General features: G+C 36.2%; 1 protein-coding gene across 1 annotated transcript; it reads left to right on the plus strand.

Moving 5' to 3' along the window:
• Positions 1-650: 650 nt before the first annotated feature.
• cd34 (CD34 molecule) lies at positions 651-35,051 on the plus strand. Its single transcript, XM_003201212.6, has 4 exons — positions 651-842; positions 23,783-24,186; positions 28,405-28,560; positions 32,438-35,051. The coding sequence occupies exons 1-4, from the start codon at positions 767-769 to the stop codon at positions 32,627-32,629; spliced, it is 828 nt and encodes a 275-aa protein (XP_003201260.1). The 5' UTR covers positions 651-766; the 3' UTR covers positions 32,630-35,051.
• Positions 35,052-72,089: the final 37,038 nt, after the last annotated feature.

Consider the following 72,089-nt stretch of genomic DNA (forward strand, 5'->3'; position numbering starts at 1 on the left):
TTTTTAGGGCTGTGCAATTAATCGAAAATCCGATTTCGATTATGGCTTCTAACGATTATAAAAAACCATTAATCGAGATAAACGATTATTGCATCATATACCAAAAGCGCGAAAGACCGCGTGCTTATGTGTGTGTGCAACTAAATTACACCTGTGCCTAACCGACATCTCACCTAAAGAGCAACAAAAGGTGACTTACAATGCACTCAATTACTTTTCCTGCTTGTTCCAGCAGCTTATTTTAAAATGAGTTGAAACAACCCAATTCTCAAGGTTGTTTTGGGACAACGTAATTATTTTATGTTCAACCCACTTAAATGAGTATAAACAATTAAGCTAACTTAATAGATTTGCGTTGAGACAATATAAAGGAATTGTGTGGAACCCTGTATGTTTTAACAGAGTACAACATGAACAAAAGTACACCCTAGACAACCATCCAATTATATAGTATAGAAACTTAAGTGACTAAACAAAAACAACTTAAAATACAAATATACAAGTTTCAGCTCTCCAAAAGCACACAACATGAAGGAGGTGGCCTTGCTTGCAAGAAGAGAAGGACGACGGTTTGAGAGAGAGAAAGAGAGAGAGATGTGGGGGGAGTGGAGCGGGGCCATATAAAACCCCTGGAGCACAAGCCATGCTTTATCCTGTGACCCGCTCAATTCTGTCTCAAGCACAGGAAACCCCTAAACTCTACGAGCCCTGCCCCAGCGCCTGCACACACACACTCTCACACACCTCAGCGCGCTCATAGAGGAGAATGGCTGTGCGAAGAATGAATGAGCTCTGGAAATCCATGCCTCTGGCTTTAATGTTCGGCTTGCTTTTACTGCACGGTAAGTCCTTTGTAAGCTCTGATTTCATTCTCATGACTTGCATGCACTATGTTATCACTATTGTACCAATTTTGTGTTCCTACTTTATTATATATACCAGTTTTTTATAGTATGAAATTATTGGAATGAATTGGACTCATTTAAAGATGTTTTCGTATTATAAAATTGTATTATAAGGCGCATGAGTGTTGATATTCGTAGTATAAAGGCTTTTATTTTACTCAGTATTACTTAGGAGGGGTCCCATCATGATTGATGTGACAGCCTGCAGTTAAGTGTTTACTCAGGAGGAGACGGGAGTTAAAAAGTTAGCGGGAAACTAAAACAAAGGGCTCTGACTTGGAGTGGAAACATGCCGTTGATTGTAATTGCGGGCTACATCCTGCTCTCTGTTTGGGTGGAGCTGGGTGTATATGTGTGTGTTTAGAGACTGAAGAGGATGGGAAAGTGTCTGAGGAGCGTGTTAAGCATCTTTATCCTGATTTCTTTGACTGCATGTGGTGAAATGGCTCTTTTTGAAGAGCGGGTGTACATGTAGGACCATAAAGTTTTGGTTCATGTCCTTCTGAAAATAGAGGGATGTTTATGTGATCGGCCAAAGAGCTGAATGGTCCTTTCCCTTCCAGGGAAGTTACTGCAGATCCGTTATTTCAAAAAGGAGTAAAAAAAAAAAAAAGGCTGGCTTGTAAGTGACGCCCATGTGGGCAGGGCAGAGCTGTACGCCCATTCCTTTTTCCCAAGAGGTAAGAGTAACACTAGAGTAGTTTTAACGGTGGGAAGGCTTAAACAAAGAGCAGCTTCTCATAAGTGTTGTGGTTAAACCAAACAAATTCTGGCAACTAGCACTTTCGAAAACAAAATACAAGACAGCAGAGAAGATCAAACCAAGATCTTATATAAGAAAATGCTAGCTCCATACCAAACAAACACCTAAACAGCACATAATCAGTTTTAAAGCTAAATTAAAAAATTGAATCAAGTCTCCAGCCGACTTGTTTACCAAAGTAAAAACACGTAGCTTGGCCAAATCATGCATTTAAATTTGAAACCTGCAGTTTAAAATGCTTTATGTTCCAATAGTTGTCCTCAAAAGTCCCACTCAGGTTTTAATAAAGAGTGGTGTTAAACTGTAAACCAGCTCATTTCATTAGGTTGTAACAGCCATGTTGCCATTAAGACTTTGGAGGTTGCAAGAAGACATTGTTAAAATGAAGCCTCCCCCCACCTCCCCACTTAGAGACCGCAAAGCACTATGCGTTTCCATTCCCACCAGTCTGTTAAATGCTTGACACTTTAGTGCAATTGGCACTCCTGTGAGACCTCACCAATGCATAGTCAGAATGTAGCAGCCCTTTTCAGCCAACCACAGAAATATGTGAGGATCAAGACGGACGATGATACATCATTAAACTTGGAAACTGCATAAAAGTTTATTACTGTGGATTGAAGATATCATCAATCCATGTTAAAGTGAAGTGATTCATGCAGCCAGATCTATGCATGCTAAGTAAATCTTAAGTTAAGGCGTATATGCCATTTTAAAAATGTTTCTTGTTAATTAATACGAATTCAACCAATTGTTTTATGAACAAACATCACTATATTGACATCAGCTTTAATGAAACATCACTCTTGAACTGTATTTACATTGTATCTTGGTCTAGTTTACACCTGGGATGGGTTTTCGTCAGTCTGGCGACAAATGGATGACTATAAATACAAGTGTAATTTTGGTTTAAAATGTACTTTCATCCACTTTCAGATGTAATCAAAAATCCCACTACACTGTGAAAATATCCTGTAATTAACCATTTCCGCTTTTTGTGATTGATGGTTGTTTTCTATTTATTTACAGTTATGAATAGCATAGGATCTTGATCTCTGCTCTGTTAACTTTTGATGTTGAACTAGCAAGTTTTGGCAGTTTTTTCACCAGGCTTTTGTACTGCAAATTACAACACCAATACCAAACATATATGACTTAAAACCAATGAAAGATGTCAATAAAAGCTATTTTTAAACTTTTCAACATCAAAACACATAGGAGGAAAGATTGAGGTCACATAATGCAATTCAAAAGCATAAACAAGGAAAAACTAAAACAAATCATGAATCACAAAATACAGATAACTGTTAATTTATGGATATTGATCTATATCTGTCTATATCTTATATCTTAAGAGATAGATATCTTGTCTATATCTATAGTATAGTAAACTGGATTGCTTTTATAGTTTAACCTCTTAAAGTCAAATGCTATTTTGGGGTTTCCGCCTGGATTTTGCCTACCTACATTTAAAAGCTTCCCAAATCCACATGCAGAGGTGTAAATGCAAACGTTTTGTAGCATTTTAAAGAAAACTATTTTAATTTTCATAAAACACTGTTGATAGGGATTAAAATAATTGTATATGTTGTCTGTTTTATAACAAACCACTCCAAAAAAGAGGCACTTTTTTAAACTCATTTAGGTTTTATGTGGTCTAGGTAATTAATTTTGGTGGTTTCTGCATGTCAGTAATCATAGGGGAAAAAAAAGTCTATCATAATCTATGCAAGAGTTATTCTATTCTAACTGATGAGAGAACGGAACCACTTATGGGGTATTAGGCCAGTACGGACCTTTACAATTTAAAAAATGCGGAAGTAAATGACGTCACGGACCCGGTACAGGGTCTAAAACTTGCAAATAAGGTTGATTGAATCCAAACGGCTACAAAAGAAGAGCCACTCTTTACCCATTGACCTCACACTAGGCCCACACGGGAATCTGTGCATGCAGAAATTGACAGATTTTTAGCTTGTTTATTTACTTGTGTAAATGTGTGTAATTTATATTTGTTCTGTTTTGAAATTATTTCCAGTAATTTTATTGACTAATATGAAAATATCCAGATGATTTATTTACAACACAGTTTGAAAAGTAATATTTTCTGTCTTTTAGTAGATATATTATATGTGAGTCTTGCTTTGTTTACCAAATAAGTGGCATTAAATAAAAGTAAAAGGTATTATTTCTTAAATTAATATAATAAGTTTTTAGTTAGGATACTCACAAAAATCATTCCATATAAATCTGCAGATTTTTTTTACAAAATTCTGTGCATAAATAGCAAAAAAATGTCTGCAGATTCTGTCTGGCCCCACATATGACCATGATACAAAACAAGACATTCAAGCACATAGATAATGATCATAGTTGCATCCACATCCTTTTCATTGGCTTGTTTTCTGGTTTGCTCACAACGTACGCCACAAACTTTTTGTTCATCAATGATACAAATTACAAAATAAGAAGGACTGACCTTAAAAACCCTTAAATTGTGATAACCAGATCAGTGGTTTCAGCCATGTGGACGGTCAACCACACACCACAGTTGCTGCAGAATTAAATTAGCTGAAGCTAAGTGGCTATAAAGGGTCAAATTACATGGCATTTGAAGGAAAGACTAAGAAGATAGGAGTCCTGCATTCCATCCAGCAACCCACAGTTCAAATGTGACAGTGACCTCCCTTTGCAAATATAGATCTTTTAGGAGGTACATCTCCTCCCCTGATGGATCAAAAAAACGGGCAAGGATGAACAACTCTCTATGACAGCATTTCTGGCAAACATGTTTAGTTGAGCTCACATTCGTCACACACGACACGCTGAATTTGAGTTACCACCCCTTCCCATGTTCTAAGCTATTATACACCCTGGTAGCTATGTGGCATTTCTGTGGACAGGTGCCAAGCTGATGGTCGGTGCCGCCCAAGCATCATGGAATATTATTGAATTTGGCTGAGGTTTGAGCTCAGCGGCGAGTGAGAAAACACCTTCACGCGTCTTTAGTTCCCTGGCAGACTTTACATCCCAAGAGCTGATCTTTTCCCGGTCCTACAACTGCTACTGTGGTGTATTACAGTTAGATATTTGGATAAAATCCATGGCCTAGATCAACTGTACCAACAGGAGCCAATTCATCCACACACACCGATCTGAAGAAACACATGGGAATTCCCAAACTGCATAACGCAGATGAGGTTTAAAAGCATTATTTCCCCACACAAAGTATTTTTTTTATCGAATTGGCAAGTACAAGCGCAGCTATTTAGTAGAGAGCAGATGCATATTTTTATGGGTTCATCCAGACAAAGGCATACAGTCAAAGCACAAAGAACAGGAAATTCACGCATGCCAGTGAATCACGCATGATAAAAACAAAATGGATGGCCGGGGTCAGGGCGAACAAGGAGAGAAATGATAAGCTTGTGGACCTCATATCTAAGTGCCTTGCCTTGCACTCTCTATGGCTTGCAATGCTCTCTCAGCCAAGAAAAACACTGAGTTTCCAGTTTCTCATGGCCTTCAGCTATTGCCTGGCATTCCTGTAGTCCCAGGCCACTTTGGTGAGGTTAACATCGTGTACCCAGGGGTGGGGAACCTATGCATAAATGCTGTAGGATATCTGACATCACTCAGATTTGGGTGTGTGTTGGTCTCACTGGGCTTTTCAGTGATGCATATTGAGTTCATTCCCTAATTATGTAAAAAGATCATCTGAGCAAACAGTAATTACAGCAAGTTGCATGTTTAGACATTTATGCCCATCAAATCAGTTATAATTAAGAAATATTGACAAAACAACTATTACGTATTCAATTATGAGCAAATGTGGAGTAACAAGTGACAGTCATGTTTCAGTGAATGAACATCATTTAAAAGAGAAAAACAAAGGGATCTGAATTTGTTTTTGCTCTTGTTAGTCTGTTATTCTGTAGTTCCCCTGGCACTCCAATGCAGTTTTTCAGTTATTGCGCCTCTCACAGCTGGCATACAGCTTCCAACTGCTCTCACTTTGACACAGCGCTGTGGTAATACGAGTATCCAAAAACCTGAGTCCAAGCATTAGTGTGTAATTAGCCTGTGGTTCAACAAAATCTGTAATGAGCGGAAACTGCAAGGCATCAGTTTGGACCGGTCTGATGGTTGGATCATCGTATTAGTCAAACTGCAACTTAGAAAGTGATGAAGTTTTAGTTTCACAAGAAACTCTCATAGTAAAATTCGAAAATAAGTTATGAGAAATGCGTGCAGTCATACAGTACATTTTCCACAAATGAGGTAAAACAGAAAGTTAACTCTTAACTAATGCTTAAAGTGATAGTTCACCCAAAAATACAATTCTGTACCATTTACTCATCCTCCAACTGACCCAAACATGTTTCGGTTTCTTTATTCTGTTGAACACAAAGAAGGATAGAAGAAGAATTTAAGAAAAGCAGCCATTGACTACCATAGTAGGCATGGGATGATAACTGTTTTCAAGGTATATCACATTTAAAAAAGTCAAGGTTTTCAAACCACCAAAATTCTGTTAAACCATTCAGTTAACCATTCCTACGATATATGTAAGATAATATATATATATATATATATATATATATATATATATATATATATATATATATATATATATATATATATATATATATATATATACATATATACATATACACATACATATATATATATATATTAGTTTTTTAGGACAACAGTATCTCCAGCAGAAAAGATATCCAAAGAAACCATTTTAAATTGTAAAGAAATCAGTGTTTTTAAAACTAATGAAGACAGCAGAATTGTTCATTTGAATTATTTAGCCTGACATGTTTACTGTTCCAAAATATTTTTTAATGTTTCTCAAAATAAAATATATTGGCTGTGTCCGAAATCACCTACTACTCAGTAGGTACATTTGAATCTATATCTAATCAACTGATAGAAAAGTATGTTTTATACAATAAGAATATGAGCAGTATGACTGGAGCTCGGACATACTATAGATGCCATTTTGTCATCATTACATGACCTACTCGCTTCACTCCAATTTATGGGCTGTTATGGCACTAATCACAATACCGTGAAACTGTGATATAGATTTTTTAATTATATATCTTTATTTCGCCTATTAAGACTTAATTATACAGAACATCAAAACTAAGCAATAAACAAGCTAAAGTAAAATATACACACACAGTATATAAAAACAATAAATAAAATAAAAATAAATAAATAAATAAATAAATAAAGGAAGGAGATACAGTATAAACCGATGGGGAAAAGCTATTTTATCAAATCAAATCATGTGGTTTTGTTTTAATTTGATTCAAAAATGGATTCCAAATCCGTTTAAATAATTTACCCTTTCCTCTCAAAGAATATATAATATTCTCCAATGGTGTACAGTTGCAAATTTCTGAGATTCATAGCCTAATTAATATATCAATGTCTGTTTTCCATTTTAAAGTAATGCATTTTTTTGCGATTTTCAATAAGATTTCAGTAAGCTTAAAAGCATGATTATGCTGGAGGTTAGAATGTGTATAAACATATCTCTGTATCCAATGGAAAATTTATCTATGATATGATATTGCATTAACCGTCATAGTTTTATCCAAGGTTATCATGTCATTAGAATCTTCTATCCGGCCATGCCTATTCCATAGTATTTTTGTTCCTACTATGGATGTCAGCGACTGATTTTTTCTCAGAATATCTTGTTTTCTGTTCAGCAGAAGAAAGAAATTCATAAACGGGTGAACTATCCCTTTAAGCAGACACAGAAATTTAAATCAGTAAATAATGTTAATTATAAAATTATTTTAACACATTTTAAGATCTACTTTTTGAGTTTTAAGAAAATACACACAAAAACTGAATTAGATTATTGCAATAATTGTAACATGCACGTAACTTTATGTAGAAGTTTGCACTTCAATGGTGGTTTCTGCCATTTTGCCTAAGGAATAAACAGAGTTAATGTGGCTTGGCTGTGCGTCTTTAACCGGTGGGGTAATTGCCGGGGTAATTAATGTTCAGCAAGCAGTACAGCAATGGGGCATTTCTACCTAATGCTCCCTAATTGAAAACATAAGATTGTATCCTTTGCTTGCCATCAAAAGCACGAGGACTTTCTCATGGCAGTCTTTCCTCCTTAACTACACTGTTACAGAGCCCAAGGGATTTGTTACGGTTAGCCAGAAAGTGAGAGAGGGGGCAAAACCCAACCCCAGTTTTTCTTTTGTGTGATGAAAAGTTTTTAAAAAATAGCAAAAAAAGAAAAAAAAAAGAAAGAAAAAAAGATAGTCACTTGAACACCCCCACACTCGCCATTCTGTTGTGGCCTTTTTGTCCAAGAATTGTATAAGCTGAGCATGGCAGCGGATCAAACATTTAGATATCCAATTACAATGTCTGAATTAATCAGCACGATGATGTCAAAGAACAAGAGCTTGGAAATCATCCACGGACATCTGCAGCCACGCAATGATTTTGGTGCTGACAGTGAGCTGCAAAAGGAGGAGGCAGCTGGCAGCTAGAGGGGGGTGACGAGATGACGCCTATTTAGACAGTGGGGGTGCTCTTTAGAAAAAACACCAAAGCTGCAACTCCAGTCTGCACTGTACGAGTCTGGATGGTTCTTGTAATTGACACAATGTATGAGAATCTGCAATAAATGAATAGTTGAGGAATCCTTTAATAGGAGGGCTGTGTATCGAATTTGGTCCAAAGGGGTCAGGAATGGGATCCTTACTGTGTGTATGGTAAATGTGCCGTATATAGTTTCTATCAGAGATATACCTACATCCTGTCTGCTAGGGGAAACATTCCACGCCTGACACTAATTTGATTAATTCCTTCACCCCGTTTATGTTTTGTCAGAAAACAACTGGGCCATGGGCTCATTGCTAAGTAAACTCTCAAGATCAGCATGCGCACAAATGGAAATAGCTCTCCCAGAGTTGGGGTAGATGGAGTGACCATTGGACTAAAACTGCTTGTGAAGTTCTTTGACCTTTTGAGAAATATTATTTTTAAAATTGCACCAACAGAGCCTCGCAGGGGCTTACACTTTTTTAGAATAAACTAAAAAAGACAAGTACTATTTAAACCGGCTGAAATTGGAAAAAAAAAAAAAAAAGGTGGTAATACTTTAGTTTAGGTCACAATTCGTGGTAAAAACAAACCTTTAATGAACACTACTAGCTTCATAAACTACTAATCAGATGTTTATTAACAGTTAGTAAAACAGAAGTTGGGTTTAGGTTTTTGGTAGGATTAGAGATTCAGAATAAGATCATATTTACAATTAAACTACTAATTAACAGCCGATATCTTAATAAAAGGCAGGTTATAAGTCAGTAGTTAATAGTAGGGATGTAACGGTATCAGAATTTCACGGTACGGTAATACCTCGGTATGAATGTCACGGTACGGTATTTATTGAATCATTTACAGGAAAAACAAAACTTATGAAAATACTCCAAAAAAGTGCCAAAAGTGTCAATGACATACAAATTAGCCATCTATCTGTAAGCTTTGAAACACTAACTTCAATTTTAATAACAAAAAATTATTAAACCATGTGAAAAAATAAAGTTTCAATTTAGTATTGTTGAAAAGTCATCACATTCAACATTTAATCACTCACTCACTTACTTAGATAGAGATGGGTTTAAAGTAAAATTATCATATAACTATAATCTGGTAAAAGCTGGTATCTCTGGGCATTTACAATGTCCCCTGCAACAGAAAAAACCCTCTCATTTGGGACTGAGGTTTCTGGGACAGAGATATGACTTGGTCCATGTTGACAGCAGTGGGTAACGTTGTGCATTGTCTTTCCCCCACTTGAGAAGACAAACCATGAGTGAGATAGAGGTCTCTTTGCGGTACAAGTCAATGTCTGCATCAATCTGAACAGTGTGCTGTGTTTCTGCAGTCCCCATGACTGCTATTAGTCGTATTCCCCAACTTGCAGGCACGTGCACACATAGGGCTCAACCTGTGCAGTGCACATGCCCTTTTTAGTCTTGGATAGAAAATGCCCTTCCAAAACGATCAAAAGTGCCCCCGCGACGCGACACAACCTCCGTCCAGCCCTTCAGTAGGTGCGCGACAACACCGCTCTTGAGTATGCACGCTCAACCCCCCCTCGGCGCTTTACAATACGCGCGCGACTACACAGCTGATCAGAACGCTCGCGACAACACAGCTGATCAGAACTCGTGCGACAACACCCGCTTTAGATTCGATCATTTCCATCTTTTTTTCATCTCCGCTACTAGCAGCACACTCCATTTCCGCATTACTGGATCTGTAGCAACAACAGACTGCAAAGGATTATGGCCACGTCTGGGCTGATGGGAAATGTAGTTTCAGCTACCTCCCGTTCGCTTCATTCGCCTGAGCAAATTTTCTCAGAAGACCTATAGTTTTACCGAGTCATGCGACTTCGGTAATATCGAAAAAAATTTATATTGCGGTATGACGGTATTTACAATACCGTTACATCCCTAGTTAATAGCATTGTGACCTAAAGAGTTACAAAAAATGTACTGTTTGCTTGGCACAAAGCCTTGTTTGAAAGTTTTACAACTTATCAACCGATAGAAAGAATGATCAAAAAAATTAAAGATCCAATAAGTACTAATAATAATATCAGAACAATAGATATTAACGCAAGAATGATAGGTATAATATTAGTTTGTTAGAATAATTTTGATGAATGGAAATCGAATTGCAATCGCGTTTTGAAACGTTGCAGTTAGCTAAAATCACAGTGATCTGAAATAGATATGTATCATTCATTTCTCTCGCCTAGAGAAAATGCCTGACTGCCGTCTATGTGTGATAGTCTTACTAATCAATTGAGTGAGCAGACTTTCATTCTGCCCAATCCGAATTGTGCAAACGAACCATTCAGAACGCTCACAATAAAAACAAAAAAACAAACAAACAGGAAAGGGCGGACAAGAGGGCTGATGAAATTTGCTGCTACAAACTAATATCAAAGAAAAACAGGTCATCAGTAATATGAGAATATTTAACTTTCAAAGTCACAGACACCGAACAAAACATGTAAGAATTGTTGCCACAGCATGAGGAAATACAACAACCAGCACCTAAATCATCACAGGTGGCTATATGAGGAGTGTCTTGCTAAAAAATTAAGTGAAAGATTGTCATTGACACTCCATCAAGTAGCAAGCAACAGTAAAGTACAATTTCAGAGTTGTTTCAGCCATGTTAGTTTGCCAAGTGTCATTTTTATTTTATTGTTTCTTTAATAAGCTACACTTAATTCTCGCTAATTTGAGTTGAACTAGTTTAAAGAGAGGTAAGGTCATTTTATTTGTGTTTACTGTTTGCTTTAAAGAAAGATTTGTGTTTTTTATTTCTGAATATTTAAAAACAAAATTGAATAATTTTTTAAGTAGGTTAACTTCTTTTTAGTTCTTATTTTGACTAACACTCACTGCAATTTAACAGTAAGAAGCTACAATACAGATTATTGAGCTGAAGCTGTACTACAAAATTAAATCACAGATCAAATCAAAATTGCAATATCTATCAAAACATTACATACACCTTATAAAACATCTGTAAAACAGCAGTTTTCTGTATTTTGTGATTGATGTTTTTATTTTTCCCTGTTCACTTGTATTGCATTATGGGATTTGATCTTTCCACCAACAAATTTTAACCTGGAAAAGTTTGATAAAGTGACTTTTATTAACATTTTAGTTAGTTTAAATTGATATAATGTCTGGGTTGTTGTTATAGAAGTTATATAAGTATTACTTCTTATACATTATATTATTTTAAACTACTAAAATGTTGATAAAAGTCTTTGTTAAACTGTAGAGTTAAATTTCTAACATCATAAGTTGACAGAACAGAGATCAAGGTTCCATAATGCAATTCACAACCATATAATAACAGAAAACACTAGTGAATCACAAAATACGGAAACTGTTCATTAACAGTAGCACATTTACATCAGTGTTAATTTTAACTGCAAATGTTGATTTAGTTTTAGTCTTTTGACTAAAATCCCATTTTAGTTTTTGTCATATTTTAGTTTTAGTCAACTAAATTTTATAAGATTTAAGTTGATCAAATCTACACTACACTCTCAGGAATTAAAGTATGCAAGCTGTCACTGGGGTGGTACCTATTTAAAAGGTACACATTTGTACTTGAAGGGTCTATATTGGTACCTCAAAAGTATATATAAGTACCAAAATATTTTTAGAGGAACACTTTTGTACTTTTTAGGTACTGGTACGTACCCTAGACGTATTAATATGGACCTTTTAGGTACAAATTTGTACCTTTCGAAAAGGTACCAGCCCAGTGATAGATCGCATACCTTTATTTCTGAGAGTGTAGCGAGAGGCTATTCCGTTTCAGTTAGGCAAGAGCACACTCTCGAGTAAATAAAATTTTTTTTACATCTGCATGAATTTTGGGATGATTCTGCTGATGTCACTTGGTTTACAGTTTTTATCAGCTACTTCCTCGTAAATTTCGGTCTTTTTGTATTGACATCTAACGTGAATCTTTCTTTTCTCTCAGCTGTTGTCATTTTATTATAGTTTAATCAGACAGACGCACCAATGGAAGATGATGTAATTGCATCCCGCATCACACACACCAAGATTAATTGTAATTGGATATTTTCCAAAAAACATCCCTTAATCACATTCTCGTCTCGTTTTTATTAGTTAACAAAAATTTAGGTATATTTTTATTAGTTGTCGTCATCATCACTTAATTTTCGTTGGTAGAATCTTGTTCGTCACAAAAATTATGACAAACATTTTTCATCAATGAAATTAACTCTGACTTGCATACATATTTTTATGCTGATTCGAAAGTTCATGTTTGCATAACATCATATCAACAGCAAGGCAATAGCTGTGGGGTATTTTAAGTGAACATTTGGAGCTAGCTAGTGAGCATATACTGTAGGTCCTGCTTAACAGACAGGACAGCCCCACAGCTGTCTCAGATCACCAGGACAAGCTCTCTCTGGCCTGGGTGGAGAAGTGATGAGTCCCAGGCTGCCGTCCAGCCACCCGGCTATAGACGTCAGAGCCTGCTGTTTAAGCACAAAGGAGAGGGCTTCCCTTGAGACCTGTGCATCTGCTGATGGAAAGATGGACTCCACCCTGCCGGACAACACATTAGTGATTATTAGAGTGATTGCAAGCCCTTTTGAGTTGGTTTCATCTGTCAACACACTGTTTCCTTTTTTTGCTAAGCTGTTTATTTAGTTTCTCCCGCTTCACCCAGAGCCAGAGATAGAAGCTCTCGAGATGGCCTTCTGACCCGCTAGATAATCACGTCACAGATTGGAGTGAGGATAGAAGAACAAAAGGAGGGCTTTGTTAAAAAGATAGCGACTGTCCTCGAGTTCAACAAGCCTGTGATAGGAGCATTAATGTAGGTATTTTAGAGATTAAGGACATTCCCTTTTGAGGTGATCGCTTATCGCTGCATTCCTCTTGAGAATTGAGTTGAGGATGCAGTCCAGAAATCTTCCAGGGTCAAAATCTAAGCAGACACGCATGCCTTGGGCTTTCCAGAAATACATGTCTATGGGAAAATTAGAGTGACATCATTTTTAGTCTTATGAGAAGACCCATGACGCATTTAAAGAGACAGTGATCAAAATACGCCTGAATGCTTTGAAATACTTTAAGAGTTATCTGAAGTTCTTCAACATTTAAGCTTAGCTCAATTTAAAAAAAAGACAGAAATCAAAAACAAGCTTAATTCTTAATATCTGAATTCAGCAGCCGAATGGAAAATAAAATAGTTAAAAAACAAAAATTCTGTAAAATTTACTCTATATTTTGAAAAAAGCTGGAAACCTGTAACCATTGACTTCCATATTTGTTTGTCCTACTATGGACGTCAATGGTTGCAGGTTGTCAGATTTCTTTAAATAATTTTCTTTCGTGTTCAACTGAAGGAAGAAACTCAAACTTAATTTGGAAGTTAATGGTTACAGGTTTCCAGATTTTTCAAAGCAAGTTTAATTTTCTTTCTTTAGTTGAACACAATAGAAGATAATTTGAAGAAAGATAAAAACCTGCAACCATTGATATCCATAGTAAGAAAAAAATAAAAAATAAATACTATGAAAGTCAATGGTTACAGGTTTCCAGCTTTTTCAAAGCAAGTTTGAGTTTCTTTCTTCGGTTGAACACAAAAGAAGATAATTTGAAGAAAGCTGAAAACCTGCAACTATTGACATCCATAGTAAAAAATGGATGTCAATAGTTACAGGTTTCCGCTTTTCTTCACAGTATTTATTTTTTTCTTACTATAGACGTCAATAGTTGCAGGTTTCCAGCTTTCTTCAAAATATCTTCTATTGTGTTCAGCTAAAGCAAGAAACTCAAACTTGCTTTGAAGAAAGCTGGAAACCTGTAACCATTGACTTCCATAGTATTTGTTTTTCCTACTATATATATGTCAATGGTTACAGTTGTTCAAATTTCCTTAAAATATCTTCTTTTGTGTTCAACTGAGGGAAGAAACTCAAATTTGTTTATAACAAATCAAGGGAGAGTAAACGATGACATGATTTTTGTTTCTGGGTGAACTATGCCTTTAAAAGTGTAAACAAAGCATCAGAATAATAGACAAAGGCAAATGACGAAAGGCTTTGTTCAACTATCAGTTTACTAAAGTGCTTACTTTAAAGGAACCCGAAGCATTTATGGGCATTTCTCATGTTTCCAGAGACCGTGGAAGAAAAAGGAGGCTTTAGTTCTCAGGTTTATATCAGAGCTGTCAGGACGTGTCTGGCTAAGCTTACCGCCGTACGTCCATTCAGGCACAGCTGAGAACATGGGGGATTTTGAGAGTCTTTGCCTTGAGATTGTCTCATTACATCAGACCAGACGTGCCAGAAAACCATGGAATGGATTAAAGCGATTCAGAAATCTGCAGAGCACATTTGGTCCCTGTTGTGTCACTTTCCTTAGGAAAACAACGAATCCGGTCAGATTTCTGTTGTATTGGTGGAAAAAAACATACACCGATGTGGTTAGGTGGAGTCACATACTATCCTTCTTCCAGAACTCTGTTTGTGATTGCTGTCGGAGCTTCCAGATGTCAGTTTGATGACCGAATCTCACTGCAAAAAAAAAGTGTGAAATAGCCGATTTGTCAAACAGGGATGTCTTATTTTGGATGAAAAAGTGATGGGTTGAGTTTTATGTCCTGTTGGATTTAAGTAAAACAAATTCATCGTCCATTCTTCGATTTGTTTATACTGCCATGGTGCTGTGAGATAGTAAAGATTTAAAGGGATAGTTTGTTTAAATTACAGTCATCAATTACTCATCCTTTACTTGTAGAAAACATGTTTAAACTTCTGTTAAAGGGTCATGAAACAAACAAAAAAATTTTTTTGAGATAGTCATATATACATATCCCATCCGCTGATGAATCATGGCTTTAAAACGCTCCAGTGTCCCAGTATATGTGGTTACAAACAGTAAACAGAGGTGAGTTTTGTGAACCGATGACTTTCACAGCCAATCACAGTCATTTCAGTTGAGCATGTGAAAACAATGGCAAATTAGTGCTGTTTAACAACGTGCTCCATAACGTTTCACTTTTTAAAAAAATTCAGAACCGAATTCCAGTATCTTGACAATCCTAATGTTCCTAATTAGGACACATTTATTTCACAAAAAAATTAAAAATTGGTTGTTTATGCAGTTTTTAGAGCAAATTCGTTCTTCAGGTTTGAAAAGAAGTTTTGAAGCAACGTCACAGCGAAGAGATTATTGCGTAAATTCCAGCGTCGTGACAGCACTGGCCATATTCTGAGCATTATTTATGAGGAAGAGTTGGTTTGAACCAATCAGCGTGCTCTATTATGAATGAGAAGAAGATATTGTGAAGAAAACTGAAACCCTGTGACCATTAACATCTATTTTTTTTTCTTACTCTGGTAGTCAATGGTTACAGGTTTTCAGTTTTCCTCTAAATATCTTCTTCAGTGTTAAAAACTATGAACTAAAGGGTGAACTATCCCTTTAATAATCACTGTTTTTCATGATTCCAAGGAATTGCTTTAGGTGCATATTCAAGGTGTCCAATTGCATCTGATTAAGGTAAATATACAGTAAATGGCATGACAAAACGAGACATTAAAACAAAAATTAACAAAAAAGGATTTCATTTTATGATAAATAAAACTAAATAAATGCATATTATGCAGAATCAATAGTAACTCTATGAATGTACTCTACATCGGTCTACGTTTGCATTTTTAGAGATGTACTGATACCATTTTTTTTGTAACCGATCTGATCCTGACACCAAAATTCTGAGTATTGACAGATACAGATCCTGATACTTAGCCATTTTTTAGGTATTACAGTTTTTATGGTTCTTGTGATAAACTCAAATAATTTATCTTCATTAGTAAAAATAACAGATCTATAGTCCTACTGTATATGACAGACAGCACAATCTACCTAAAACATGATGCTTGCTGTAAACTAGGCTACATTATTTGAGCATTCATTATTATATTGATCTGTTGTGATACATCTTATGTTTCCTTTTTTAATATCAATATTTTTCTTTGAAATCTGTAATAGGCTACAACTATTGACCCGAATTAAAACACAAACAGGTCTGTTAAATAAAATATTGATATAAATAAAATTACAGTGAAATATTCAGTTTTAGAGTAGCTTAATTTTAGGCTAAATAATGTTCTGTTAATGACAATCCATATGGGCCCTCAGTTTCACTTTTATTAATTTAATCAACTACTTTGACCACAATGAGCCAGGCTTTACAAACTATTTGTAGCCCTGAAAGTATTCACCTCAGCAGAATAAACTCAGTCAGAAGGATGAGACATCAAAAACTTTTAATAGTACAGAATAATCTTACAAAGCGGCACACACGAATTTAACCACTTGAATATTTATCTTTATACTTCACATTAAACTATAGAATGGCTTCAGAGCATTTAGGATATAGTAGGCCTATATGACTACTTTCTAGTGCCTTATAATAGGCTACCTTCATGGCTTTTGTGGGCTTATAAATTACAAAGAATGGATTTGGATCTGTAGAGGGGCGATACCCGTTCAAGCAAAAATATGATCTAAAGTTCCTATGATGACATAATGGAATTCAAAGACCTGTGTTCGCGCCAAATAGTTACTGATGTCATACCCCAACATAACCTCTATGTCCCTGTATGTTAAAACACCATGGAAACCCTCATTTTTGACTGTTTGCATTTACATTTCAGCATGAACATCTAACTAAAGATCCTTTAAATAATAACCAAATCCTATATAAATAATCTTTTTTAAAAATGGATGTGCAAATTTTGATTTAAGACAGAAAATAAGTCAAACGAGACACTGCTTGTGTTGGAATTTATAATCAATTCCATGCGTGTTCAATACAAACTCAGGAGGCGGAGATCAATTTCAAAAATATTAGTAATTTATTAAATACAAATGAATAATTCGATTAGGGCCCTGGGTCACACCAATGTGTCCTATTGGTTATACAATGCTATCCAAGAGAACACACCAGGCGCTTTGCGAGTGTTTTCTTGGCTCTAAAGACCCAGTTTTTATACACAGAAGAAGGAGAAGCTCTCTGTCAGCTTTTCTGCACCATCTCTAGTTCCTCTTTTCTGCACAGAAGAACTGGACCAGTTAAATGCACATGCTTAGAGACCTACATAGGCTCCAATATGTTTTCACAGGAAATTAGAGGCGAGAGACACGTTATTTTTATTGTTTCTGCTGCATATTTCTTGTCCAAGATAGCTCTTTCTGCAAAATGCCTCATCATTAGTATCCAAAATACATCTCAAAGGCCAGTTTTGGTTAGAATATAATTTCAGAGAGCATACAAAATATAGTATAGAATATAAAATATATATAGTAAAGAACGACTGTAAGGTAAATTATTTAACATCTCTTTAGGCAAAGCACACACAACATACTACTAATCAAGTATAACTCTTTTGTACACAACAAATCTCATTTGTCACCATGCATGTTATAAAAGAATGCTGTGGCACTTCTCATTTGCAGAAAACACCAATACAGAAGTTTACAAAAGTGTTCATGTACTCTGGTCTTGTTTATGTGATGTTAGGAGAAGAGGGAACATTCTTCCTAACAGTTATTATATCAATAAACATGTCAGGTTTTGGCTTGTGCAAGTAAGCGTTTAGTTTTATTAACATTTTTAAGAGCTGCAGGATGCATGCCCAGTTCGGCCAATTAAAATATATAGGCAGCCACTCACAGAATCAAGCATGATGAGTTCACGAGTTACTCGGAGTGTATCTGTAATGAGGGAGGGGTGTTTCACGCTGTGAGCGTGGGCGAGGGCTTTCATGGTGGCAGAAAATAACTAAATGCTAACAGTTACAAACCAAAAACCAGTTTATCACTTCAACCATTGACCATGTTTCTGCCTAGAACTAACATGACTTTATCTAATGGTGTAACGGATCGCATGGTTTACATCACAATGCGGTTTTTGAGTCACAGATCAGACCATTTTTCAAATCAAAAAGGGAGGAGACAAATGTAATTTGACTTCCATTTATATAAAAATGTTACTGCAAAGCCATTGGTTTTAACAAACAGAAGTTTACCTGAACTTGTAATTTAAATAAAAATAAAAATCAAGAAAGAACCAGCTAGAAAATAGGAGCATATTCAATACGTAAAATGATCTCTGCTACTGTTGCTGATAATGCTAAATATAGAAATCTGACATCTTGTACAACATATTAATTGAAAATAAATGTTATGTTTCAACAACTCACATAAAACTTCATTGTTATATCATTATTATTATATCATTTCGTTATTGTATAAAGATGGTTTGTTTTCTAGACTATCGAAAAAATATATAGCTATATATATATATATATATAAAAAGGGGCTAACAATTTTATTCTTTTATTCTAGCCGAAATAAAAACAAATAAGACTTTCTCCAGAAGAAAAATATCATCAGACGTACTGTGAATTTCCTTGCTTTGTTAAACATCATTTAGGAAATATTTTTAAAAGATTACAACTTTTAGAATATCATTCATGTATCATTTTTTAAAACCTATTCAGTGAAATCAATTTGATGGTTGTTTATCGCCACCCATTGGTCACACAATGTAATTGCTACAACATTCACCAGCGTCAAGATCCATAAAACTGAGATTTTAATCTTTATCATAAACACCAGTGTTTATATCTGAACTATAAACAGTTCTCCCAGAACTTTTGTGTTATTTATTTGATCGTAAGTAACTGAAAATGTGTAAAAACTGAATCTCTCTCGATCAGACGCAGATTTGAATGCAGCGCTTCGAAAGATTAATAAACATATGCAAATCATTATCATTTATCTTTTTTGATTGAGATTACAATCCTTTAATAATTAATAGTACAGCTTAAACTGAATGCATTAATGCAGGCTAAACAAACAGTGACAGAAAACAGCTTTAATTAATAATCTAAGAAAGCATTTAGGTCCCACCACAACTTTTCCATCATCAAAATATTTTACAGTGAAGCAAAAATACTTTCATACATGTAATTTGAATGACGTGGTGGGCAATATCTCTTCAATGGTTATAAATGCTGGATAAACCTACAAGTTCCTAAAAAGGTAATTAATCTGCGGGTCACTTGCAAATCAACCGTGATCTGTTATACCCCTACTTTTATCTGATCACAAATGGTCAGTCGAGATGAATTACCATTTTGACCTAGTATTAAGGGGATAGTTTAGCCCAAATGATTATTTTTTCTCTATTTACTCATCCTCAAGTGGTACATTTCTTCATTGGAACACAAAAAAGTAAGCTGAAAACATATAACTATTGTATTTCATGAATTTTAATTTTTGGATAAAGTATTTGTAGTCTTGTGTTCAAATAACTTGTATTCAAATATGCCTCTTAGTACTACTTGTGTTTAAATAAAGATGAGCATAAATTAAGCATTATGTGACTGGATTGATTAAACTAACTAAAAGATAACATCCTTATTAGTCATTTCTTTTGGTATCTTAACTGCAAAAATCCATGAAGGTTTATTGTTTTAGGATTGCTGTTTCACAATGTAGCATCTTTATTACAGTCCCACCTGTTGAGACAAATGTAGAATTAGTTGATCGTGAGGGGGTGGCAGATTTCTTATGTTGCTTGTTAGAAAAGCACAAGACCACCCAGCATGAGCTCCAGTTGGCATTCTGAAGCCAACATTTGACGGCAAGATAAATGATCTCCAAAATGACACCAGAAATTGATCTAGATTTAGATCTCAGCTGCTCAAATCCACAATGACAAAAAGTCACTTAATCGCATATAAAAATGGGTTCAATCAAACTAAAGTATATTTAGAATGTTAACTGCAACAAAAAAGTATTTGCACTTTTCCTTGACTCCTCAATACAAGTAATTTTAAAGGGATATATACCTTAAAAATTAAAATCTATTTTCATTTATTTATCCTTTACTTGTTTCAAACCAGTTTGATTTAGGAAAAATACCGAAAAAAATAAGAAATCTAGAAGAAAAAAAAACATTGATCTCCATAGTTAAATTAGTATTTCATACTATCAAAGTCAATGGTAAAATGTTTTCAGCTTTTTTTAAAAATATGTTCAACAGAAATAACTACTAAAGGATTGAAACCACATAAGGATGAGTAAATGATTCATTTGATTCGGAAATTTCATTTTTGGGTCAACTAACCCTTTAAATCTGAACCTTTAGAGTTGAAAATATCCAAGACCACTGAAAAAAAGGGTCTCAATCCAAACTGTTTCCAAATAAACATAACAAAAACATTTAAATGATCAAGATGTGACCCTAGCAAGAACAAAATGTTTTTTTTACAATTATAGTTATATTGGCTATTACAGTGGCCTGCAGATCTGCGTTTGTGTGTGTGCGACCAAGGAATTCCTGAAACCATTTCTGACTGCTTTACAATTTTTATAAACTTCTCACACGTTCACGTAAGTTGATGAAACATCGTAAAATGTCTGCACATACTGTACAATGAGCAAGATCAGCCCAGCACACAGTATTATTTCAGATGTTAATGAAGTCACAAAATGTAACTTTTTTGGTCTTGCATCTGAAATATTCCTTTAATTGTAGTGTCCACAAAGCTTAGATAATCTAGATCAAACGTGTCAATCAAAAGTGTAAAATGTCATATTAATTATAATTAGATTTTTAAGAAGCCAAGTTCAATGACTTTTGGATATAGTTAAGGATGCAACACCTAAAAACAAACCAGCAAAAAAATTAGCTTAAACCATACGCCCAGCCACACACTTCCTGCATTCCACATCTAAAGACAAAACGCTTTCCTTGGGAGTGTGGTAACGTAGAGCAAAGCCAAAGGTCTTGACTTTTGGAGGGTGATGTTTATTTGCTCAGTCAGTGTCAGGAGCATTACCCTCTTGCTTAAGATATTAATAATGCAGAGTGCCTGTGCAAACAAGGCAGATTTTTGTAGAGGGTGGAGACGGAAGGGCATTAAATAACGGTCAGAATTTTTTTAACCTCTCCTCAACCTCGGGGAGCACCTACCACCCACATGCTAGCAAACACTATGGATGTGGAGGATTTGCCACTCTGGGCAACTCCTTAGTGACTGTGTAATATACCAATGCAATCTCATGCAATGTGTAACTTTCTGATTTGAGTAAAAATTTTATGAATTGGTACAATCTCATTTGCATATTTTAGTATGATGTGCTCATCCACAAATGAGGGTTGGGGTTTAGGGTGGGGTATGGCTAAATTCCTCCTTTTAAACAATGACATTTTTGTATCAATGGAATTGTATGAATTGATATGAAGTAGAGACTTTACTGACACTATGTAAAATAGTTACATTTCCTCATGACATCAGGCTGGATATACAGCATAGAGTCCTATAAACTGTTTTGAATTGTTATTTTAATTGATGTTTTCATAGTATTAAATTAATGCCTGATTGTATCATTAGAATAAATACAGAATTGAATTTTACCAGAACTTTGAATGTGAATTTACAGCCTACATTGAATACCATGCAGCAAAAACTGAATACAATCTGAATAAAACATATCCTTTACCACAAAAAAACAAACTAGTGCCCCTTAACCAGAGAAATCAGATTCATTTACAAATGACTCTAAAGAACAAATCTGTTGTGTTGAATCAAGACATACAAGCAAACCAATTGTCAGACTAAATTTGTTTAATACAGTTTAATCACAGTTTTAATCAAATGACCCTATAGAAGTTGATTATTTTGATTGAATGAAAAACACGCAAGTCAAGTCCTGATTCCTGAAACAAATGACTATTATGAGACTAGTATTGGAATTAGAGAATTTAATGTCGAAAAAATGAAAAAGAAAAATTCTTAAATTTTTACTTAAAAATGTTAACTTATTAAATGTTGATGTCACACTTCAATTTTCTTTTTCAAAAAGAAATTACGCATTTGCAAGGAGATTTTACTATAATTACGTGTTTGGTAGAGCTACCACATTTAAAATAAAAAGGATAAATTATTAAGACAGATTGAGTAATATGCTATTATTAGCAACTGCAAAAGTTCCATAGTGCTTGTTGTTCATGTTTGTTTTTGTTTTTACAAATCCACCTTATACATTTTTAACAATGACAATACATTACTGGGGGCATGTTTTCTTATACGTGCCATTTCTAGTAAATCCACCAGAGGCCGCTGTGTACTTTTCTGGCCATCTTAATGTCCATCTGACGCACGTCCGTGAGAGAAGTCGGTCGGTTTGTCGTTGTGCATAATACATCAGCTTGTATCAACTGACTAGAGGTGTGAACCTATACTGGTCTCACGGTTCGGTTCGGTTACGATTATCATGCCTTCGATTCGGTTCAATTCGATATTTCGGTGCATCACGGTGCATTGACGATGCTTTCCATACACAGTGTTATATTTTAGAGGAGAGGCTATAACAAGCTGTCTGTATAAACACACAGACACACAGCACCACACTGTCTCTCATTTAAACACAAACATAGACAGCACCAAAGAAACAAACACGCACACACACACACACTTAAGCCCTCGCAACAGGGAGAGCTCGCAAAGAGCGGAGCAGAAAAACGAAAAAAAAAAAACGAAAAAAATAAGCACTTTTCCGACGGTCCCTTGCTGAGAGCTCCCCTCAGCGCGAGCTATCCCGGCTAAACACATATTGCGAGGGCTTAAACGGAGCAGTGCTCGTAGTGTGGAGCGAAAAAAAAGAAAGACAGCTGTGAAACATAACCAGCTTTGTTTTTTTGTAGGAAACACACTTTTTAGGGTAAGAGGTTTTTGAGTTATTGCCGTCTGTAATGTCTGTGTCAAGAATATCGAAAACAAAACCAACTGAACCGCGCTCATCTCTGGCGCCCTCCTGGATATTCAGCGCCCTTAGCATTTGCCCATGGTGCCTATGCCACGGACCGGCCCTGAGTTGGCTGAGTGTTGTAAATACTCGCGCTCACCTCCCTCGCGACTGAACCGATACCGAATTGTCCGCGTCTGCATCGCGGTGCACCAAAAAAACAATTAATTTTGACACCCCTACAACTGACCCCACACACCCCATTCCCTAAACCCAACTGATAGTGTTTTCAAAAGCAAACTAGAAGACAAAAGCCATAGCAGCCATGTGATTTTACCATACTATCACACTGCACTTTTTTGGGTTTTGTTTTACCTGCTTTTTGGGACTGTACATTACCGGACTTGAATCCTGGTCTGCACCACACCGCTCTACCTCTGAAGCCTGGCACCATTCAGGGTGAGCTACAAAGCAAACCAGAATGTAATCAGTGAGCAGTACCTTCCTGTAGCATTCGTTTTTCAAACAAAATGCAGCATTATCTACCCTGAGGCACATATTTCTCACTTCTCAGAAATGTATCCCATTTTCTCCATGAGTCTGTGTTGGTTATATGAGGCTACATTAACCAGGGTGAGGTGGGAGTGCAACCTACATGTAAGGCCTATCTTATTTGATATTTTAAACAATTTCTGTTTCCATAGGTTGTCAAGGACAAGATGAAGCAGGTGCATCAACTACTTCACAATCAGTTGGAGCAGAAACAAATCCAACAACAGCAGCAGCAATGATAGCAGATGTACAGGGAACAGAACAGCCAGCAACTTCAGGATTAGAAACACAGTCAAATTATACATTATCCGGTACAGCTGTCACAAACCAAGAAATAATTGAAAAGACTACTAACAGCAGTCTAATGCCTCAACAAGGAAACATAAACCCAACCACAGTGAACCCCACCCCAGAACGAAAAAACAACATCACTGATGACAGCAAAGGTGGCCGTGGGGTTATATCTGACCAATCAGAAACCTCTATCAATGAAACAGTAAAAGTGATTAACTTTGATGGCAAACAGGAAACAAGCAAAGAATCCGGATCTTCAGATGTAAGTCTGTTTTACTTATTAGATTACAATAGGGGGAAAAACAATACATCAAAAAGAATATTGATTTAACAGTTCAATTCAGAACTTATCGGAGTAATAATGTCATTCGGAATAATGTCATTGACAACCGATCACTGATTTGTATTGGTCAATAGCTTTTATGAAGAACATGCTGTAATGTTTGTCAATGTTTACCCACTGAAACATTGAAAAACTAAACTCAGCATGTAGGGTTTACATTGTTGCAGATTTATCAGTGGGTAAACACTGTAATACACTTTCACTGATATTTATACGGTGCTCCCATGTGCTTCCAAGAATACCATGATGACACAAGTAATTTCATGGTACATGGTTGGGTGCCAAAGTTATTTTTAGTCTTTTGATTTTAGTACCCTAAAAATACCACTACATTAGGATCATAATACTGTCATAGTATTTTTTTCATATTAATTCATTTAATTACTTGCTAGATTTGTACAAACCAAAGTACCACTGTATTACCTTCTGATACTATAAATGCACCACTAGGCCAAAAATTGATTATTTTGCAAGAAAAACACATCGACTGCATTCATATCTTGATGCTAATATGCCAATGTAAGGGCATATAAGCATAATGCATATTCCTTATTCAATTCTCTTATTGATACACTGTAAACATGATGGGTTGTTGTAATCCAACATTGGGTCAAATATGGAACAACCAAACCATTATGTAATTTAAATTTAATATAAAAAATGAACCTATTGTCAGGTTTGTCCAACGTTTTCCAGTCATTTAAAATAGGTGTGTATTTTTTTAAAGGAAGGTTTATGGCATAATTAATCTGACAACTCAGAAATACCAATTCCCATTACAAAAAGCTGTGACATTTGCCAAAATTTATGAGTTCTGGTGAGTTCCAACTCCAAAACAGACACTGAACTCAAAAAGAAAAAAATCAATTTTTTTCAGGATGTAAACATGTTGTAAATCAACAAAAAGCAAATCCTTGAACCAAATTTTACATTCATACACTTCCTGCTTTTTCCTTCTGATTAAACCCCCAAATTGATGACTTCAACAACTGTATCTCCACCACCAAGTGTTCCCAATCAAACTCCCATTTTGAATGTGTTATACACAAATTCTAATTGCAAAGTTCATCGCATTTGGAAGAGAAATGTTGCCAAGATCATAATTAGGAGGAAAAAGTAAAAGCTGTGACATTTACAGGGCTGGCAAAATCTGGTAGCCCGAAGTCCCGAGGCTACAGTCATTATACCAAAATGTATTTACATCATGCCCAGCGGGGTACCTAGATTGCCTGCCAGGCATGCTGTTGATAAATTGTGGTAGCCTAACTGAAAAAACAATAGCCCCTGGACTTTGGGCTACCAGATTTTGCCAGCCATGATTTGTTTATATTTTTTACATATAAATTGAAACCCTATGAGTGTTTAAATTGATTAAAATGAAAATTTTCATATCAAAACCAAAGTATTTAGATCAGGTTTGCCATACAGTAGGTCAGCTCAAACACAACCTCACTGACATGGTAAAAAGATAGTTTTTAATATAAAAAAAAAAACAACAGCCTAATTTAAAGTATTTTGTACAATACAAATCACAAAAGCACTAGGTCAATAACAAAACATCTGTAAATGTATTAGATTTATAAAGGAATGTTATTATATTGAATAATCAGTGAGTGAAAAAAACTGAATATTTCTTTAAGATTCAATAAAATTTTGTTTAATTCCACTTTTGGCATGTTTGACATTTAGTTTAATGCACAACCATTGAATTGAATTTTATCTAAACTATATTATCAAGAGAAAAAAACGTTAGAATTATCATTATTGTTTTTGCCCAGCTCTACTATACAGTATCGTTACAAGACTCTTTGCCAAGTCAAACCAATGGAGTGACTTTAGATATTTTCAGTTGCTGTCATCTGCATCCGTGTACATTAGAAAGGAAGGAAGCTTTGTGTCTGCAAGGATGAAGTATAGCAAGGCAGTTTGAGCTGTTGATGCCTGTGAGCTCAGATTAGGGAGATCCTGTTTTGTCATTCACTATAAATAATCCCGGCGCACAAAAGATGAATGAGCGGGAGAGAAGAGGGGCTTCCTCTCACTGCTGCCATGCGGTTATGAACCCAGGAAAGTGGTTAGACAGAAGAACACAAGAAGGGGGGAGACGATGCGCGTCTGTTATTGGCCAAAATGGAAATCTAGATGATAGTTGTGATAGTCAAGCCTGATGCTGAATCAATCAATATAGCTAAAATTTTCACTATAACAGCAGTAGTTTAAATTTGCAGCCCACAAATCATGACTTGAATGTTTGTAAAAAGCAGACAAAGGTGCTAAACTATTCTTTATGTCTGCTATATTAAGATTTTAGAGCATTATACAACAGAGAACTTTGATTAGTTGATTAATGTGAATAAAACTTTAAAACATTAAGGGTGTCACGATCTTACAAATCCTCGATTCGATAACATTTTCGATTCTGAAGGCACGATTCGATTCGATTATGAATAATTAATTAATTAATGACCAATTAATTACTTGTATTCTACCGTTTAAACTACCTGACCTGCATGGTCTTTGTTTTACCGATAAACAAATTATACAGTAAATGAATAAAGGCAGGTTACACACATAATTACCACCTGTCAATCACTTTTTCTGCTGGACTCGTGAATAGGCAGTGATCTGTGTTGTTATAATGGCGTCGGTAAAAAAGAGGCACAACCAACAGGAACCAGCCAACAGTCTTTGAGGTGTTCGCTAAAATGACTAAGTACAAGTGAGTGAAAGATTGAAGCAGTCCTCTGACTGCCTGGACCTGCTGTCTCGAGCGCATGGCTGTGTATGCGTCTGTGTGGTCACGTGATGTGCATTTACAGAGGTAGAGAGGAAGGAGGGCTGCTCAGAATTGCCACACGCCACTGTGGATGTCAAATCGTTGTCGTTCTAAAATGCCATTTAAAAACAAAGACAGTGTAAACAGGGCCTGAGTGTGTACTTTTCGCGAGCGGATTTGCAACGGGGGCGGGCAGAGGATTGCGATGCCGGTGTTGTCTATCGGACGAACCGTACGTAATACGTACATAGCAGAGCTGGCAAAATTGTGTTTTTTGTCGACAACACGAACGTTGTCAACATAACTCACTGGAAATCCAAAATGCTTACACACCGGCGACTTCATTGAAAGAGGAGAGGTTTTAAGTTCTGTCGATGGGTCTCCTGCTTCTGCAGTTTAACAAGCACTTCAACAAGCCTGTTTTTTTCCCGCTTGGCAAGCCAAGCTGACGTGACATGGGGGCGTGGCAGCATCGACAATTCTGTTTTTTGATTCGATAATCACAATTGAGCATAAATTTCGATCGATGACACCCCTATAAAACATAGAATTGAGGAAACTTAAAAAATTTATATATGATTATTAAATAATAAACATTTCTTTTTTATAATAACAAATTACAACATAAAAAACTTAATAAATCATTTTGAAAAATTAGATCTTATTTGTGTTATTAAATCATTAGCATTTTTAAAGATTAATGTTAATCCATACTCTTAATCCAAGATGTCAATCCATACACCTACATCCAAGATTTCTGTTCATCAGGTGAAGACTACTGATAAAATTCTGTCCTGTCATTCATACTAAAACTCAAATGCTTCAAAAAGTTTGTAAAGAGATCCAAAAACAGGCCTATAAAAAAAAAAAAAAAAAATCACACTATTTAATCTGAGTCTGCTAAAAGAAACAATCACTTTGTATGATGAACAGAGTTCATTTAGGTTTAAATTCACATACAAATATTGAACAGTGGACATAAGCAGAAACACAACTACTTGCTCAAAAGTGCTGGTATAGCACACAAGAATGAACCTTATTGGTTCGCACATGTCAAGCAAACATGCAAAGCTTTAGTTTACTTTAGCTTTAAAGTTTAGTGATCAATGTCAATCTTAAAATTTGATGATTTTGGTTAACAGGTTATTACTTATATTTGATTTCTGTTTTGATAAATAAAAAATAAACAAACATTTGCATCAGAGCATTGGATAAACAAACTTTTTCAAGACATGATGTACAAACTTGACTTTTGGGTTTAAAACAACAAGAGGGTAAATGATGACAATTTGAACATTGAGTGGAACTAACCCCATATCTCTCTATTTATGTTAAAATGTTGGTGTAATTTTTCTCTACAGGCTAAAGCTAAAGCAGACAAGGATACCACCTCCGGGGGTTCATCTTCTGCTGTTTTTGTATCTGTGCTATTGACTGGCTTACTGCTTGCTGGTATAATAGTTGGCATTTACTACTTCAAATGTCATCGCCGAACCAACGGTAAAGGCATGAAACTGGTGAGTTCCAACTCCGAAACAGACACAGAACTCAAAAAATAATATCCTTTTTTTCAGGATGTAAACATGTTGTAATTCAACACAAAGCAAATCCTTGAACCAAATTTTTACATTCATACACTTCCTGCTTTTTCCTTCTGATTAAACCCCCAAATTGATGACTTCAACAACTGTATCTCCACCACCAAGAGTTCCCAATCAAACTCCCATTTTGAATGTGTTATCCACAAATTCTAATTGCAAAGTTCAGCGCATTTGGAAGTGAAATGTTGCCAAGATCATAATTAGGAGGAAAACAATTGGCAGGGTATCAGTGCGGTGCAGTTCCTCCAGCACACGCCCCATCTAATGTTGAGAACCACAACACATGCTAGTTAAACACCAACCGTTTCATCCACTTGCCAATAGTTTGAAGCTGTTTTCCTTCTCTGTTAAATGGTTTCAAGTTATGAAATTGAAACAAAGCGCACTCTCGACAGACCCCAGAAGGGCTTGCAATGAAAAAAAACAAACACGTACATTCACAGGCGCAATTTCATAAGCCATACACTGTTCAATAAAAGCTTTGAAGATATATCAAGAAACGTATTCCAAATAAAAATTTGATGATTGTTTCCATATTCTGCTCCAAAAGAAAACCCTGACCCTAGTCAGAAACAAACACACTATAGTAAGAGTCCTAGTAAGAGTCTTGCTTATTAACTCCTAAGTTACAAGGGCTCACTGAGAACACAAATCTTGGCTTTCACTGAAAAAACAGCCATCATAGTGTTTGATGTAGTATGATGTGTAACAAACAGTAATTTTGTAAACATTTAGGTTACAACAATCTACAGGACATGTTACTTACACTGTAAAACCCAAAAAGTTAAGGTAACTCAAAACATTTGAGGAAACCGATTGCAACAAACCATTTCAAAAAGTTAAAAAACTAATGATTACTGTGAATCTAATCCAATTGAGTAAACAAGGTAATTTGAGCACAGTAAAACCCAATAAATGAAGAGAACTCAAACCAACTGAGTACTGTAAAACCCATTAAGTTAAGACAACTCAAACCGTTTGAAGAAATCGATTGCTACAAACTATTTGAGTTAAGAAAACTAATCTATATGAGTACTGTGAACTTACATTTTGAGTTAACTACACCCATTTCATTTGATAAAGTTGATTGTTGGGTTTTACAGTGTAGAACAATAATATTCTTTTTCTAAATGAACAAATCCACATTATTATTTTTTTATTTACAAATATCTCAACAGTGCCGCAAACTGTGCTCTATGTTTTCTAAGCAATTTTGTTATTTAGAAGGTATTTCAAAGAGGTAAGAGCACCAAATATCAGAGTGTGAGCTAGGGTTGTAACGGTATGAATTTTTCACGGTATGATAATCGTCTAAAACAATACCACGGTTTGATGGTTTCGCGGTATACGGTATGTTACAAAATAATAGAACAGTGAAGCAAATTTGACTTTTTCCAAATAATATATTTTTAGTTACTATAAACAACACCACTTACAATGAACAAATAAAAATAAGAAAATAATAAATAATGTGTCAAAGTCCAAATAAAGTCCAAATAAACATGGTGCAAATCCTCAGTAAAAAATAGATATAAATATTTACTATACTATAAATATTTACATAACGAAACTAGATTCAATATGGAACATCCTTAGGTTTTATGTGCCAGCAAGGATATGGTTGTCTATGGATATGGTTGTCTGCAATGCAGACAAACAGCTGCATCTTTATTTGCGTCTTTTGAAAACAGCAAGAGCAGCAGTTCGTCTTTGCTGTGTCACTGTTTTGTCATGTTTCTGTGCTGCTGTGCATGCAAAAGTACTTAGTATGAGAATTATTTCATGCAAAACTTTTTTTTTTTTTTTTTGCGTTTTATTTAGCCGCGCATAAATGTATGCCTATCTCTCATTCCGTGTTGTTCAAAAAGCTTGGTCCACAAACAAAAGCGAAACCTATGCTTATTGGTTGTGATATAGCGAGTTTGAACCAATCTGGGCATGGAGGAGGGATAATGCATCAATGTATCATGTCTGATTTGTCCGGAGACACAGTGACGAGCGTTTCTTTGTCAAATCAGCGTTGTCAAATGTTGATGACGTAACCGCACTGATTCCGGAGCCTCTGAAAGTCCGCAAATGTAAAAAAAAAAAAAAAAAAAAAAGAAAGTCCGCGAATGTTATGTGATACAGCACTGGAAAGCTGAGATTCTCTTCTTTATGCCAATCTTTGAATTGTATGAATCGGATCAGCGGATCAATCAAAAGTTATTAAACATTTAAGAGCAATATTTATTTTTAGCCACGGGCGGCTGTCTCGGTCTTTAAGGGTTAAAACCGTTGATATGCAATTGTTCATGGTATGATAATCGTGCACGTTCAAATCGTGGTAAACCGTCATACCGGTATATTGTTACAACCCTAGTGTGAGCATTGGTTTTATTCAGCAGTTGAACATACACTCCAGGTCACCCTAAAAATGTAAAATCTGCAACCATTTATCCTCACTCTCTACTTATTCTAGACATATTTTTCAAAGGTGCCACAATATCAAACCCTGAGCAACATTTATTTCTTTTACAGAACTTATTCAATGCCAGTTTGTCTGAATAAGATATTTCCTAATGTTTCTCAGTGTTGTTTAAGTGCAAGTCCAATGTTGGTACTGTGATGCATGTATTCTGGGACTGTGACATGATTAAGACATACTGGAAAGAAATTCACAAATTAGTTCAGAGGATTATTGGTAAATCTTTTGCCCTATCTCCAGCTATTTATCTTCTGAATTGTAAAACACCTTAGTCATGGACTAGAATCTGTGTTACACTTTTGTACATATCTTGCAAGAAAATGTAGTTTTTTGTGGTTGTCCTCTCCTAACATTCCTTTTATCATTATGTGGATTAATCACATTGCACTTGAAAAACTGACTTATGACTTGCATCAGAAATCTTATGATTTCTGGCATTTCTGGAATCCTCTTTGAGAGTTTTTGGAGAATGTATCTTGAAAGACTTTTTTATTTTATTTTAATTAATTTATGTATTTTAAATTTTACCCTTACTTATTATTATGATGATGACATGAGACACCTATACCACTGTCCTGTCATTGTAAATCTTTATAAAAAAAAAAAGTGTTAGGAGTGTTAGGAACTAAACAACAGTTGAACTCATCGACTTATATTAGCATTTTCTTAATTTGTTCAGTAGAAGAGAAACTGCTACACGTTTGGAACAAATGTCCCATATTGATTGACACTATCAAAGAACGATAATGCACCTCAAAGTATCGATGTAGATCTACATTCCTGTATCAATCCTTATTGGATCCAATTATTTAAGTCAATGATTCAACAATCCATATAGAAAGACAGCCACTTGCTTCCTTCCTGAGTCAGATATTTTGAACATATCATTTGAACGAGTGATTCAGTTCTCTTCAGTAACACAAGGGCTTACCAACATGTAATGATGGGTTTAGTATTATATTTATTTATCAAATGCCCAAGATAATGGAACAAAACTGCACTCGGAGACTCAATATTGATACAATATTCTGTCAACATCTTCAAATTCCTCCAAAACCAAATAATATATGAGCTATTCTAGTCAAATTAATTTTATACAAAAGTGATCATTCCATGCAAATTGTGTTTACACAGTTTAATTCAGAAGCACATCTCTGCACTTTTGTCATGTGTCAACTATTGTCTCATTAGTGACTATTGCTACTAATCCAAAAGAAAGCATCCATGACAATGAAACAATCTCAAATAAAGTTTAACTTTACAAATCAACAATTCTAATACCTATTTTAATTAAAAATACAATCTGTTTGCATTGTGTTTACACAGGCTGAAGAGTCATACACGGCAGATGAGGAGAACCAAGGCAATACTCTTGTATCGGTGGCCCCACTGAACCAACCTGAGCCCCAGGAGAAACCCAGTCTTAACGGCGAGTCGCAAGAGGCAGTGAAGCCCCAGACTCCTCCTGCCGCCACCAATGGCCACTCCACAACCAAGACGGCAGACACTGAGCTGTGAATGAGCTGTTCTGCCACCCAGGGTCTGGGTTAAACACTCACTCCCTGCCCCTTACACCCAAAACAATCTTCTGCATACTGATCTTGGCCATCAAGGGTTAAGAAAGACTCAAATTCCCACAATGAATGTAAATACTTTGCAAAATGTTCCACTTAAAGTCATACGAAACGATAGGCAAGACTAAAATATGGAATATAACTATATAGGATGAAAATGGGATGAAATAATTGGTCAATAACCTGCTCCCTAAGCGTACCTGCTTTAATGATCTATGAAAAGGTTGTAATGCTTTATAAAAAATGCAATTTTTAGGTAGCTAGTATAGCTTCTGGATTTAGTGGTTAATTCGTATTCATTTGTATGATTTAATTCGTACATTTTAGTACCATAAGCTTATCCCCCAATGAGGGGTAGGGTTTGGTGCCAAGCCTCCCTTTAAAACAGAATGAAATCGTATAAAGTTCCACGAATTAGCCACTTTTCTGGCGTAAAATAGTTACGTTTTATTGTGAGATTGGACTAATTATAAATGTAGCTGTAAACAAGCAGCTATGACCGTGATGATACATGATATTATAGAAATTTTATCAAAACTCGATGCAAAAAAAAGGTATTAGTCCCATGATGCAACCCTTAAGTATAATGGGGTGGGGAACCTTTCCCATGAGTCATTGCTGGCTTTCATAAGAGCAACCCAGGCTGGAACAAAATGTCGGGAGGATCCCAACTTCTGTCTCAGTGCTCCACAGCTTCCAGCTGGGTGTTAATCGCATCACATCACACTAGAAAGAAACATTCGGAATCCAATAGACATGAGTTGTGTTTTTGTTTGCAATGGGTTGTTTGTGTGTTGCTAGACTGTATGGCGTGTTCTATATGTTTGTGTACAGTATGATTTGACTAGTTTATAGTCTTGTATAATTTTGTTAATATCACTGCATGACAAAGTAATGATTTCTGGAGTTAAGCTGAGGATAAAAAACAAATTCAGTTTGAGTGTCAACGTCAACTCCATTTCATTGCTGCGAACAACCCTTAACGTAAAAAAAAAAAATCCAACAAATTGCTGCAAAGCCAATAAGCGCTCAGGGTAACAGCTAAATGTTATCTGCCATTTCTGGATTGAGTTACAGCTTTACCGTACTTTGTAAACCAGTATTATGCTCTTTTTTTGTAATATTTGTATTCTAGTCATTTAGATGTAGTGTTGAATGACTGACTCCATTGTTTGAATGACCTGCCTTAATTATTAGAAGTTTCTTGGGTGGGTGTGGTTTATTTTGTATCTACATTTGCTACTACACTGTACATCATGCTTTAGTCAAAAAAAAATTATGTAATTGGGTGCAGCCATGAAATCATCGCCTTAAGTTTTAGTAGATTCACTCCAATACAATAAGGGAAACGTGCAGACAAAAATAGCATTTTCCAACCATGTTTTGTTTTAATGGATGGACTTCACCCCAAAATGAAGATTTCGTCATTTTTTAATCGCATTAAAGCTGTTTTTCTTCTGTTGAACAATGGTGAAACAATGGTGGTAATCAAAAAGCTAACAGCACACACCAAAAAAAAAAAAGTTGGGTTGTATCAATCAAAATATGGGTATAAATGGACATACCGAACTGTTGGGTTTAAAGTTGGTTGGGTTTGTCCATATTCTACTCAGATTTGAGTTTAAAAAAATCCAGCTTTTCATAGTGCACCCACTGACCGCTATACTAAACTATGGATGCAAGTCATGATTTTGCCAAGTACGATGTGGTCCTGGAACATAATTTTTGTTCGAAAATGTAAATCCATACCTATTCCCTACCCCTAAACCCAACCATAACTGAAAATGATTCCCCAAATCAGAGGACAATAATAGTTGGATAACAATCATGTAGAAGTGCATAAACTCAACCAAATCATAAACATAAACAGTAAAGGTATTCCTTAATTCTGATTGGCTGATTGGAATGTTGTTCCAGGATAAACACTTGGTAAAATAAGGTTAGGAACTATGACCAAGGACAGTCCAATGCCTATACTCCAGTCAACATTCTTCAAAATATCTTAATTTGAGTCATCAGTAGAAAAAAACTCAAAAAGTTTTGGATAAGTATAAAGTGGGTAAGTGATTACAGAATTAAAGCTTTGGGTGGACTATCTTTTTAAACACTTTAAGCCTCTCAAAATGATTTGAGGTCAAAATTTGGTGCTAGAGTGATTGCTTCTCTTGAAATAAACCATTAAAAAATAAACTGTATGTTTAAATGTTCAATATGAACATATCTGCATATGAATAACCTGTCTTTTATTTTTCAGTGATGATACTTTATTTTAACATTCCGGTGTTCTGTCATATTTTGGATCAGTGTACTAGCATTGTGTTAAACTGATGTATGTTTGTGATAGGAATAAAGTTTTGGAAAATAAATTGATAAGTGCTCACTATTCATTTCTACTTTATCCCCGAGAGACCTCATCTTTGTGTGCCTTGGATCTATACGATCCAATATCTCACTTATTTGGCCGCAAGCGCTGTTTACTCAAGAGTTTCTTGTTTGATATGAAATGCACACATATGTTCTCTCTCCGCCTCTCCCTCATTCCTGTACAAACGTGTAAAAAGTTGGCTGGTATCTAAAGGCCATTTAAGCAAACAGCTGGTTTGCATAAGAGAAGGTGATGACATCATGGTGAGGGGATTCGGGTGGAGCTCATGGCCCCAAATCAGTTTAAGAGATCAGAAGTCAGCGTTTATGTGTTACTGACTCCTGTCTCACGCCCTCTGACTTCTGCAGCTAATCACTCCAAAACACAAGCAGTTAACGAGTTAATGATATTGCAAATATGATAAAAAGAAATATATAATTTAGCCCATACCTTTCACTGTGACAAAGATAAGAAGCTTTTCAGTAAATATTTAATAAAAAATATTTTGTCTGAACCTGAACTTATTTTAAAGGGTTAGTTTCAATTCAAAAGTGGGGTGACATTTACAGTAAGAGGTTAAAAAAATGTATTGCTGACAATCTTCTTGGTGGTTATATTCATGCTTCAACAAACTAGTAAGTATACAGTATTAATTTATAAAGGCTATATATATATATATATATATATATATATATATATATATATATATATATATATATATATATATATTAAAAACAACAATTAGATTAGATTTGTAACCAATTTTTGTTTTGTTTTAAGCATTTTAACCCTACAAAATTAGTTTCATGCCATTCAAAACTGAAAAGGTATGGCACATAATTAATTAATTTTAAAAGTTTATATAGCGATATGTGATAAAATGTCTATTTTGGTTAGATTTTCCCCTGTTTTGTTTAAATTTAACACAGATGAATCTGAGACATCTGCTGGGACAGACAAGTGGTAACAGTCATTGTACAATGTTTATAAGGATCACATTTTTGTAATTTTTCAAAAACTGACAACAAACCATTAACGCATAGTGAGACAGAGAAAGTTGGTAACTGTCACTTTCAATAAAGTTACATTAAACAGGGTAAGGAGTGAGGAAATACTGTGGGGTCATCAAAAGACACCACGCAAACTTGTGGTTAAAGTAATTATCACCTTCACTATGCTGGGAGTCAGGCTGCGGTCTTGTCTGAATGTAAACCAGGCCCCAATCCAGACCAAATGTGTCTCTATGCTGTTTTAAGACATCTCAAAACCTAAACTGTAAAATATTTTACCAATATTTAGAAAATATTGTTAAAAAGGTCAGTTGTTAGACATGCATGAAGAAAACTTATCATTCTTGTACTGACATTTTCCTGCCTGCAGCCAGTTCACATTATCATATCTTTGATAGTGTATTGTAGGCCTTGTCAAACAATCTCCTCTAAAAAAAAAAAAAATCACAGGAATTCACAAAAATCTATTCACATTACTTCAATGCATGGAGATAAACATGTTCTGCAAATCAAGAATGAACTACAATAACCGTACAGTACTGTACAACTTGACAAAACAAACCAAGGACAAATGAGTTTGGTAAAAACACCTGGCTTAGAAACAACCTTTGTTTAGGACCTAAAAAATCCATACACCATTGCTTATCTGACTAGAAAACGAGGACATTTTCTCAAAATAACCTTTCATTTGAAAAGCCTAAATAGCACTCCAAATGTAGTTTAACACTGAGGTAAGGTTGGTTTTATATTTGCACATTCGTTCATTTTTGAACAGCGACAGCTTGTGACATGCTCCCTATATTGTTTACCTCCACTTTGAATGTTGGGTCGGAAATCGCATGCAAGTAAAACAACATTAGCACCATTTAATTAACTGTGAACAATGTTGTACTTTGATAGCTATACATTGGATGCTAATATGATTTTACTATTTAGTATCAAAGAATACTTTTCTGAAGTTATATTATTAAGGAAAAAGTCTAAATGTGCGAATAATAAACAAATTTACATCAGTCAGTTGAACATCTAAAATGCATCGTGGTGTTAAGACTTTGTTTACACGTTTTCCGTGTACTGTGTTTTGTTTTACCTGTAGTGGTTCACAAAGAAAGACGTCATTGGCATCTTTTCGTCTGGATGGCTTTAAGTTAATGTCCATTTAATTCGGCGCAATTCAGCAGTTACCGCTCCAATAAATGTAAAATACACTGTAACGATTCAGCTTGTGAGCGAGTTGCTCGAATTGTTGTCTGAATCGCGAATCGATTCAGATGATTCTTTAAATCCGTTTTACGAATGCTTCGACATTTCTGCGACATAGAGCCAGAGATAGACTATTAACCATTATTTAAAACTTATGTGTATCTGTAAGAAGGCTATCGTGATACCAACTAATGTTTTACAAACTGAAATAATAAAATAGAGCATTATTTAATTCAGTGGTTCAAAATTGTGCGAATTTACTAATGTAAGCCTATGGCCATAACTGCTTATGCATCCATATTTGTATTGTATAATGCACTGTGCACAGTATCAAGATTCTTTTTAATTTTTTTTAATTATTATTTTTGCAAATGTATGTGTGGTACAAAGTGTTTGAAGCCTGGAATGAAGTCACATAATAGCCTTCGATTAAGCAATATTTATGTTAAGTTGCTTAAAAAATATAGCACCTATTCTTCAAGCTGCATCATCTATGACTGCACATTAACAATATCAAATGGAAATATGTTTGTAAAAAATAGCACTGAATACATCTATATTCATTCCTGTTATCACCAAGAGATAAAGTACATCCAGGTCATGGTTATCAAAGAATAACATACCTTGGAATGTCACGAGTGACCAATCAGAATCAATTATCCCAGAGTTCCAGACAAAAATGAACGTATGAATGTTAATGTTAGTGTATGGGTGTTTCCCAGAACTAGTGGCTACTAGGATATCCGCTGCATATGCATAGTTGGCGGTTTATTCCGCTGTGGAGACTCGATCCTGACAAAATAATAATAATAATAATAATATATTATTATATTATAATAATATACAATAAGGCGTCACAGTGGCACAGTGAGTTGCATGATCGCCTCACATTAAGCTAACTGATTCAAGCCTCAGCTTGCATGTTCTCACTGTGTTTGCGTGGGTTTCCCCCACCGTCCTAAGACATGCAGTATGGGAATTGAATACGCTAAAATTGGCCATAGTGTGTATGTGTGTGTGTGTAAAACAGTATGTATTGGTGTTTTCCAGTGTTAGGTTGCGGCTGGAAGGGCATCCGCTGCACAAAGCATGTGCAACCTCTAAATAATAAAGAGACTTTAACGTATGAATGAATATACAATAATAATAATATCACTAAATACATTAAATTCATTCTCCATGTTATCACCAATGGGAAAAGTACATCTAGGTCATTGTTATCACAGAATAACAAACCTTGGAATGTCACGCATGACCAATCAGAATCAATTATTCCAGAGAGCTGCGAAATAATGCTCATTATTGGGTCTAAAATTGTAATTCTTTCTTTTTTGTTGACCATTTACCTTTGCTCACCGATCTTTAAAACACTTAGAGACCTATATCTGTTTTTCCAGTAGAAAATGCAGTGTATGTATGTGTGTGTGTTGGGGGATTGTGTGACACAAGAAGTCAGAGATTAAACACACACATATATATCCACACTTCCAACCACTGCAGCAGGGTGTTTTCTGGTGTTGGCCCCACGAAGGCGTGTGTTGTCACAGCTGTGAGGGTCGTGGAGTTTTCCCTTGCCTCACACTGATGGTTAGATAGCCTTGCTGAGGGATAGATTGAGAGAAGTTCAAGAATGTTATGTGTCAGAGTTCAGGCCACACCAAGGGAGGAGAGGTCGGAGGATCCCAGGAGAGTCTGTTATCGTCACAGAGAGAGAGGAGAGGGAGAGAAAAAAAAGAGGACGGATGAAGGGTGCAAAGTGCACTTCTACCTCATATGTTTAGGCTAGAACACTTGAAACGAAAATAAATTTTACACCAGGGATCTTTGCTTCATGTTACTTTAATAACATACAGCTTCCTGTACTGACTGAAGAACAGCTCACTTTGTAGCTCAAAGTCTTTAATAGCTTTAGAATGGGTTTGATTGGTGTAATGATGATAAATAATAATCTAACCAATGTTTAACCCTCTTTAATGGATGTTTTATGGGTATTTTTGTTTTAAATTAATTATTATAGCTAATTAATGATTATTTTTAAATTAATTAATTTTTTTTGCTGCACGATCACATAATATTTCACTGTTAGACTTTGCCGCTATTTTACAGTTATTTACTGCAAAACACCCAGTAAAATGCCACATACTGTACATTAAAACAGTTTACTATTGTAAAATACACTGTTTTGGAATTTTTAAAAAAACTTTTACAGTAACTTACTGCATATTAGGAATTTACGGTAGTCTACTGTATTCAAAGTAATCAAGTACTGCTGTAGTTGAAGACAAAAATGAAAATTAATTAACATATCGTATCACAAAATGTATTTAAAACAGATTGATGAATGAAAATTACTTGTGTTAACCATTTAAAATGGATATTATAACAATGAATAATAAAAATAGTGCTGTACATGACCTTGTCACTTGTTTAGAATTGAATAAATTCAATAGTAAATACTGAAAATTTAAATTCTGTACTGCTGGTGTAAAATGTAAATAAAATTAGAGTACTGTGAAAATAGTCATGCTGTAAAATTAAAATTGTGGTAAAGTGCATTTTACCATAAAAATAATTTATTTCAAGGCTATTTTACTGTAAAATTAAATTGTGGTAGGGCTCTGCTACTGTAAAACACGTTTACAGGTAAGTTACTTTAAAGATGCAGTTGCGGTGCCGCAATGGTGCTGCCAGTAAGTTACCTCAAAAATACAATAAATTGTCTAACAGTGTACATACAGAGGTCCTTTAGTGTGACTGTTCAATCCTCATTATAAAAGCTGAACCCTCTGGAGGTTTCTATTAGGAATAAGCAAGCTTAAGAATGTTTCCAGCTTCCTGTTTCTTGTGAGCGTTTGGACTGCTTTTGGATGTTGACACGGTCCTTATCTGTCGTAGTAGGAAGACATCTGGCCTCCACAGATCTGGGCAGGAAATGTATTAAATCAACGGCTTCCCCATTTCTAAAGGGGCCACTCCTTTTGGACAGAAGCATCTTTGGTTGGTACTTTAACTTAGCTACACACAATATTACACACATGCATATAAAACTTTCCTTTATATGGAACAAAATGATTTATTCAAAGCATATTTACTTATAGGCAATGCAATCAAGTGATCAATTAAGGGAGGGCAGCATGGTAGCTCAGTGGTTAGCACTGTCGCCTCACAACAGAAAATCACTGCTTGGATTCCCGGATAGGCTAGTTGGCGTTTCTGTGTGGAGTTTGCATGTTCCCTCCGTCTCGCATGGGTTTCCTCCGGGTACTCCGGTTTCCTCCACAGTCCAAGACAAATGCTAGGTAAATTGGATGAACTAAATTGTCCGTAGGGTATGAGTGTGAATGTTTAGAGACTTTAAAATTAAAGTCCTAAAGTTTGAAGCAGGGGTGTCCAAACTTTTTATTATGTAGGGCCAAAACCAAACTTGCTTGAGGGTGGTGGACCAAAGGTAAATAAGTTGCCATTAGTGATTTTCTAATTAATTTAATATTTAAAAATATTTAGAAAACATTGCTTTATATTACCTAATGCATTATATATTTTTACATTTTATAATGAACTTATTACAGTAAAAAAAACAATCCCATATATAACAGAATGGAGTTACACTTGTCAGGCTGCACCTGTTTTTTGCCATGGTTTGCTCGTCAATATTTTCTGGATTATCCTAGATCTATTGAGTGACAGTATTTATGTAAATATAGTTTTAACTCATTTACAGCATTTAATTGAAACAATTATTTTCAGTTTGCTCGTTTTTGTAGATCAGGAATAAAAAAACAACAATAAAAAAGTTACATTAAATTAATAATTATGATCTCTGTTAAAGGCATTCGCCCCAACCCTCCCTATCATTCTAATCTGCATGTGGGATGGTGGGCCAAATCAAAGTTTACCCTGGGCCAACTTTGGTGTTGTGACGGCCCCTTATCACGTGGACCCTTTCCCCACCACCTTCGCTATGGCGCTGGGAATTATGCCCAGTTACCTGCTCAATATTCAGTTTCAGTTGGAAGTACAGCAACATGCTGAAATAAAAGTCTCATCAACTTCATAATGACTGTAACCAGATTACTGAGTCATTTTAGGAAGCAGCCCAAGACAGGTTACTGGACAATTAGGTTGCTGTTGGAAGTGGTGTTAGTGAGGCCAGCAGGAGGCGCTCAAACTGTGGTTTGTTTGAGTCCTAATGCTCTAGTACAGCGGAGGGGACACTATACTGCCAGTGATCCCCGTCTTTTGGATGAGACGTTAAATTGAGGTCCTGACTCCCTGTGGTCATTAAAAATGGCACTTCTTATAAAGAGTAGCAGTGTAACCCTGGTGTCCTGGCTAAATTCCCTTCATCGGTCCTTACCCATCATGGCCTCCCAATCATTCTCATCCACCAAATTGGCTCGAACACTATCTCACCACTCCCCCTATAGCTGGTGTGTGGTGAACACACTGCCGCCGTTGTCCTGTGCCTGCCGTCACACCATCCAAGTGGATGCTGCACACTGGTGGTGGAGTGGGGAGACCTCCCTTGAATGATTGTGAAGCGATTTGGGTTTGGCCATGCACGATAAATGCGCTATATAAAATACACATTACTTACTTTAATTTCAGTTGTGTCATAAGCCCTTAAACTGACATCACCAGAGAAGGACTACCACCCCAAAATGCGAAAGCACATGGTCAGACTTTAAAGATTATTATTAATCGTTCACCTAATAAATAACAGTATGTGCTAGCAAAATAAACATCGTTTTCAATATTAGTTTCACACAGACTTAAACAACTTACAGTAAATAGCAATGTACTGAGAAAACTTGAGACACTGCGCACAAATGCAGTGGACTACTTCTGCAGCATATTGACATGGGGAAGAAGCTGAAAATCAAAAAACAAAAACATAACACAAACCTTTGCTCAACAAACATCCAGATCGTCTCTTCACTGATTTCCCAGTTCCAAGTGCACTGGCGTGTTTCTAGAAGCCGAGCACTCCATTTATCTGTCATGTTCGGACTCTAATGTGGGTTCAACCACATCCTTCATTTCATCATCTTCTCATCTCTCTCTCGAAATGCATCCCTATAACTGTGTCCCACCGTCTGTAGCTGATTGAAGAGGACAGATCACACCACATGACCAGTCCTAATTGGTGCTGATTGGGCGGCTTGGCAGCTCTTGAAGTGATTTACGGTGGACGTTTAATCCTTCTGAAACACTCAAATCTACTTCAGATATAACTCTAAAAGTAAGATTTCGGGGGAGAAATCAAAAAGAATAAATAAAGTGTGATTCATAATCTTTTAAAGGGATAGTTCACCCAAAAATGTAAGTTTACTCACTTGCAAGTGGTTCCAAACCTTTATGAGTTTATCTTCGTGAACACAAAGGAAGAGATGAAATCCTGCAACCATTGACTTCCATAGTAGGAAAAACAAATACAATGGAAGTCAATGGTTACAGGTTTCCAACATTTTTCAAAATATCTTCTTTTGTGTTTGACAAAAGAAAGTCATAATGGTTTAAAACAAGTAAATTGTGAGTAAATTATACATTTTGGGTGAACTATTCCTTTAATCACAGTCATTTCATAGCATAATAAAGTACTTCTCACCCAAATCCTCCTCCCACAATGCTGTTTTTTAACACATACGGATGTTATTCTTCATCTATGATGGTTTTTAGTTCGCTCTCTCTCGCTTTCTCTCCTTGTATGGTCTGATACAATAAATCAGATCGAGGTAAAATGAGCACTAGACAATACTTGGAAGAGCACAGAGAAAAAGCAAACAGGGATTTTGCATTGTAAATTCAATCATTTTTTTGTGTGAGCCTCAAATGACACACAGTTGTAAAGCATGTCTGGGTTATGGAGTCTATTTTTTACTGTAAATCTTAAGAAGTGTGCGTGTTTGGAGAAAGCTGGAAGCGGGTGAAATGGGTTTTTGCCAGCAGAGGCTTGTGAGATGGATCCATTACTGAGGGCACGCACATGCTTCTCATTACATCTGCCATCACAATCATATCTAAACCGAGCTTATACGCTGCCCGACTGTCGTGTTTTCCGTTGAAGGATTTCTCACACAAGCATTTCGCCTGCCCATGATAGATACTTTGGAAAGGTTATTCTACACAGTTATCTGATGAATAATAGGGTTCGTAAACTCATTTAAACGTCTAGAGGATGACGTGTGCTTACTCTTCTGTCTAACATGATAATGACAGAGCTAGCAGGGAAAGGTTTTCGTCAGACATTACATGTGTGCATCATCTCACCAATTACATGGAAATTAATTCTGCTTGAAGAAATAAACTCCATTTGAACTTTTTCAGATTTCTTTTAAAACTACATTTTGAAATAAACGAAGTTTATAAACTAAATGTAATGCAATGATGTCACTTAAAATTTGGCTACTGGATACCGAGTTTGTGATTAGTCTTTCCTGCATTTATTTGCGTGTTTTTTTTTTTTTTGCAACTGTTTTGCTAATTTTATTTATATTTTTTGTAAGATAGTGTTGACCATAAAAGCACAATTTAAAGGTTTAACTATAGGTAATTACGTGAAAGTTAATTTAATTGGGCAATAACAAGAGTGGTTTCTGTGGTGTCTTAATGGGGCTAATAATATTGTCCTTAACTTTTTTTTATTATTAAAACTGCTTTTATTTCATTCCAACTAAAAGAAATAACTCAGCAGGCCCAGGACGTCAACATGACATCAGATTAACATTGTAGGATTGAAAATGATCACTTGCATTTGTTTATATAACAAAACATGCCAAGAAGGTCACCAAGAAGGTCCATACAGATTCCAAAGACTAGATTAGATTAGATCAGGACCTTGTTAGGTTGTCTGAAGACTTTGAGGGTTTTACGATGTGGTCACATGTTGATTGGTCAGTTTGTATGTCTCTGTATTTTGGCTTTGGTCACATGTTTAAAAATATACAAAATATGTGGTAAACTTTGCTCTGTCTCTTTTCCTCTTCTCCCGCTATGAAGTATATCGTCTTTGGCTTTCTTTGGGGCCTACTCCCTCTGTTTTTCTCCAACTCTCTCTCTCTCTCTCTCTCTCTCTCTCTTTCCGGTAACTTTATTTAACATTTAAGCTGGGTACAATTAATATTATGTTTTCATAATTTCATATTTTATCATTTTATACAGTTATTTGTAGCTAATTCAGTTGTACCATAGAGAATTATTGTCATTAAATCCTTTCATTTTCAAGTATTCTCTAATATATTTTTGATTTAACATCAACACAATTGCTACATATCGCAATACAATACAATCACGTAATAGCAACGCTCTCACACATTTTAAGCTATTAATACTGCCCTTATTTCCGTTTTTGGTATAAGATTGCTGAAGGATGGTTTGACTAAATATGAACAGTTTTTCACCATCATACGGATAACTTTAGTTATTCGGCAAAGCGACAGTTCAAACCGCTGTAGTTAAAATCCCATTCTTTACAATGTTGTAATGTCTTGGAACCTTCCATTTTGTTTGAAAATCGGGTTGACATCAGAACCCAACATCAGACTGATGTCAATGTCCAACGTTGGACAGAGGTTTTTAGGTTGCGTTGGAAAGTAACCAAAATGCAACAACAAATTATCAACGTGTAATGATGTTACAGGTTGATGTTGTGTGGACGTTACCAATATGACGTCTATCAGACTTTGGATTTTAGTTGCCATACCTGATAAATAAATGTCAATATATATATATATATATATATATATATATATATATATATATCTATCTATCTATCTATCTATCTATCTATCTATCTATCTATCTATCTATCTATCTATCTATCCTGACAATTTTTTAAATATTATGTGAAATACATTTTCTAAATTTGCATTCTTAAAGGTCCAATGTGCAGTTATTTTTTTCCCATATTTTCCAAGGTTATAAATCTCAATGCAAAACAAACGTCCTAAAGTCATATTTAATTCAAAGTAATTCAGCTCTTCAAAATGTTTACAGTTTAATTTGTCATCTTTGTTGTGTTCATTTGCATACTGAATTCATACCATTGGCTGTATATTTGATTATATTATGGCAGCATTTCATTATCCAAACTTAATTAGGCCTCATGCATCATGATGAATATGCTGTAAGTGGCTGACTGTCTGATGTTTGAAAACAAATAAACTTCCCAATGACTTACAAGTTAAATATGAATAACAATAATTTTCTTTATTGATTTTTACAAGACTTTCATTTGACATTTGATGGATTTGACAGCATCTCATTTCTCTCTCTCTTTTTTTATAAATATTTATTTAAATATTATGGAGTATGGTTCAGTCCACCACCACTTGATGGCAACATAAGACCAGTTAAAACATTGTGCCGTTACAGCAGTGAAGCTGTTCTATGTTGCAGGGATGCCCTCTAATGGTCAAACACAGATGTCTTATGTGAACGTACTAATTGTCATGCACGTCATATTTCATACGACGGCATAGTCTAGTAAAAGCAAATACGGCTGGGAAAAACATTAAACAGACTGTTTCTTTGATCCTCAAACATCCGTCATTTTTAAATGCGTTACTAAACTGCATCTGCCAATAAGACACCAAACCTAAAGTCATCAAATGTTTTCCTCAATGCTAGTTTTCTTTTACACAACGCACAATAGGTGGTCACTATCAATGAGCTTTAGATATGCACGAGCCTCATTTAGAAACTGTTGAGCTCGACTAGACTGACAATAAGCACTGTAGCTTCTGAAATTATCTCTATCTGTATGCTAAAGTCTATTTTAGGAGAAAAGCACTGTAAAAAAAAAAAGTTCATCGTGTTAGTCGAGGCTATGTGTGTGCGTGTGTGTATTGTTTGCCTCTGATGTATTTGCTCTGGGCTTGAGCACAGACTCACAGGTTCTATGCATCAAATATTTATCTCTCAGTAACTCTTATGGCTTAAATAATTCTCAAAGAACTGCAGCAAAAGCAAGCCCTTACAACCCCAGACACGCTTCAACCTGGACAATAGATTCAAGCGAACAGAAGAAGAGTTAGAGAAAAACACAATATTGACATGGACTGAGAGACATTTAAACAATGTTTAACTCAACTTTAGCATCATATATTTAGCTAAACTAAACTCTTTAGACAGCGCAAGTTACAGATTCAACTCTGCTCTTTGTGGTCTTGGTGAACAGACTGATGTGGATGATAGCATACTTTTCCTTTTCTAATAAAGTCTTCATGAGTATGTGATTATGTGATACAAACAGTTGGAACTCTGTAGAACAGGTCACATTTGTGAATGTAATTTATTCCTGTGATGGTAAAGTTGAACTTTCAGCATCATTACTTAATTCTTCACTGTTGCATGTTGATTTGATGCTCAATCATTATGAATTCTTATTAGAAAAGACTGATGAACATATTGATAATCATACAGCATTTAATAATAATAACATCAATAATGCATTTTATTCAGTTAAAAGGCCCCTATGATGAAAATCCTCTTTTGTAAGCTGTTTGGACAGAACAGTGTGTAGTTATAGTGTGACCATCAACAAGACTGGACGTGCTCAAAGCAACTAGGATTAAAAGATCTGTTGAGCTAGCAGTGATTATCAGTCAATCAAATGTGATCAAGAATGAGTTTTACAAGTTTAAAATGTTTTTAAAACAGACAGTGCATGTTTGTAATGAATTACAGCAATTTTACCTTCTTTACCTCATCACCACAGACGCATGTTAGTACAATTATAAAAGGAGATGCTTCCATCCCAATTTGTGGACATTAAATCAGGTTTATTTTGTACATTAACATAACGGATATCCAAACAGCAGTGCATATTAATGTCTATCCTGTCGCATTTACCCTGCAAAAACAGTGCAAAATTATTTGTGCATGTTGTGTGTGCGTGAACTTTGTAATGTGATTTGATTTCTCACATACATAAATTAAGCTATAAACATATTCAGAGTGCATCACATATCAGGCCCGTAGCCAGCCTGGTGAAAGGGGTGTTTTCTTTTTTTCTCAAAAAGTAGACCTTTTTGCAGTTGTATGCCTCATTTAGGCTACTATTTAATTATGAGATTGAAATACTGCATTTTAGTGACATTTTAAGCACTATTTTAGCTGAAATAGCTTGTCAGATGGTCATCATAACCAAAAAAAGTCAAATAAAAAATGTATGGATAACATCAATAGCTAAATGACTTCACTTATGTCAGATTGTGTTTTCTTGCACAGCTCCGTGTTGAACTCATGAAAAATAATTGTGTGCACTGGTCAAAACTGATTAACTGGTCAGACCGCAGCGACGTGGTGGCGCATTAGGTAGTGCTGTCGCCTCACAACAAGAAGATCGCTTGTTCGAGCTTCAGCTGGGTCAGTTGAGATTTCTGTGTGGAGTTTGCATGTAATTCCCACGTTCGCGTGGGTTTCCTCCGGGTGCTCCGGTTTTCCCCACAGTCCAAAGACATGTGGTACAGGTGAATTAGGTAGGCTAAATTGTCCATAGTGTATGATTGTGAATAAGTGTGCATGGATGTTTCCCAGGGATGGGTTGCAGTGGAAGGGCATCAGCAGCGTAAAACATGTGCTGGATATGTTGGCGGTTTATTCCGCTGTGGTGACCCCAGATTAATAAAGGGACTAAGCCGAAATGAAAATGAATAAATGAATGATGACAACATTGTCAGTAAGGAGTGGGTCTTTCAAACCATCCGACCCCCCCCTGGCTACAGGCTTGCATGTATAGATTGATAAAATACATTTTTGTTTAATTTCTCCTCTCCTTATTGCTCCAGAAAGTACAATGCATTTACCATATTCCCAATTTCTTTCTGAATCTGACAGATTGCTTGTTATGAACAAGGTTCAAAGGGATAGTTTATCCAAAAATGAAAATCCTCAACATTTATACAAACACTCAATTGTTTTATTGTGAAATGCTTTTTTCTGTTGAACACAAAACAAGATCTTCTGATGAAAGTACCTATACTCAGTCAATGACTGTTTTTATATAATACGTGTTCAACAGAAGAAGAAAGACACTTAAGTGTATTAAGAACAAGTGAAGGATGAGTAAATGATGACAGAATTTTGATTTTTGGGGTGAACTAACTCTTTAATTCATTCCCTTTGATCTCAAATCTTAATTCAGACTTGCAAGGCATGCTACACATTGCATGTTCAATACATACACTACTGGTCGAAAGATTTTTCATGCTTTTGAAAGAAGCCTCTTACAGTTACCAAAGCTAAAAAAATGCCTACACACAATTATTATTATAAAAAATAAATAAATAAATGAAATAAAAAATTCACACAAACCTTCAGAAAGCATTCTAACGTCAATTTGCTACTCAATTATAGCTATTAGTAAAGATTTTTAAAAATAAGGATAATCATGCAACGTTTGAACTTTTGTAAAGTATAGATTAAGTATAGATTTAAGTTTGTAGTAAAGTTGTATTAAAGATTCTTAAATATTTGAAAAGACTGGGTAAAAATTGAAGCTTTGCACAGTTATTGATTTTGTAAATGGTTACAGAGGAATCAATGGGCATAATATAGTACACTCAATGACATCTTACAAACTAACAGTCTTTTTTAAGTGTAATCCTACACTCCCACAGAAACATGTTTATGAAGTCAATCTAGGGCCATATATACTTGCAAAATAAAAAAAAGTTTTGCAAACAAAAAATAAAGTATTGAGCAAAAAATAAATAAGTGCAAATTTCCAAAAGTCGCAAAGTGAAAATCAATTTTTGAAAAACTAAAATTTTGCTTACAAAAAAAACAAAAATAAACAACTGCAAAAGGAATATTTAGTTTTGAAAAAAAATTGCAAACAAAAAAAGGACCGCAAATAAAAATCAAGCAATGCAAAAAAAAAAAAAAAAAATGTTTTTTGCATGTATTCGACTGAGTTTGAGATGCTGCTCTCACTGTTTTATTTATGTCCTCACCTTTAGACACAGTATCATTGAGGTGGTCTTACAGCCTGGTAGGTTCGGGTCTACCGTAAACGTCGAAGTTCCCTTGATTCCGTCCTCTTGTCAAATCAGGGCCAAAGTGAAAAGTGCCAAGTAGAACAGCATCGTAAACTCACAGTTGACTAAAAAGCAAATCAAAATGAGCATTGCAATTGACTGGACAGGTAAAGGCAATGCTATAAAAATGTTTAGCAAAAAAAAGGCCAATTTTTTACCATTAAAAATAGCCTAATTTTTTTTTGCCACATTTACAATAATGTGTCAAAACAAGCTAATTCTAGTTATATACATATTTTTCAGCATTATTAAAAAAAGATATGTTTTTAAAAACTTTATTGAACTAAATTTATGCACAAAAGTCCAGGTCATTGTCCTCATCAGGTATCTATAAATACATGGAGAGTTTTTAAACAAATGCTAACGCAAGGATGTAAGCAAGATAATGGAACCATAATGGTACATAGAGTTATTAAATGTAACTTTATGAGACTTTATTACGCTGTAAAAAGTTGATGCATCTACAGTCATTTGTGGATGTGTGTAAACGTAACATTCTGTAGTGCATTTAGTTATCGCCCAGCAGGCATACAACGTCATAATATTAGGTTAGATTTAGGTTGTGACGTCAAATTACCAAAATTCAATGTCTAGCCAGCATCTAAGGACAACGTTATTTTGATCTAATGACGTTGATATTCGGTTGATTTTAGGTTGTGTTAGAAAGTGACCAATATCTTAAACCAAGACATCATCAAACACTGACATTTATTCATCAGGTATGGCAACTAAAATCCAACGTCTGATAGAAGTCATAGGTGGTAACATCCACACAACGTCAAGCTGTAACATCATTAGACGTTAATATTTGGTTGATTTTAGGTGGACATTGATGTCGGCCTGACGTTGGGTTCTGTTGTCAAACTAATTGTCATTTCCAAATAAAAAGCAACGTCTTCACGACGTTGAGGTACAACGTCAATCTGATGTCATGTTGACGGATTTTGCCTGCTGTGTGTTTAGGGCCATTTCGGGCGTCATACAGAAAACATCCATCATCTTTTCATCAGTGACATGCATCTAAACAGTCTCTGGGTCAATGCGTGTACAGATTTGGACATCTTCTTGGACACTTTTGATGCTTCTACACAGTTTGCTGTCTTGGAGTAGTTCATTATGATGCGATTTACCTTCTACGTGCGATTCACGAGTTTACACTTACAGATGTTTAAGAATAAAGCTTATTTGGCATGCTGTCAGGGGAGAGGGCTCTGAACTCGGGTAAGATACCCCAACTCATGTTATTCCCCTTAGAGAATAGAGAGAAGTTGGAGTATCTAGCCTGGCCCCAGAACGCTCCCCTCGTGTATGTAATGCTTAAGAAGTGAGGTGCTGGGGTGGTGGAGGGATGCTAAAGTCATGAGATACTGCAGGTAGGACAGCTTTGGTATATATAGGGGTTTGGTCTAAAACGGATTGGATAATATAATGATAGTCAATGACGCATTTATTGCTGAAACATCTGCACATGCTCCTGCTGAAATTTGTTTACAAAACATCACTTTGATTGGACAGGAATCACAGCACTGATTTTTCTAATCCCAATAGACAAGAAAAAATAAATTACTGACTGCAGGTTGAAGGAAAGCAGTGGAGTAAAAGTACCAATACTGCACTAAAAATGTACTCAAGGGAAAGTAAAAGTACACATTTTTAAAACTATTTAGTAAATTACAAATTCCTGAGACAAACAACTTAATTACAGTAGTTTGAGATATTGTAATTTGTTATTTTACACCACTGTTGATGATTGGATGGGTGCTGGCCTGATTGGATAACTTAAAATTATCCAAGATAAGAATAGGGATGGGATAAGAAAATTAGGACCCATTTAAAATAATTTAAGACAGACAGAACTATAATTCAGTGAATTTAAGACTTATGGCGTACAATTCAGTTTTAAAAAAATTGAAGACATTGTATGACTTCTCAAGACCCTTATAATAACTCTTCTGAAACCCTTTCTGAATGAAATACCTACTTTACTACATCCAATCTGCTCACAGTAGAAAAAAAACAGCCACATCCACCATTTTTATAATATTTAGATTCTCTAAAAACTGTTTCACGATACAATAATAATAATAATAATAATAATAGTAATAATAATAATAATAATAATAAATAAATGGTCACTGCTTGCGGTTCATGCATACATTAAGTTTAAACAAAATTGGTTAAAAAATGAAAAGCAGAAGTCTGGAAAACACACGGGTGAGAGAATGAGGCTGTTGAATTAGCCATAGAGGTGTGATAGGCTGTGAGGTGTTTTAATTAGCGACTGACCCTCTGAGATTCATGGGTGGTAAACATCTGCATATGTTAATAAACATGCCAGCAGGGCACTCTCGGCGTGCAGAAGCCCAGCTATGCCTAAAGTCAGGGTGCGAGCACACCGGTAAGGCTGAATTTGGTTAACAAGCTCTCAAAAGAATGCGAGAGCTGGATGTTTTCATCGACAATACACGGATATGAACTATATATGAGAATGAGCACTAATGGACCCATAAGCACATGATCTCGCCACACTCAAAGCCTCCACCGATGCCTCTACAGCTCAACCCAGATGGTGTGGGAGCGTGAGGGGCCACTGAGGGCCCCAGAAGTGCTGCATTTGTTTACCACACTCTTCCCTGCCGCTGTCTGGGAAAAAAATAAATAAAGGAGAGGCACTCATAACAGACCAGCAGAACAGTTGAGCCTGGTGAGTCATGTACTTCAGTGATACTGGAGTCTAATGAGACGGGAAGAACATTGGGTGGAACACAGAACCAGGAAAAAAAAAAACACTGTTTTTGTGTGACGCTCAGCGGTTCTGACTGAAAACAAGTGTATACTGTGCTGACTAGTGGCTCACATAAAGTAGGATGGTGCAATGTGTAGTGTTTGGGTAGAGCCGTCTGAAATTTGCTGTATTTTTGTTTTTCTCCAAAATGTAGTTTTTGTTTTAATCATATTTCATTCATTCATTTTCCTTCAGCTTAGTCTCTATTTAAGAGGTCACCACAGTGGTATGAACCACCAACTAATCCAGTATATGTTTCATGCAGCGGATGCTTTTCCTGCCATAACCCAGTACTGTTTAAGTTTCTTGGGGTTTAGTTCGCGAGTGAGGGTAGGAAGGAACGTGAGATTGACAGGCGGATTGGTGCAGCGGCAGCAGTAATGCGGGTGATGTACCGGTCCGTTGTGGTAGAGAAGGAGCGGGGCCGAAAGACAAAGCTCTCGATTTACCGGTCAATCTACGTTACTACTCTCACCTATGGTCATGAGCTTTGGGTCATGACCGTAAGGACAAGATCACGGATACAAGGGGCCTAAAGGAGTTTCCTTCGAAGGGTGGCAGGGCGCACCCTTATAGATAGGGTGAGGAGTTCTGACACCCGGGAGGAGCACACGAGTAGAGCCGCTGTAGAGCCCCTTCACATCGAGAAGTCAGCTGAGGTGGCTCAGGCATCTGTTTTGGATGCCTCCTGGATGCCTACTTAGGGAGGTGTTACAGGCATGTCCTACTGGGAGGAGGCCTCGGGGAAGACCCAGGACACGCTGGAGGGACTATGTCTCTCGGCTGGCCTGGGAATGCCTTGGGATCCCCGGGGGAGCTGGAGGAAGTGTCTGGGGAGAGGGAAGTCTGGGGTTCTCTCCTAAGACTGCTGCCCCCGCGACCCAGGCCCCGGAAAAGTGGCAGAAATTGAATGAATGAATGACTGCTTTAATTTAGGGGTCTCAAAATGATGGACCCCTCTGGCCCACAACTGATGTCAAAAATATAACGAGATTCGGCCAGCTAAAACATATATTTTTAACCACTATCATTGTTGTGCAGTAGTGATGCGCGGATGGCGGTTATATCCGCGGGCGCAGCGGATAATCAATGGGTCGGGCGGGTCGGGTAATAAAAAATACATTATGATTAATTGCGGGTGGGTTGCAGGTGGATGTAGCATAACATGGCAGTGCACCAGGGAAAAAACAGAGAGTGGGCTTTGCTGAATGGTAAGATGAGACGCCCAAAATAATGCAGGATGCAAGAGTAACCTACTGTTCAAAGTTTCAGTTAAAGGAGTCATCAGAGGAAAATCTGCTATCGTTCTGGGAGAAACAAGATTGCTTATTTCCACGACTGCAGCGCCTTGCGAGGATAATCTTCAATCTGGTTCATTCTTACAACAAGCGGTGCGAGCGAATGCTCATTCAGTGCAGCTGGCTGCGTTTTGGAGGCGAGACAGAATCGCCCGAATGCAGGCACAGTAGATGCTATTCTGTTCATGCAGTGTGAAGAAAAGGGCCAAGTAAACATAACAGCTGCTGTTTAGGCTGAAGTGGCACCCTTTTTGTTATCTTGTTCCTGTATCTGCAAAAGCTAAAGTGTCTCATTTTTACTTTGTGTATTTGAAAATGAAGAAAATGTTGTCTGCAGACAAACCTTTGTTTTTATAAATAAATATTCATTTAAAAACGTTTAAGGTAAAAAAAAAAGAAAAAAGATATTGAGAAGAACAATTGCCAGTAAAGTCACTTAAGTTACCCAAACTGCTTTCTGCTGTTCTTACGCTATTGGAACAATACAATTGGTTGAGACAGAGTAATAATTATGTCTATTATTGTAGTATTTTCATAGCAATTTAAAGGGCCATGAAACCCCCTCGTTTCAGCAGGGTGTTTTCACACCTCTACTTTGGAAAAAGTCAGAAAAGTGGGCGTGTCCAGCTCTGTTTAGGGGGGAGTGTCGGAGGAACTAAAGTGGGATGGTGTAGGAGTGTCTGTTTGGGCACGCGCGAGTTTCAGTCAAAATACACACCCACACACACAGGAGAAAGTGATGGTGTTTAACCTACATGGACATCTGTAGTCAAATTATTTGCCAAATTATTAAATGGTGGACTTTAACTGCAGTTTGGCTCTTTCATTCAGGAAATTCATTCATGCCCCTCGCGACAAACAAGATATTTGATTTGAGGAACTGCTCTAAGCGTGTATTTTGCATGCAATGTTTGATACCGCACGGCGAATGAGAGAAAAAAAACCTCTGCATTTCCCGGAAACTTAGATTCACTCGGCAGGTAGCGTCAGAAAGCCGCGTGTGTTATTCCTCAGACATGTACGTTATTGTTTTCGAGCGTCGCGTACACTGCTTATCCACACGTGAGTCTAAATGAGCTCTCACAGAGCGAAAATGAAAACAAAACTTAACTGCAGCAAACTATAAAAGCAACACTTCATGCTTGTTTTGCCAACACAACGTGGCGTCTATGTCGTCTAAACACTGTGGCAGTAATGAATATTAATGAAGTTGCACAATAGAGCGCGCTGATTGGTTTGAACCAAACTTTACTCATGCATTAATGCAGCAGGCTGTAAGACGTAATAAGACACACTCTGGCACAGACGCCCAGTCTGCACGCTGGAATACAACGCTATTATGTCATGACCGTGACGCAGCTTCAAAAATTCGTTTCAAACCTGAAGTACGAATTTGCTTGAAATAACGCAAAAACAACCAATTTACACTTTTTTGTGAAATATAGGTGTCCTAATAGTGTTTTTAGCGGTGTGGGACACATATACGACTGTCAACAGCTCAAAAAATGTGTTTTGGTGTTTCGTGCCCCTTTAAACTACTCCTTCAATATGTACAGTACAACAAGAAACAAAACGCTGGAGTTTTGACTGCATATAACTTGTGGAAGAATGAGTGCGTGTCTAATGCTCGGCCATACACACAACAACCACAGATATATTTTAGCAGCTGATATGTGACACAGTGATGCATTATCACTTGTCACAGGTAATGCTTGAAATTTAAACGTCAATTACGCCAGGTTTCCACTTTTTTCTTGTGCTTGAATGTTACAATGGCCCCCCTTTGAATTGTCAGTCACTGAAATGCCCCACCACCAATTTGAGTTTGAGACCCCTGCTTTCATTAAACCTTAAAATGCTAATTAGAGAAATTCTGTTTTATTTCTTTATTTCTTTAAATTTATGCATTAGTAATTAACACACATTCATTATCAAGAATGGATTATTAAAATTTATATACAGCTGGAAAAAAAAAATGTTAGGCTGCATGTGAAATATTATGGTAAAATGGAGAGAAGACGTTTTCAACACATTTTTAAAGTTTTATTGACTAATTTCTAACAATTGCAGCACATAATGGTTTGCTAGTTATTCTACAAGAATAGGATTGGATTGCTAGGATTCAGCTTAAAGTGCAATTTGAAGACTTAACAAGGTTAATTGGGCAAGTCATTAAACAGAAGTGTTTTATTCTATAGCCAATGGAAAAAATACTTTCTTTTCCTTTTATTTCATCCAAATTAAATAAATGATAAATAATAATTCTGGAATTTCTTCTCCAGAAGAAAAATATAACAGGAGATACTGTGAGAATATCCTTGCACTGTAAAATAACTCTTGGGAATATTTTGAAAATAATCAAGAGGGCTCATTCATTACAATGAGATATTTTTTTTGGCAGACACACTTCTGTGCAACTGGGATTTACACAGTTAAATAGATGTTAGAACTTTTTAATATATTCCTCAAACATACTGTTTTAAAGGGAACCAATTTTAACCATTTTTCAAGATGTAATGTTTAAGTCTTTTGTGTCTCAAGAATGTGTATGTAAAGTTTCAGCTCAAAACACCCATCAGATTATTTATTATACCTTTTTAAATCTGGGAAATGTGAGCTGTTTGAACATTGTCGCTGTTTTTGTTGCTTGTGCCTTTAATGCTAATGAGCTGGTTCTCCCCGCCCACCTTTCCTACGTGCATGTCAATGAGTGTAGCATTCAGGTAGAAAAACAGCACAGTGACAGACAAGAATGAAGCAGTTCTCCTTTACTACGGCAAGAACTTTCACATCGGTGATTTGATATATTTGTTGTGGAGTTAATATTAGCCTTTCTAAAGCGAAGAGTCACACACAATGACGTTATAAAGTTTGCTTGTGTACATGCACACACATGTTTAGCTTTGCACTGTTTTTGCAGGGCAAATGTGACAAGGTACATGTAAATATCCACTGCTGTATGGACATCGTTATTTTAATGTACAAAATAAACCTGATTTAATGTCCACAAACCGGGATTGAAGCGTTGCTTTCATAATTGTATTGACACTATGTGGCTATGGTGATGAATATTGAATTACTTTATTACAAACATGTACTGTTTTAAAAACATTTTAAACTTAAAAATTCAATCTTGATTACATTTGATGAGGATTGATGATCAGAGAGCTAAACAGATCTTTTTTGAACGTGGTTGCTTTGCGCACGTCCTGTCTTGTTGATATGATTATACACGTTACATTGGAGACATGTTACGCGGCTATCAATCAATTTAGTGGATGCGGAAACCGCACTCCTCCGTCAAAGTTACAGTCAGCCTCAAAATGGGAGGGATTTGGATCCAATTTTAACATCAACAAATAATAATAATAATTAAAAAAAAGAGACTTATTGTCTCAATATCACCCCAATATGACTGTGGAAACACTAAACCTACACCTACACTCCAAACAGCTTACAAAAGATGATTTTCATCATAGGTGCCTTTTAAAAAATAATATTTTTATTATAGAGACCTAAAACATAAGGTTGTATTGCAGCGATTCGTTTTGTACAATACTTTTGGGTTTGAGTCTATGGCAGCCCATAGAACCATATTGTAAGATTTAACACAGTTTAATGAAAATCTACTGAGCTAGAAACCTTTTTTAATTCTTGTGAATTTTCCAAAAATTTTCTAAATGCTTGACAAAATATCATTCTCTTATAATGTGCAAAAAAATGTTACGGCTAATAGCTTGCTAAAGTGGACACGAGGCTATATGTCTGCAATGGTTTAGCATAGCCAGACTAAACTTGGTGGGTGTCATGACAACCTTGATCTCAGGTTACCTGCACAATTTCAGCACAGTGGCATGTGATGGCCAGGAGTTATGAAAAATGGATTTTGCCAGCTTAACAGATTGGACAAAAAAAAAAATAATAATTTCACAAGACTGATCTCTTTCATTTTGAAGCACCATGCAGAGTCAAACAATACCCGGTTTTTCCAATTCAGTGATTATGGGTGCTGAAAATTTAGATTATTATGAGAAATAGCTTTGATTTTTAAATGCAGTGGTGTATTATTAAACTTCCCAGCGGGAAACTCTGTATCAAAACAACATCAAAAAACAAATGAAAAAATGCTAATTGATTTTATTTCAATTGACTGCTTTAATATCAAAACAACATCAAATTTGCATCTAACATTGTCATCCATAATGCTACTGACATCTGATACTTACAGAATAATAAAACTGGTACTATTGTTAGTCAATAATCAGTAATATCAATAATATTAAATAAAAATCACAACTCTTATCTGATTAGACTTCCCTTAAAATATCTTAGTTTTTAACTTTTTTCAACCCATCAGAAACGTGAATTGTCTTTTGATTTGTATTAGTTATTTATTTGTAAATGGGTGATAAATGTCTTCCATTGTTTTTTTAACTCATTGTTTCAAAGAGACAAGTTAAAAATAAAACCAGAACGTGGAGATAATGTAACCATCAATATAATTTTGTCTTGTTATATTAATAATTATTGTATTATTTACATTTGATGTACCTGGAACATTTAATATAAGAACATTACACCTCCAAAATGTGGTTTCAAAACAGTTCAGTCATTTTCAAAAATGGAAACGAGAATCAAGTGGGTAAAACTCGTCCTTTAAAGCTTTAATGTTTGTACACACTTATTTCTTCTAGTAGTATTTTAGTATCAGTAAAACAAGTGAAGATATGCCACCCTGTTCCTCTGTTTCCTAAACTCTTTGTCATTGAAAAGCTGCATGAACGCAAAATGTAAAAATATCAATATGAAAGGAATTAATATCTACTAAGGATATTAGTGATGTTTCATTCATGTTTTTTTCATTAAAAAATGTTTACCCTATCAGTACCTCTGTCCGCAGTGCTCTTCTCTCCAGCATTGGCACTTTTGTCCAGTCCGGAGAGCCGAATTTCATAGGCCACGACACCTTCTTGCTTTGGATAGCATCATGAGCGTATGCCCCTGGACTGAACATAAAAAGGCAAATACAGGATTTTACAAAGATTAGACTAGAAAGTTGGTCACACTTTATTTTGATGGTCTGTTTGTTGAATTTAAGTTACATTGCAGCTACATGCCAACTAATCCTCATTAGATTATAAGTAGACAGTTAGGTTGGGGTTAGGGTTAGTGTAAGTTGACATGTACTTGCAAAGTGTCTTATAGTCAGTAAAATGTCTGCTGAAGGAGCAGTAGCAACATAATGAGCAGACAGTCTACTAATACTCAAATGGACTATCAAAATAAAGTGTTACCAAAAAGCTTTATCACTATTGTTCCCTGTTGTCTATTAGTAACTTTGAAACTAGATGTCATCTAGCAGAACTAGAAAGCGGTGGATTTGAATTACCACCATCAATATTATAATTGTTTTTCTTTTTTTTCTGTTTACATGCTTTTACTTAAATTATTTCAAACCAAAATTAAATAATTTGGTTTAATGGTCTAGAAATGTTAAATTTGAGCATTTTTCCCTGTTTTATTTACAGTGCTGCTGTTGAGTTAGTATGGTAAGATGTACCAATTAAAAATGTACCATGTTATGATGTGTTTTCGTTTATATCACACTCATATATATATCAAGTCAATTTACCTTGCCATATTTTACAGTCAATACAGCGCATTTCCACGCTGCAAGTGCAAAACAACCAGTGGTCTGTGAAAAAGGCCTTGCGTCCCTCAACTTCGGTGAGTAATTCAGGCTCTCAAACAGGTTTTTTTTTTAAACTTCAACACTGAATCTAAAAGGTCTTTTTACCTTTGTCAGACTTGGGATACATAAACATCCTTGATGTCAACTATGGACGGACTGACCCGGCAACATGCACTACTGGACGATCACCTGAAAAGCTCTTAAATGTTTACTGCTTTCAGGAAATGTCTCTACGTATGATGTCCACTTGATAAGATCGACAGATAAAATTGATTTCTTTTGAATTCTTTTACGCATTTCTGAAACCCATTGGAATTTTGCTCTCTAAAAAGCTAAATATGCAAATAAGATGTAAATAATATGTAAATTACAATTACATGGCAGATTATCAGCTCTTGCACAATATAAATGTTACCGCCTCAATACCCCTCAACATTGTGCATTATTTCTAATGCAAGTAATGCATTTACACAATTTTCTGTATTTTTAACTTTTCTATTTGCACAGAAAGTAAATGTATAAAAGATTCATAGATTAATTCTCTCAACTAAACACCATCATGGTGACATGCCTGACAAATACCATAAAAACTGATCTAACTAAAAGCAAAAGCCTATTGTACACATATAACACAGTCAAATCAATTGTTCCTTAAAAAAAATAATAATAATATACACATACATACTGTAACCACGGGGAGTGACACAGACAACTGAGGTTTGGATCCAAATGCAGGTTTAATCGAAGTCAGGCTAGCAATGGTCAACACAGGTGCAAACAGATGTATAAAAGGCTAATCCAGAATCGTAGTCAAACACAGGCAAGAGGTCAGAAGGCAGGCGGCAGGCAGGGAGAACAAGAATACAAGGCTAGGTAAAACACAGGAAAACAAGACAAGGAATAACGTGTTGTAATGTCATCTACAGATAAAACAAGACTTGGCAAAGTGAATGAGTGAGTGTGTAGCTTAAATAGTGTGTGCAATCAGTCTCTGACGATCCTCAGGTGGTGTGAGTGTAATCAATCTAGATGAGGAAGCATGTGTGAGTGTGAGCGGAGTGCATGTAGGAAAATGTAGTCCAGAAATGGCAGATTTGTAGTCCATGATTATAGTTAGTGAAATCCAGCGATCAATGGAGTTATGATCGTAGGCGGAAGAGGGGGAGGGATGGAGGGCCAGGACCATGCAGCGGGGGCGGACCTGGAGCACAGAGCTGAGGCGGGCCTGGAGCGTGGAACTGCGGAAGGCCTGGAGAGTGGAGTTGCGGAGGGCCTGGAGCGTGGAGCTGTTGAGGGCCCGAAGCGTGGAGCTGAGGAGGGCCCGGAGAGTGGAGCTGCGGAGGGCCGGAGTGTGGCGCTGCGGAGGGCCTGGAGCGTGGAGCTGGAGTGGCCCTAGATCATGAGGCTGCGGTGGGCCTGGAGCGTGGAGCCGGCAGGGCGAGACGTCTGAGTGGTGCCGGCAGGGCAAGGAGCTGGGTTGGAGCCGGCACTGAGTGGCGCTCTGGGGCGGGAGCCGACACTGGAGGGTTTGAGTTTTGAGTTTGAGTTCAACTGACACATTTCATCCACCCCATACAGGTATATGAAATCATATTAAACACCTAAAAATGCATTATTGGAATATTAGCCAGCGTCAGGACGTGGACGCACTGGGGTGCTGTTTTTCCACATCTCAGTGTTTATGAATAGATTACATCAAAAAGATCAAGAGTAATCATGACAAACTATACATCAGTCCAAAGCTACAACCCTCAAGCAGCCATTGCAGGTAGATGTTTTTCAATGGGAAGCTTATAAAGAATGTATTTGCTAAATTTGTGCAAGTTGTACAGAAAACGCTTATTAGATATGGAGTGCATTCATTCATTGCTGTACATCACGGTTTATTTTGAAAGGTAAGACTCCAGAGCAACATACCATCGGACGCATTTAGTTCACCGACACAATAGTGTTGAATTAAGGATGATTGTTCATTTGTTCATGTCACTGTTTCTGTCGGAGATCTGTTGTTTAATTGCTTTAACATGTTACTTACACGCCAAAACGGCATCTTTGTAGTAAAATTCGAATAGCTTACAGTGTTACAAACACAACAACACCACAAACTGAATAAAATGACAAAGTTATAAGGCTCTATTTTCACGGTCCATGCGCAAAGCACAGGGCACAAATGCTTTTAGGGTGTATCAGAATCCACTTTTGCTATTTTAAGGACTGAAAAATCCGCTTAGCGCCGTGGCGCGTGATCTAAAAGGGTTGAGATTTTTTTCTAAATGAGTTATAGGTGTGTTTTGAGAATAAACCAATCAAAGTCTCATCTTCCATTCCCTTTAAGAGCCAGTTGTGTCGCGTCATAAGCACATTTGCTATTTACATGTCGTAAAGTAAGTGTAGGTGGGAAAAACTGAGCATTTCACTAGCAAGAAAACAGTTAAACAGAGCAGCTACAGCGCGAGAATGGGAGTTAAGGCATCTCATAATCTACTTTCACTTTCGCTTTCACTTTCTAAATATTTAGAGCTGTCGGCGATTCAAATCATGCCGTGTGAAATGACTTTTGACTGAAAATAATATCAGCGATTGCCTACAGCCAATGAGAGAGCGGCATTTACTTGCGTGTGCATGTGTGTATACCTGCTGCAGGCCAGCGGGAGGGTGGGGGAGAGGTTAAAAACGATCTTTTTTGGTTTATTTGGACCCACGAAATGGAGGAAAAACTAGTGGAGGTTTGACAGGACTCAGGAGCAACCGTGTCTGTTTGACGTTTCATACAGAAAGAAATTAGTTTATTATCAACGTTGAGGAGAAATGGCTAATTCCCTTTAAACCCAGGTGAGCAAATATGTACATTTTCTACGCCATTAAAGGATTCTTTCTCATTATGTAGTTAATACCAAAAGATATAATATGTGTTTTTGGCTGTGAGACGTAGTTTGGACGAAGTCATGCAATGTGAAAGCCCCTGTCGCCGATCCATCTTGCAGTGTAAACAAAGCAGCGACGAAACGCAAGCCCAGATAGTCATGCAGTGTGAAAACATCTGTGACATGACTACTTTGAAAATCATGCAGTCTGAACTCAGCATTAGTTTATTCAATTCACCAATAGCTCATGTCTTTGGACTGTGGGGGAAACCAAAGCACCCAGAGGAAACCCACGCCAACTCTAGGAGAACATGCAAACTCTACACAGAAATGACAACTGACCTAGCCAGGACTTGAACCAGCATTCTTTTTGCTGTGAGGCAACAGTGCTAACCACTGAGGCACCATGCCACCCCCTTTTCGCTTATGTCTTATTTCTCAAATTCATTCGTTTTCTTTTTGGCTTAGTCCCTAGGCAGTCTATTAATCCAGGGTCGCCACAGCGGAATGAACCACCCACCTATTCAGCATATGTTTTACGCTACGGATGCCCTTCTAGCCGCAACCCATCTCTATGAAACATCCATACACTCTCATTCACACACATACACTGCGGACAATTTTTAGTCCAACCAATTTACCTGTACCGCATGTCTTTGGACTTGCGGGGTAAACTGGAGCACCTGGAGGAAACCCACGGGAACGCAGGGAGAACATGCAAAGTCCACACAGAAATACCAACTGACCCAGCTGAGGCTAAAAACCTTACCAGCGACCTTCTTGCTGTACAGCGACAGAACTACCTACTGCGCCCCCATGTCGCCCATTTCTCATATTCATTAAAGTAACGATGTAAGACACCTGAGTGGAATCCCGAAAAACAAACCAAACTCTGACCAATGTGAGGAGACCCATTTTGCTTTATTTTGAAGCTTGGTCACATAAAAGCAAACCGCACCTAAAACAAAAAGCAACATCGTAACATTTTTAATCCCCGTTTCAAAACAAAACAATCGATCTATAGATGTGAAAGCACCTTAAATCTTATTCCTCAAACCTGCAAATATGGCCTTTACATAAAGAGAGATGCCAAGTGACGGATAGATGAGGTGAACAGGCCATCGCTCTATAAATAACTCTACTTTGACGAGCGGAGGGTGATTTCACCCTGACGTTTTCTCTCTCCCCCACCTATCTTCCTTTAAATCAGTCTTTAGACATGCCACTCTTCCTGCACACCTCCAATAACACACAGCCCTTCTCCCCTTTATCTCCATCTTCGTTGCTCCTGTCCTCCATTAATCTCTTGCTCTGTCGATCAGACACTTGCTTCTGTTTTCTCAAAGTCTGATTATTGTGCTCTTCTTCTTCTTCTTCTTCTTTCCGTTTCTCTGTCACTCTCATTTCAGCCTGGTGTGACATGTCTTCTCCAGTTATTTTTCATCATTAGTTCATTATTCCCTGATTGCTCTGTCATTGGGCTCACTCTGCTTTTGTCTGGCCAGACTTCACACAATCGGCTCTCACATGGCCTCATCATGTCCTCCTCCTCTCTCTGTCTGACAGGTATAGCTGGTGTGGATGGCTCTTTGAGGCTTTAGTTCTGTAACTAGCCTCGGGGGATGTGGTGACTAGCCGCTGTCAGAGGATCCAGGATTAGGCCGTCTGCTAGAAGCCAGTGGATGACAGTGCCCATCTCCTCACCTCTGGCATTGCTGGAGGATTGCAATGGAGGTGCACTAGATAAAAAACTAATTATTGATCAAAGCATCTGCATTCGGTTTTGGTTGCATTATGGTTCCTTTGATATAAACATCATTTTATGCTGGTTGTTCTCTGGTGGTCAAAGCTGTGCATGTCGGACTGTTCATCAAGGATCTAACCACACTATTTTTGTTAAATGGAATATTTAATTAATTTTTTAGTCTATATCTAACACAATGATCTCCGACTTTCGTCTTTTGAATCTATTGTTCTCAGGTAATGTGTTTTGGCTGAAAGCAAAGATATCATGTTAATTAATGTAACCGCGGACACTGATTCTGCATATTGAAAGATTGTTTGCCTTTATTTCCTATAATGTATAAACTTATTGGACGTTATACTTTTATATAATGGCCATTATTGATTATTAAAACTGATATTCAATGAAAAAGACAGGGTATGCTTCGTATTTTTCAATAAAAGACGGCAGTGAAGTTTTAGGCTGTTTTGTTATAAATATGCATGAAGATGATGCTCGTATTAATATGCAGCTACATGACACCTCAACATTTTTGGTGGGTGTTAAGTTACTAATATCAAAATTAAAATAGGCACTTCCTTAATAGTTCCTGTATTAGTCTTCACACTTTTAAATCTCGTCTAAAGACTCATCTTTTTAAGCAGGCTTTTATTTAACAAACTTTTATTATGTTTTTTATCATGTTATTTTATATTCGCGATGTGTGTTTATACCTGTTTGGTCAATGCTTGTTTAGTACGGTTTTATTATTTGTTTGAATTTGTTTTAGCATGGCTGTTGATGCCTATTGTAAGGCGACCTTGGGTGTCTAGAAAGGCGCCATTTACAAATAAAATAAAAGTAATTTAATTCCTCATATCATTTTTTTTTATTTTATCCCGAAGCCTCCATTTTCAGATGTCTCCATTTTCCCCGTCCACACTGACTCGGAGCAGCAGCAGCATTTTACAATAGTATCTGGATGCAACCTCTATGATGCAAGCTGTGATAGCATTTCTCAGCGATGCAATGTCAGACACAATGCACTCAATGGAGCTAGTGACATCACTGTGAGAGGTATGGTTAGGGGTGGGGTTAGGTGAGCCCATTAAAAAGCATTGGATGCAGCTCAGATTGCACTGTGCCAAGTCTGCAGCCAGACCCCTCTTGCGTTTTAGAATGAAAACGGCCTCTTCAGCATTTTGTCGCTCAAAAACTCTGGCGTAGTGTGGACAGTTGGCGTAACCGTAGCAAAACATATGCATTTGAAAAAGGGCATCCACTGTGTAAATCATATGCTGGATAAGTTGGTGGTTCATTCCGTTGTGGTGACCCCAGATGAATAAAGAGACTAAGCTGAAGAAAAATTAATGAATAAAATCAATGTCAATGTCAAAGCTGTCAATTAATATTTTATTGCCATTATGTCCCAATATAATTTTTGGTACTAGAGTGGAGAACATTTGTGGTGGCATTATAATGTTCAACAGGAATTATTTAAATGTATTGGGTAATCTAAAAAAACAAATTAATTAATAAATAACAATAGTTAATAAACAAAAGCCTTGCACGTTTAGTCTAAAATTGACTCGTTAACCACTTTTCCGCTATCGCGCCTAAAGCGAGCGAGCCAGGGCGAGCCAAGGCCAGTCGCATTTCCACTGTCACTTCCGGGCTTTCTCGGAGCCAGCGGGCGGCCTTTTTCGGCCTGCCAGCAATTTTTGCTTTTGCTTTTGATCGGCGTTATGTTTCTCTTTTAAATGCAAGGCTGTTGCATAAAATAATAAAGTTTTAATTTATAAGTGACATTCTTTGCTGCGTCTTTGATGTTTTAATAATGCATAATAATCTTTACACCATATTAAAGACACAGCAGCCAGTAAAGGTTGTCAAGAGTTTTTGTCAAGCTTAAAAGCAAAACAAACAGGCATCTATCGTGCACGTATCACGCACGATAGATGCCTGTACTGTTATGTGTGTGAGAGACGGGCAAAAGAGCGCTCCCTTCACAACTCTGTTGATGCTCTTTTTTATTTTATTTTATTATTTTTTTATTTTGCCGTAAATACAAAATATGAATACAATAGAAAGACATAAAATTTAAATTACATTTCCACTTTTTTAGGCTCTATACAATAGAGTCATATCTTGATAAAATACCCTAAGCTATATTGAAATCATTTAAAGAATTACAAATATCACATATAATAAAATCACATTAAATAAACAAACCAATATAAAACAAACACTAGTGTTACCAAAACAAACAATAGTGTTAACAAATGTGTTAAGGCAAAGAGACACCAACAGCAAAACAAACAGAGAAGATTATGGAGATTTCAGAGTTTGGCTATGGTAAAACTACAAACTTGGAGTTTGTAAGACTTTTTGCAAAAGTGCAAGCATAAACATAAGCAAGACTGTAAAAGGATATTAATGAGTTAGTATATGATGATCTCAACTTCTAATTCAAGAATTTACTCTATTCTGTACAATGTCATTCAAATTATTCATCAATGATTAGATTAGATTTAGCTTTATCGTCATTACACATGTACAAGTACAAGGCAACGTAATGCAGTTTAGGTCTAAACAGGAGTGCAATAGCAGCAAGTGCAGAATACAGGTATATGTTATAAAGTGCAGTTATAGAACAACTATGTAAATATTTACAGATGGTGTTATTTACAGATGTCATTTATTGTATACTATCAATGTCACAGAAGACGGATTCGGTCAGATTTTTGAAGAATGCTGGCTGCTGGTAAACAATACCTTCCATAGTAATAATAATAAAAAAACACTATTAACTGTGGATGTCAATGTGTGCTTTGTGTTCAACAGGAGATTGATCAACAAGTGACAGATGAGTAAATGATGACAGACTTTTTGATTTTTGAGTGAACTATCCCTTTAACCATTTGATAGCAACCACCTTTTTGTAATGCTTTTGTGAAGCCGATTTACTTTAGGGTGCAGAATTAAATGTGAAAATATATTAAACCGTGTTAACCACAGACTTTATTTCAAGCATTTAACCAAAAACCTATTAAGAAACTATTTAACCCAGAAGTTCATCAATTTTAACTTGCTTTCAGGTTTAAGGACTCATTCCTACAGTACTCTATTAAGCAGGGACTAATTCAAACCTCTGATTGGCAAAGGCAATCATGGCAGCCGTAATGGTCATTGTAATTATTTTTCTGATTAATTGCTCAGCCCAAGTAGGACATCTACTAAGAAAGAGTAATGTGTTATTTTTGAAGTTTCTGGTACACAAGTTTATGTTGGGGCAACTTAATGTAGTCACATTACCCTGCTAAAACAACAAAAGCAGCATAATATTGTTCCTGCTGACCGGTCAGCGTTTAGCATTTCACTGCATGGACAGCTGATGTCTGACACTAACCCTTTGAAAATTGTAATCCTAGCCAGGTTAGTCTGAGAGAGAGAGAGACTACCATCATATTGGTGCATCCCAAATTGCATACTTATGCACTATTTTACGCCATCTTGTTGTATAAATAGTGTAAGTATTGCATTCACACTGAAAACCCTAATAAGAACAAGTGCACTTTAAACACCTGGATGATGCATTTATTCAACTGGTAATATGATGTGTGGACTGTTGAATACGTCATGCACTCCATGATTACAGTTTTGTTTATGTAGCGGAAGGGGTGAAGCTGTTGGACTCTGATACTGGACTACTTTATTTTTGATTGAGAAAGCAAAATTGTCTTAAAAGAGAGATTATACTCATGGCAGATATTATTTGGTCCAGTCCTTTTTTTTTTTGTTTTTTTTCAAAAAGCACCTAGCAACAAATTTAGCAATTTTTATTATTCATTTGGCTACTTTTAGCAATTTTTAAAAATTGACTCAAGAGCAGTTGCTGTGGGCTTCACTCAGTAGAGTAAATTGCTACTGTAGCGCCGATTGTTTTTCATAACTGTTAATTTACTCATATTTGTTAACATGTATGATTGTTGGCAATTTAGGTAGCAATCAATTCCAATTGTGCTATAATTGTTGTCACTTTAACAAATGTGTTAATTTCACAAGTTAAAAAAGAAAGTACACAAGTTGTGATTGTTTAAAAGAATGGAACTGTTCATTATCAGTGTTATATTTAAAAATAGAAAATTCTTGATCAAAAAAGTGTTCCGGGGCTTCTATATAGTCAACTATATTTTTCATACAAATATAAATAGACATATTGCAAATAATGTTTTTGCTGAGATGGCCAGTCAATTTGAGAAAACATTATTTTGTATTATATATAAAGATGTAGTTTTGAGTTGCGATTATGCAATGACTTTCGTTAATTCGGCAACCGTCAAACATAATCAGGAAAATGGTTTGAATTTTCGCTTAGTAAAATAACCATTACTGTTCCATTTGGGACAACACTACATACATATGCTTTGCTGTCAGGTGTGTTCGAGTGTGCACCAAAGGTTACTATATGAATGAGTCAAGCAATTTTACTTATTTTTCAGCATTTCTGTAGCCCAGGTTGTAGTAAATAGTTACTACAATGCCAAAGTAGTGGGTTTGATTCCTAGGGAAAGCAAGAACAAATGTAAATGTTGTAGTGTTAGCATGATAAGCTACATATTAGCCGTTGCCACCTGAATATATCAGCCAAACAATTCAAATCAAAATTCAATAAAAAAAAACTGAAACTTTTTTTTTTTTTTACAAGAACTGTGTATATGTTTGTGTGTTGCCAGGGTTGTTGTATTCCTGAACAATTGGGCTTTTTGAATTTTTTGGACATTTCACGGCCAAAAGTTCCAGAATTTGTCCTTTAAATTAATTTATGTAATTATTATATAATATATTTATTGTATAATTAATATAATATATTTATATTCAATATTATAATAAAGTGTCATTTTAAATAACTCTGGCCAGTAATTCGAATCCCATAGAGCCTCAAAGCCAGAATAATGTGACACGAGTCACAACAAAACCCTCTGAGTGGTAACATTTGAATCTTTGTTGCGACATCTATACTGAGTAACGCTCTGGGTCGAAAAGAGCAAGACAGCAGAAAAGGTATGCAGCGGCATCATTATCACAAAATATTAAACATAGGTTCAAAAAGACTGTCAAATAGGGTAGGGTAAAAGTTACTTCCTAACAGCTGAAAATCTGTCCCTATCCATGAGGATCTAGGCCAGGGATCACCAAACTTGTTCCTGGAGGTCCGGTGTCCTGCAGATTTTAGCTCCAACGCTAATCAAACACACATGAACAAGCTAATCAAGGTCTTAGGTATACTTGAAACATCCAGGCAGGTGTGTTAGGGCAAGTTGGAGCTAAACCCTGCAGGGCACCGGACCTCAAGGAACGAGATTGGTGACCCCCATTCTAGGCTAACTGGCCGCATTAGCCTGGATGTCCTGTATATTTATTGACTTGTCCAGTACATGACCTCCCTTTACCTATTTTTGACATAATTATAATTATTTTTTAAATAACTGTTCGATTAATGGCAAGTGGAGTTCTCAGCCGTCAGATGTCACTTCATGGCAAAAGGCGCTAATCCCGTCATGTCTGTGTTTTTGAGGCTGTTTGGTCACTTCATTCGTTTAATTCTGATTGGATATAAATCCAATCGCTCAAACCACTTCAAAAGGTGATCTGGGATGCATTTCAGATGAAACTGGACAGGTCTAATCATTTTTTAAACAAAATGTATATAAACAAAATAAATTATGACCAAGAGAAAATCTGACCTGCACCTGAAACACCTGTAGGTGCGCTTTTACAGCCAAAATTCTATTAAAAACATGTTTACTATAAACATAAAACGTGTTCTAACTTTTCAGGCCTGTAACCAGGGGGGTTCAGGTGGTTAGGAAGATCGAGCCCTCACTGACAAAGGTCCAGAATTTGTCCCATACATGAGCTCATTTGTCCTATTTTGACTACTATGCCATCATAAATAATCCATCGAAAAAGACCAAGTGGAATCCTCTGTCGGCTGTTGCTTCAGTGGGACTATAATCTGATGTAAGAGAAGTCTTCTTTCACTACTGTTTTGTTTTTAAACAGAGAAAAGATTTTACAGGTAACTTTTATTCTAAATCTTGGATCTTACTTCTAAAATAAATATAAGCAATAAAAAGTTGAAGCACCAGAAGCGCACTATATTAAATCAATTTGAATATATTTTGGCTATTGTTGATATACAGGAATCTTCAAATTTACTTCTTTGGTAAAAAAAAAAAAAAAAAGAGGCTAGAACAACAATAAAGAATTCATTATTATTATTATTATTATTATTATATTTTAATTATTGTTTTGTTTGTTTTTTAACTTTAAAACTTTAACAGATTGCTATTTTTTCCTAATGATATATGATGTAATAAATTTGTGTTTTAAAAATTAGTCTTGTTTTAATTTTTTATTCAAATTTTTAGTACATGAAAAAGTGTGGTTATGATGTCATCTAAACCAGCAAAAAAAAAAAAGTCACTAAAATGCAGTATTTAAATCTCATAGTTAAATAGAAACCGATATGTACTGTATAACTGCAAAAAGGTCCACTTTGAGAAAAAAAAAGAACCACCCTTTTCACCAGGCTGGCTACGGGCCTGAGTAATGTAATCAGATTACAAGTTTTCAGTAGGAGTCAGTCATTTGTAATCATTAATTTTTTAAAGAAACTTACCCAACACTGCTGATGTGCATTGAAATCAGTCACTACTTTAACACTGTATCAACGTCGTGTATCCAAATTGTGGGAATCCAACAAATGATTGTACATTATTTGGGCTACTTTTCCCTCATTTGGGTGGGGTTTGAGTTGTCATTGGGCTGTAAAATGTCTTGGACCTGGCAACCCTGTACATGTATTTTATATATGTATTGTTTTATAAACATCAAAATGTAAACCACACAATGCTCGTCAGAGATTGATATTTTTGTGAGATAGAAGTTATTTTACACGTTCATTAGCCCGCAATAGAATAGCATTTAAAATGGACATCACTGCCAATTAAGCTTAAACAAGCACCTCTTTAAACGAACATTCTTAACTTTATATTGAAAGCTTCTCACATTCCCACATCAAAACACATCGACGAACCATCAGCATTCACAGTGAAGCATCGCGGCTAATGAAGTTGCACTTAAACCCACTCCAATGCCTTGAGCAGCACCTCAGTGGCGATCAGAGGTCTCGGCAGAGCACACACTAAAATATTTATGACCGGCTATTACACACACACAGCCTATTTCATTATTGATGGCGGCCCTTTGAGCTGCTCGCACTGTACTGGACTTCTATCTGTTTGACCAGCTAATTAGCGACAGGCCTCACCACGCTAGCTAATATTGACTAGATGCATAAGCGTCGATGACAGATGGACGGTGTTTGAAAAACTACATCGACCAGCAGCTATTTTCTCACCGCTTGTTTAGCTGTTGCTGCTGCTGTTGTGGTGGTCGTCTCTCCTGCAGCTCTGCGGATGATAAAGTTAATTGAACTGTCTGCTGAAAAACCCCAAGTAACCAGCATATGTGGCGTTGTCGCTGCTGGTTTTTTAGCCGGACTGCCGTCTTTATTGGGCGCATTTAAAGAGACAGTTCACCCAATTCTGTCATTTACTCACCCTTATGACTTTCTAAATGGTTGTTGTTATTGTTCACTAAAACCATTGGAAGTAGTTATCAGTCACTGTAATAAATGAATAAAAATGAAATAGAAGAGACAATTTTCAATGAGACATGCAAACATAATCAACTGTTAACATATTTTCCGGAATTTGTTTTCTGTCATCTGAAAAATTACACTACAATTTGTATTTCAAAGTGAGTTATAAAATGCAAGCTAATAACACTTGTCTAAAGCACATGAACATTTTTATTGGTGCCAAACGAGTGGCAATATTATTGCTTTCACTTATTTTGCTTAGGTTTACATTTACATTTAGTCATTTAGCAGACACTTTTATCCAAATCGACTTACAAATGAGGACAAGGAAGCAATTTTCACAACTAAGAGCAACAAAGAATAAGTGCTATAGGCAAGTTTCAGGTCTGTAAAGTTTAAGAAGGGAAGTATTAGTAGTATTAGTATTTTTTTAATTTTATTTATTTATTTATTTTATTTTATTTTATTTTTTTTTTGTACAGTTAGTGTGATATTCAGAGAGGCAATTGCAGATTAGGAAGTGTAGAGGAGAGTAAATAGTTGAGTTTTTAGTCGTTTCTTGAAAGTAGCGAGTGACTCTGCTGTTCTGATGCAGTTAGGGAGTTCATTCCACCAACTGGGCAGATTGAGCGTGAGCGTTTGCGAAAGTGATTTCGTCCCTCTTTGGGATGGAACCACGAGGCGACGTTCATTCACAGAACGCAAGTTTCTGGAGGGCACATAGATCTGCAGAAGTGAGAGCAGATAAGAAGGA

The sequence above is a fragment of the Danio rerio genome, chromosome 23 (assembly GCF_049306965.1).
Source record: "Danio rerio strain Tuebingen ecotype United States chromosome 23, GRCz12tu, whole genome shotgun sequence".
Lineage (NCBI taxonomy): Eukaryota > Metazoa > Chordata > Actinopteri > Cypriniformes > Danionidae > Danio > Danio rerio.

Excerpts from the sequence above, each read along its gene's own strand:
- cd34 (XM_003201212.6), top strand. The coding sequence starts at position 767 with ATGGCTGTGCGAAGAATGAATGAGCTCTGGAAATCCATGCCTCTGGCT. Across the intron at positions 24,187-28,404 it reads AAGAATCCGGATCTTCAGAT|GCTAAAGCTAAAGCAGACAA; the intron begins GTAAGTCTGTTT and ends TTTTCTCTACAG. Across the intron at positions 28,561-32,437 it reads ACGGTAAAGGCATGAAACTG|GCTGAAGAGTCATACACGGC; the intron begins GTGAGTTCCAAC and ends GTGTTTACACAG.